At 36.5% G+C, this 72089-nt stretch overlaps 1 pseudogene across 1 annotated transcript; it reads right to left on the bottom strand.

Moving 5' to 3' along the window:
- Nucleotides 1-25908: 25908 nt before the first annotated feature.
- LOC308489586 (large ribosomal subunit protein uL4-like) lies at nt 25909-50014 on the bottom strand (annotated as a pseudogene). The gene is made up of 2 exons: nt 49765-50014; nt 25909-27228 (listed from the first exon to the last, which is right to left on the bottom strand). The product of its transcript is annotated as a large ribosomal subunit protein uL4-like (transcript).
- Nucleotides 50015-72089: the final 22075 nt, after the last annotated feature.

The raw sequence follows: 72089 nt of genomic DNA on the forward strand, positions 1-72089 counted from the left end.
TAATCGTGCCAACCTAATAGGACTGTTGTGTAAGTTAAATGCACCGTCATATGTGAAGCACTTAGTATGTTTTGCATGCAGTCAGCACCCGATGTATGTTGTTATATCGCGCTCATTATGGTTGCATTAATATTAATACTCCCGTGAAATCTAACAGCTTTCCCACAGGTTGCTGAGTTTCTCATTAATGATAGTCTTGGAGCACTTAAAAAGTAAAAACCAGTGGATTGACTTATATTGAGTGGATTCTAGCTAATGGAGCTAAAGCAAGTCAATTTTCAAATGAAATTAAATATTTATTTATATCACATGATCTGGGACTATTTATTGTTTACGGTTTTCTTATTTAGAAAGGCGTGCATGTGCAGTTGCACTTTAAAAAAGATAGACTTATTTCATACCTCAGAATCAATTTGAAGTTTAGGTTGAAATAAATCATATATACATATCATAGACATCTTTCTCATCTTTACATATTTCTCTAAAAAATTGCTTACTTTTAAAGAAATACAACAAAGAAATATAGCAATTCTGACTGGAAACAAATGGGCAGCACTATGTTGGAAAAAAAAATAGTTGTTAACTTTCTAGCATTTTATTTTCAGGCCACATAGTGAAAGAAAAACTTGTAATAAACTTTGGTCAGGGCCCCTCTAAGCATCTTTTGTCCCTTTAGATTTATTCTTGATTTAGGTGCTTGTTAGAGAGATACCCTGTTTCCCTGAAGATAAGACCTAGCCGGGCAATCAGCTGTAATGTATCTTTTGGAGCAAAAATTAATATAAGACCCGGTATTATACAATGGAGTATTACGCAGCCATAAAGAAAAAAGAAACCTTATCATTTGCAACAACATGGATGGATCTAAAGAACATTATGTTAAGTGAAATAAGTCAGAAAGAGAAAGACAAGTACCATATGATCTCACTTATATGCGGAATCTAAAGAAAAGAATATGTGTATGAACTAATCAGAAACAGTTTTGGGGACACAAAAAACCGAGAGTTGTTAGATGGGCAGGGGGGAGGGAGTTGGGGATGGGGGGAAGGGTGAAAGGATTGGGGGGAGGCTGGTGACCACAGGATGGCCTCAGGGTTTTTTGAGAATTACTTTGGGGAACTTATTCAATAGTGTTTGGGGATTTTGTTGGGTGTCCGATGGACATGTGTCCTTTTTGGGAGACCACCTCAGGGATGCTGTGGATGCCTGGTCATGGCATTGTACACCAGAGGCTGGACATTAATGAATGCCAACTATAATTTTATGTGTATAATGTGATGGCTCGGTGTGAGGTCGGGGTGGTGGTGGATGGGGGGAGGGGGGTTCACGGTGTGAGGGATGTAAAAAAAAAAAAAAAAGACGATGACAATAAAAAAAAAAAAGACCCGGTATTATATTATGTTATGTTATATTATAATTATATTACATTATATTACATTATATTGTATTATATAAGACCCGGTCTTATAGTAAAATAAGACCGGGTCTTATATTAATTTTTGCTCCAAAAGATGCATTAGAACTGATTGTCTGGCTAGGTCTTATTTTCAGGGAAACACAGTATGAGTCACTCTGATGTTGACTTTCTCAAGAATCACACTCATCTTTTCAATTTGTATATGAGTTATTCAGGACCTTGAAATATTAATTACTTCAATTAAGGCTAAAACTTAATTTTTACTTATGAGTTTTCTCAGACTTCCATTTAAATGAATGTCTACTTTCAAAACCTAATGATAAAAAAAATCCTCATGGGTTTTCTGACTTATTGACAAGGAACTTGGGCAGGTACTATGTGCATAGACTCTCTGGAGAGATGGTTTTCTTTCTATTGACATTTCCAAGCTTTGCCTTTCCTAGTCCTTCTCTAACTTTGGCTAAAGATAGTTTCCCTACCCTCCTTAGAGATACTCTTGGTTACCTCAGATTTTTCTGATGAATCAAGATAAGACCAATGGCTTGGAAACCAAATTGGTTTTCTTTGAGGAAAAACCTATTCATTTATTTTTCACAATTAAGCAAATATGAATATAATGTCTGTACTCAAGAGTTATGCTCTAAATACAGCTAGCTAGCTATATGTGTATCTAGAATGAATCTAGAAAGAAAACAGGGAAATTCTGAGAGAAAATCCTAACCAATTTTTTTCATTCATACTGAAGATTAACATACATTGATCTAATATTTCATCTCAATTGCTATGTCATATCAACATTTTGAGGCATATTTTTTAAAATAATCATGAAATATTATAAGATTTTGTCTCTTTAGATTTACTCCTTATATTGTGCATATAAAACTTGAAATGTTCTTTGTAAAAAATTAAACATTTAGACTTTTTAAAATTTGTTTTCATTAGAGAAATGTAAATATGGAATTCTAAGTCTTCCTGATTTGTGATATCATTGATAATCTAATTCCAATTCCAATGGTTAATTAAAGTTAAAAGCTAGGGAACAACAGGTGAGCAGAATGACACACACATAGATAGAAAACAGTTTTTGATATGCTACTTCACAAAATGAAAAAATAACGGTACTAAAGGAATCTTTTAAGGAGCTACTTGAATATATTGCACATCATAAAGAACTGTCTCTGGCATTTACATATGAGAAACTTGGGGTTCAGAGAACTCCAATGACTGGCCAAATGCCACTCTGTCTTTGAGACCATCACTGGGGTTCACTTCTGTTTCCTTCTCCATGCCTAGAGTATTTTAATTCATCTCCACCTTGTCACTACACTGCTATTTATCTATTGCTAGTATTTAAGTGAGAGACACCTTCTGTATGGATGGGGGAGGGAAGTAGGGAGTGCTGCCATTGGAATTAACATTGTAATCGGGAAGAGCACTCTTGCCATTGTCTCAGCTCCACCTATCTCCTGTGGTCCTTCCTGGGACAGGTGAGCTCTTTCGTTTCACTCATCTCCACCATCTTATACATTCAGGTTACTCTGCATGTAGTTGTCATGGGAGATGACGAGGAACCTGGGTAAATGTCCACGGCTTGGGGTTCAAGAGGTAGGCGAGGAAGAGACACACATTAGCTAGTACTTTTAAGTGGTATCCATGCATACCTACTATAATAACTATGATAATAAATACAAACAAGGCTGTGTGCAAGCAAGTATGTGCAGCAAGAGAAACTCTTATACACTGCTGGCAGGTGTGTAAATTGTTACATAATCACTTTAGGAAAGCGGTTGGCAATATCTCCCGAAGCTGAATGTTTATATCCCCTATTACTCTCAATTGCACCTGTAGGATTAAAACAAGAGATATGGCAGTGCAAGACCAGTACTAGAATAGTGACAACACTATCAGTGGTAGCCCCCAAATAGAAACGACTCACATACCCTTCAAAAGTAGAAACAAATTATCAATTTGTGATATATTCACACACTGGATTCTATATAACCATGAATATGAAAAGTCTTTGACATGGATAAGTCTCAGGAACAATGCTGAGCCAAACAGACCACACAAAAGAGCCTAATGTAAGGTTTCATTTATATAAAGTATAACATAAACACCAATCTGTGCTGTTAGGTGATAGCATGGACATTACCGTTGGCGATGGGAGGTGCGTAGTAAATGAAAGAAGGTAAGAGGGACTTTCTGAAGGCAGGTAGTTGTCTTTTACTTATATTGTGTTGTTGACTAAAAGGTGTATTTACTTTGAAAATTCATTGAGCAATTATGATTTGTGTCCTTTCGTGTATGTCAACAAATTTGTAAAAATATAAACAACTCCTCCACATTTAGACAAAATTAAGTTTATTTTTATTATACAGAGAAGTTTGTTTCTTAACCTTTTTCTGCTTTTCCCCATTTTTCTATTTCATGTTCTGGATATAAAGCCCCAATCCATTCCTTCAACTGATTTCTGATTAGATATATTTTTCTCTGGCATTCAGGTTCTATTGTAGCTCTGTCTGCCCCTCACACCCCCCTCCTACCAGGTCTCTGGCCCTCTGGGCAGGCAGGCTATTCCTGCATTGTCCCACCCACTGCCAGTCAGGGCACTGTCAATTCTCCTGCCTCCCATTGTCACTGCAGAGTGCTGCTTTCAGAGCCCGCCATGTTGGCAGCCTTCAAATGCTTCCCCCTGGGATTTTGCAATCTCATTTCTGTGATGGCCCCAGGGCCTGCCAGGCAGGCCTGGGTCATTTCCAGCACCTCTCCTGTGAGAGGTTCCCTCCCTCAGCATTGTCCAGCTGGGTTTCTATTATTATGATTATGGGTAATGGGCTTTCCATCCTTCAGCTGTCAAAAGCTTTCCCCACACTTTATTTCCACTGTCTTTTAATTTTCACTTTTTAACTGAAAGCAAAACAAAACAAACACGACATTTATAATCACCTTAGTTTAACATTTGGAGCGCAAAAAAAAAAAAAGAGAGAGAGAAAAAAAAAAGAAAGAAACAAAAAGGAAAAAATTGGCAGTATCTGAGTGCCACTGAAAGCCCCAGCTGCCTGTTGGTTTTTCCTCTTTTGTTCTATTTTCCTCTTTATCCCCTTCCCCATACCATCCTTCCCTTCCCCCTTCCTGGAGCCTGAGAACTGTCCACATGGTGACAGTTTTCAATACCATTCACCCAAATCATTTAACCATGGGTTTTAACCTCTGATTTCGAGCAGTTTTGTGCACCGTTAAATCAGTAGTCTTGTCGCAGCACCGGTGAAGGAGTTGGAGAGCTATTACATTCAAAATAATTGTTTTGGAAATTGTGATTGCATGCTGTACCCACTAGTGCAGTCATAGTTAAGAGAGCATTAATCTGTTTTTCCTCTACAACCAAGTGTTTTGCAGAACTTTGTAACTCTATTACCCAGGCCCAGCATTAGATAAGAGCTTCCTGTAAGAGAAGTTATAAAATACTCCTTATATTCCAATATAATCAGGAAAATAAACACTCAAATAGATAATGAAATAGAGCTTTAAAACTGGATTTGAGTGTCCATTTTGCCTTTTGCTAACTATTTGAGACTCTTTTTAAAGGAAAATGCCTTGACCCATGCCCAGAATTTTAGGGAAGGGCAATTTTAAGTACTGCTTAAAAATGATTATGGTGGGCAGCCTCCAAGATGGCCCCCAATAACCTCCACTTTTTGGAATTCACACCCTAGTACAATATCCTTCAGCTGAGTGTGAGGTGGGCTTATAAATTGCTTTCAATGAATAGAATAGATTAAAAACCATGGGATGTCATTTCCCAGATTAAGTTGCTGAATACCCTGTCTTCCACTTTTGCTTGCTTGCTTTGAGGGAAGTCCACTGCCATGTTGTAAGCTGCCCTAGGGAGGTACCCACAGGACAAGGAATTGACGGCAGTCCTGGGGTGCAACAGCTACCCAGGAACTGAGGCCTCATTCCAACTGCCCTCAAATAATTGATTATGCCAACAATCATGTGTGCGAGCTTGGAGGTGTTGAGATGCCTGTACCTTGATTACAGTCCCTAAGACACCTGGAGCCAGAAAACTCAGCTAAGACACATCCTGAGTCACAGAAGCTGTGAGGTCATATATGTCTATTGTTGCAAGCCACCGTGTTTTAAGCTAACTTTTCATTCATCAATAGGTAGCCAATATAGTAATAGTAGTATTAAGAATTGTTACCATTTTTTGCAGTGTTTTATAGTTTAACATGATTTTTACATATTACCTTATCTTCAAAATAACCATATGAAATAAATGTTATCATTTCCACTATTATTTTTTTTTTAGATAAGAAAACTGCGTCTCAGAGACATTATGCAAGTTACCAAGTGCTTGTCAGTGGCAGAGGTGGTTTCAGAACCTGATAACCCTGAACCGTGTGTTCTTCCCAAAGGATAGTGCTTTGTAAACTTAAAATTTTATTATAAATGAAAGTTTAAAATGTCAAAGATTATAGACATTAATAAGTCTACCAATGGAGCTTTATGTTTAGAATGTAATTTTCTGAAAACTTTGATAATGTAATTTCTTAGAGAAATGCACTAGTTTTAATTCCATCAATTCCTAGCATCTCGGTGTTAAAGAGGGAGCTCATTTGAAAGGAAGAGGCAGATAAAGAATAACAAAAGTGATATTTTATGAAATAAAGGTGAAGGGGAAGTAAAGATTCAAAAAGGTTTGGAAACTCATGCCTTATCTCACCTATTAGTCAAAGGCAAGTAACATTTCTAAATATAGTGTAGTGATGAATCTACTTAAATTATGCTATAAATATTTGCAAATGACAAATTAATTAATACATAATTATAAATTACTGCCACAAGAAAGAAATTAGGGGATAATGCTCTTCACATAGAATCGAAACACACACACACACACACACACATACACACACACACATATACATAGGACACAGTAAATATACATATATATATTTTAAGTTATTGAAACTGAACTTGAAATGCCTATTTCAGAGGGTTATATAATTGTAATTAACCATAGGAATACATTGCATTATCTTGTTTTATTCAAAATGGCTCATGTTGCTCAAAATAATACATTACGTAGATACAGACCTAATAATTGCTATGGCAACCAAAATATAAATCTTGATGTATTATCTGAATAACATTTTAATCTTTGCAACCTATAGAGCGTTTATTCATTCTTAGACTAACTTAAAATAGGATATTCTTTCTTTATAAGTGGAGATTGGGACTTGTATCAATTTTCTATTATGACTGTAACAAATTACCACACACTCGGTGGCTTAATACAACACAAATTTATTGCACATATTCATTACTGTTCACACCAGAAGTCTAAAATGGGTTAGCAGGGCTATGTTCCTTCTAGAGTGTCTGATGATGAATTTGTTCCCTTGGATATTCCAGCTCCTAGAAGCTACCTGCTTTCCTTGGCTCTTAGTCTGTTCCTACATCTTCAAAGTCAGCAGCAGCACACCTTTAAATCTCTCTTTCTTTCTCAGATTTCTATTTCCATCATAACATCTCCATTGTGATTCTGACCCTCCTGTTTCCTTCTTATGAAGTCTTTTGTGATTGCATTAGGCACCCTGAGTAATCCAGCATAACCTTCCCACCTCAAGATCCTTAATTTAACCATAGCTGTAAAGTGACTTTTGTCATGCAAAGTAACATATACACAGGTTTTGGGGATTAGGGCATAGACATCTTTGGGAACCACTTTTCTATCTACCATAGCACCTATTTTGGTTTGGTGAGAGAACTAAGAAAAAGAGGTCTAGGAGAAAATCTTCTGGGAGAATCCATGGGACTTTATTTGGCTTTGGAAGAAAACAGAGGGTCATCTTTTTGTTTGACACCGCCCCCCCCCCTTTCACTGTAATGACAGGGGACTTATTCAGGCACAAGTCCAAATATGAATGAACTTGACTGGCTCACTTGTATATTCAATGTCACATTCTGACATACTTAATGTCACCTTCTATTCAAACAAAGTAATAAAATAATTATAAAATCACCATTTCTGTCATCTACCATGTGTCCAGTATTAGCCAGGCATTCAGCCTCTGAGGATGGGCATATTTTCTCTAGATGCAACTGAATGCACTGAGAGACCCCCAAACCTTTGCTGCCTTTGATTTTGTAGATTTGACATGTCCTATTGGACTTTAAATGATAGCTTAAAATAGAAACAAGACTTAAGAAGATGCAACTGATTTATATTGGATAGATAAGACAGAGTGGAAAAGAACTCAAACTTTAATCTATTTCTCTCTCTTCAGCTTGGAAAAGTGAGTTCCTGATGGGGAAAACATTCACTACTCATAGAAGAACCAAACTGAGAACCCCATATTTCTGACTCTAACTTGTTCTACTTTATAGCTTTAGATAGAAATAACTTATGATTAGTAACAACAAAAGCCTCCCAGTAAATTCCATTTTTCCCCCAAAGAAAGATTGATCTAATAGATTAAGAAATTACCCAAAGAATTCAGGATTTATTGACAATCTGTTCTAATAAAAGTGATAGTAAGCCCTTTACAAAAGAAGATACCAAGAAAGAAATTTAAAAACATAATTAAAAAGCTAACGCTTCCCATGAATGATCTCATCATTATCAGTAAAAACTTAACACTTGCCAACAATGATATGGCAAGATTCCAAAAAAAAAAGAAAAAAAAAAAAAAAAAGAAAATGACCAAAACCATTGTTCCTCTCATGATGATGTTTTATGGTTAATTTGAGAAGAAAATCTAAGAGGTTCTAGGCTCTGTCATTTACCTCTGTCATTTATGTGGTACCTTCAGCAAGTTAATTAATACCTTGAGGTTTCATGTATTTATTTTTTATTCCTGCTGAAATTTCACTAGAAAGTGCAGGTGACTCACTCAGATTAGTTCCTTGGAGTACTTTTGGCCAGGGTTCATACTGTTTAAAAACAACAACAATGAAATGTACCCACTGTGCTTTATTCTAAATTTAAATCAGAGAATAATGATAGTTTGATTGTAAAATAGTCCCAAAAAAGAACCATTCTCTTGCATTTGAAATTAATGAATTTTATTGTTATGTACTCAAAAGCCCATCTAACTCCAATAATATGACTAGCCCCCTGATGAGTGCCAAGGGGGGCTGGGGGTTATAAAAGTTGCATGTGGGCTTGACTTCAAAGTATAACAACACACGAAATTGCATCAAATGTTCTCATAAAATGTAGAATGTATTTAGGAGGAAACCAGGAATTTTGGATTCAGTTATTCCTTAAATACACAACATTTGGCCTCCTTATAGTTTCTCTAAATGTCAAGATCTTTCCCCTAAATCATATCTTTGGCTATCTACTATTTAATAGAAGTCACTTTCAACTCTGTCTAAATATCAGCTTTATTTAGTATTTATCATAATTTATTTTGTTTATTTGCAGCACTTACTCTAGGCCGCACAATTTTGTAATTACTATGTAAATATTAACTCATTTTATTTTTTTATCATTCTTTAACATAATTTTAAATTTGTGTTTATTTTCCACTTGCCCTCCACTACAGCCATCAATACGCCCTGAAAAACACAGAAACTCTATCTTCATTGAGTGAATTCAGTAAGACCTAAACAAGTTTCCAAATTCTCTCTAGAGGAAAACAAAAATTGTTACATGTCAAATTGTCTAATATTTCTAATCAAATCTGAGGGTAATACCCATAAATTTTGTACACTATTATTTCTCCAGTCTAGCATGGTACCTGGTACACATATAGCCATTAAATATCTGTTCTTTAAATAAGTGATGAAGTGAATAGCTTTTTTAATATACTTAAGGTCATGCAGATCAGACGTATGGGAGTATATTTAAAAAAATAACTACATATATTAATACTATATTGCTTATCCTTTTAAATTGGTTACCAATCACATTCCCATAACAAGTTTCCCAGGACAGTCCTTATCCAATGACTGATCACGATAGCAATTCAAAGATGTGACACCTTTGCCAGTTTTTGGAACAATTCTGCAGGCCCATCCCAGTTTCAGACTTCCTCATGGAAAGGCTTGATGTCTCTTTTGCATCTGATTGGCAGCTCATTTTCTCCCTATGGCCAATCCTACTACTACTTTTTTTCCTTCCATTTTACAGGTGGTGAGTCCAAGAGTGTTTCCCAATAAATCTCTGGCAAACTCATTTTTATATTAGTGTTTACTTTTTTGGGGAACTCAACCTATTTTTGTTGGTGCCAGGAATATTCTCACAAAGCAGATTCTGGGATGGGATTTTTGGATCTGGGTCACTTGCCACCCAGCTGGCAATAAGAGACCCACTACTGACTGTAGGTGGAGCACAGATTGTTCATGGAACAACATATCAAAGCAATTGACAAAATTTTCACCAATAATGAACTGAGATATTGTACTGGTTTAAGAAAATCTATTTGTTGCTTCCATGTATCAGGAAGTTGAGAACGAGTAACTGTAAGAACAGCCAGTTGGGTGACCATTGCTAATCTTGATTGCTTCAGAAAAAGACAACACATAGGGGACAGTGATTATCCATGATGAAGGGCTAAGTGTATTCTACTGTTTGGAAAGATTAGTAGCCTGGATTTAGAATTTACGTGAATATGAATAAAGTTTAGAAGGTGAGGGGTGACGAAACTTGAAGTAGGGATACACGGAACACAAAAGGAAGTAGACATAAAGTGTGAAGATCTTCAAATTATACTTTAACACCCACTAAAGAGCATCCACCACTGAAATGGCACAAAATAAGTAGAAAGAATCCATCTACATTTCTGTGTTTGCATTATCTGTCAGTACGGCTTCGGCCATCACCACTCTTACAGAGTAAGAATCCCACATCACATCACTTCAATTCAAGGGACCCACTTTATAGTAAAAGGTGGTATAGGAATGGGCCCCACAAGTCATATGATATACCACACTGTCCAGAAGCTGCCAGACAAATAGAGTGATGAAATAGTCACTTAAAGTTACTAGCCTGGGGATAATATCTTGAGATGATGGAGAGCCATCCTCCAGGATGTGGTATACATTTTAAAGTGTAGATCCAGGAACCCTGGAATAGTCTCAGTTCCCATTACTCACACTTATCAGGGGGAAAAAAAAAAAAAGACATAAGAAAAAAAAAAAAGATTTCTGACTTAGTCTTATCAGTTTTGAAACTTTGGGCTGTAAATTTAAAGATCCTCGTTTCCAAAGGGAAAATGCTTCCATTACAGAACACCAGAGTCCTACTGAGATTCACACTACAGCTTCCATGTTGGTACTTCAGGTTTCATGAAAAATGACCAGTACTCAAGAAGCAAAACAATGATCTTGACAGGGGGGATTAACCTTAACCCTAGTCATCAGAAGACGGCAGGGCTACTGTTATCAGTGCAATTGTCAAAATGGGGCAGAATGAATGGATTTGGAAGACACTACGATTTACTTGGATGCCTCTTTGAACTCTTTTGACCAGTTTTGATAGTAGTTGGGCAAGTTCAATACCTCCTGCCTATGACAGTTATGGTGAACATGAGCTCAGATGTCTCAAGAATACAGATCTGGTTATTCCACCAGGTAAGCCAGCTGGAGGTACTAGCTGAGGACAGGAGGAATCTAGGATGGGTATAGAGGAGGGAGACCCAGACTGTCAGCTGCATCCCTGGCACCAGCTGTTTTAATGCATCTCACTGACCTTCCTTGCACCGTTTTCTTCGAAAACTGGGGCATTTGTGTACATATAGTCAATGGTACACAAGGTCAGGGTGATGGGTAGACTGTACTGTATACTGAGATATGTCAATAGATCCTCTTTCAGGAATGTAGAAACAGCTGGGATTGCTATCCGACAGCCCTCAGTTCTCATATCTCTTTCGGGATCACTTTGGCTGAAGATAGTCCTCTCCTTTAAAGATAACTTCCAATCCACAGTCATTCCTTGCCTAATGTGGAAGGATTAATGCTTTATTCCTATGCCTCAACTTGGGATGACCCTGAATGGGTCATTCCAGCTTCAGAGCTCCTCATATGATGGTCTGAGGCTTTTGTGGAGACTGCATTATAGCCAAACATCTTCCTCTGTCTAGTCTGGCTTTCTTCCATTTCCTTCCACAGGTGGTCACCCCAAAGAGCACTCTTCTAGAAATCTCCAGGACACCAATTTCTGTTTTGGATTCTGCATCCTAGCTCAATCTGCAACATCCCTTCTCCATCACACAGAATTACTCATCCTCTCCCTCTCTTCCAACTGGCCATGTTCTGAATGACTCGATGTCTTTGAACTCCATCAACTTTGAATACTCTGCTGGTTTCATTAGTTATGACAGAAGGGCTGCATGGCTCCCAAGCCACAAGTATTTACTCTTCGGTCCTTTACAGTGTAAATTTTCCAATCCCCGATTTGATTTAGATGATGTCCCTTCTACAGTGTACAAATATTTCCACAGATGGAAGGTTTCAGTGCAGCATTCTCTTTTCATTTTATTCTACGATGAATTTTTATGTTTACTGATTATGTATTTGAATTACAATACTACATCAGCCACCTCCCACTTCCAAGTCCATAACCACTGAGATTATATCTATATTAATTGCTTTTGCGTAATACTATGGATTTAATATCAACTTTTTAGACACAAAGAAAAATTCTGTCTGTCTCAAGTAAAATGTACTAACAGAGAGACAGATGGAAAAGAAAAGCAATAAAATAACCAGTGTAATTGCTTCTGAGAACTATTAGCATAAACCATCAGAAGCTTGACTTTTTGTTTGCTAAACTGTTTCAGACAAGATAATTACATTAAAGTGCTTGGTATTTTCCAAGTTACTGCATAATGTCATGAATCTTAGATAAATTAGTCTGGTTGTACACTTGATAGGGGAATCAATGAAAATGTGCTGAAATTAAAGCGGAAGATTTTCAAAGAAGTATGTGGGAGGTCTGGGTGGAACTTCCTTTAGTTCTGGGCTGTGTGAAGATTTTGCTGTATATTACCAGAGAAAGCAACACAGGCAAAGTTTTAGTATTGCTCTTCTTGTTGGTTACAAAAGTCAGAGGATTACATAGAACGCTTTTAAAAACTGGAGTTTACTGCAAGAATACTCGTGGTAAAGCACTGAAACAAGAAATGGAGATGTTACAAACAGGAACTTCTATTGTCTCTCTTTTATGTGGTCTTGTTGTGTCATCTGCTCTCTTTTTTTCTCACTGCCAGCTGATATTTCCTTTATAGTTTGGGGACCTTTTTACTATTTCATGGCATCTATTTACTCATGGTTTCCACTTCCTCTTGACTGTGGCTTGTAGACTACTCACACGTGCAGAATTCTAATGAAAGGCTATTCTCTATCTACCCCTACCATTTCTCTAAAGGCTTCCAAAGTTTTTTTTTTGTTGTTGTTGTTGTTGTTGTTTGATTTTACTTTACTTATTTATTTAATTTATTTATTTTGTCTTTTTCTTCTAATTTTTTTCTCATGTAAGTTCTCACTGACAATCTGATTGGCCTACCTAAGTCTATCATGCTGGGACACATCTTAGGGAAATCAGTTTATTAAGTGGCTATTTTCATCTACACTCTGAAACATCAAATCATGTTATCTGCTGAGTCTGTAGAAATATAGTCATATGGTCTTCATAGAGTTTTCCCTGGATAAGGAATATGGATGGAAAACTTATAAACATGGTATACCTCCTCAGATAGTCCGTATCAACCAGTACCTTGTCCTAGCTGCCCATCAAAGCAGAACACTTTGCATGCAGATTGTTTGTTTGGGGAATGACCTGCAGGGGATGGGTGTGCAGGACAAGGGGAGTGACATAGAGAAGACAGAAAAGCCAGTGCAAATAGTATTATGGTGTCGGTCATGGCTAAGGGTGAGAAGATGCTCCATCACCTGAGACCTTCTGAGTTGCTTAGTGAAATGTGTCTCAGTACTGCCTGCTTTAGGGATGAAGGGAAGAAGCATTTATCTATCATCTCCCTCTTGTCATGGTTGGCTCCGTGGGTACCAACTTCCCACTTTTGAGTTGTACGTACTCGTATGGGAGGGCATATCAGGTTCTGCAGATGTCCCTTGCCACAAGTTCAGAAGTAGAGTTTCCAGGAGGGAATTCCCGCCCGTTCTTAGAATTTTTTTTCGCTTTCCCCTTCCCAAACCCCAAGAAAAGTTGGGCAGGAAATTGGGGAAATTGGGAAAATGGGCTCCTTGAACCCAGTAATACCCACAATGGGAAATAAACGTACTACGCACAATGTATCTCTTAGACCTCTTTCCTATTTATCACTAGGGTTTCCAAGTGGGCATTCCCACCAGTTCTCGGGAATTTCTTTTCACTTTTCCGTTCCCAGATCCCGAGAAAAGTTGGTCAGGAAATCGGGAAAATCTGCTCCTTGAACCCAGGTGGTTGGTAATATCGGCTGTCACTTTGTGGAAACAATTCATCGTGGAGAACAGAAAACAGTTTATGTCTTGGGATTTGGGAAGAAGAAAGTGAGGAAAATTCCTGAGAACTGGAGAGAATTCCCACCTGGAAACCGTAGTCAAAAGAACCCTAAATAGAAATGGAGAGGTATACTGAACAGGCCAGGATGAGGCATTTAATGATCATACTTGTGCATGGTTGTTTGAGAATGTGGCAGAGATGGTTTGCAGAGAAGCAAATAGCCATTGTTATCTCCTGTCTCTATTTTAACTGCTACTCCTTTAGTGAGCCCACTTCAAGTCTTGTGTAGAATGTTTTAATCTACCTTCCAGTTTACCCAGTTCCCATGTATTTACTATATCATCTGCAAGACAGTTAAAACTTGATGATATTATTATGCTATTAATGCCATTTTGTTTATACTTCTTCAAAAATCCTTATTCTTTTAGAAAACAAAATTCCCACATTTACAAAGCTTCAAACAAACGTATGGTGTTGTCTTTGCCTGCCTCTTGCTCTCTGTGCCTGTTTCTCTTCCCAGACTTGCCTACTAATCTGGATCCAAACCTTAGTGCAAACTTCACTTCCTCTGCAAAATCAGACCCAGCTTCTTCTGATATCCTCTGTGCCCCAGCGGCAAATGCTACATTATGACAAAATCATCTGTCTTGCCAGGAGAGCACAAACTTCTTCTGAGAACCAGATAGTATTTCCTTAGGCATTGCCAGGTCCTGGTACTATGTGTGCCAAGCGTAGGTGTCAATAATATATACTCAATAAGTTTAAAAAAATGAAATGAAATAATTGTGTTTTATCCATGCATTTTTGATACGATTCCTAAATGTCCATACCCTAATGATTTCTGTACAACTAGCCTGTGTGGGCTCTGCTTTCTTTTGTGTCAGAACTTTCCCAAACTTGCCAAACTAAATGTAGTCATATGTGTCTTCACAGCAACAAAGGAAGAACTCAAACCACTTTGGTTTTTGGGGCATGGCATTCTGCTGAGCTAATTGGGTGCATTATATATATAATGCATATATATATATTAATATGCATTATATATATGCATATATATAATATATATGTATAAGAGACTACAAAGTGAAGTATATATATATATGTATATATACACATATATGTACATATATGTGTATATATAATCTTTTAGAGCAAGTATTAATTTTTATGTGAATCTAAATCCCCACCAAACTAAATTAATAAATGAATAAATGAGAAATACTTATATGTTTATTACGAGGTATTAGGTTAACATCTAAATTGGATGAGTCACTCTGTGTATGGGAAATATTCTCAGAAATACCATTATGCTCGTGAATAATCATATCTATTACATATAGATACTAAAAATATGAGAATAAGTATAATAGGTTATGATTATTCTGAGTCACCATCTGTTAGAAGACAGTTTGAATTCACCTTCCTATATAGAAGGCCTTTCAATGAAAATGCTTTTTCCACTAAAAGGTAAATAAAAATTGGCTGCTTCAACATTTAGTGAGCTCACGTCACTGGAGTTGTTCAAGAACTGTACTTCAGTGGATGTAGACAGACCTCACAGACCTAATTTGGAATACTACCTGTACGACTTTGGGACAGTCACTGTTTCTTTAAATCTCAGTTTCTTTCTCTGAAAAATAGCAACAGCATCTTTGAATGCTAAATATAAGGATCACAGGTAATATATATAAAAGTGACTGGGACATCAAAGCACTCAATAATGGTATAAATAACAATGTACTTTTAAGCCGTTACAGTTATTTTTATCCCTAATTATTTTTTTGCTATTAGAAATAACATAACAAATAGTGGATAATAGACATTTGTTGGAAATATTTACAACAGATTTCAAGCATCAGGCACTTGATTGGCTGAGATTGGTGTCCCCGGTCTCATGTATGCTAGTGATAGGTAAACCATCTAACTTCCCTTCTGCAGAGATGCAAGTCACTGAGAGAAAGGCAAGGGAAAGAAGAGACTACAAAGTGAAGATGGAAAGAGTTGAAGGAACCAATAAGTACAAATAAGTATTATGCTAATGTAATAAAACCTTCAGGTGAGATATTTTTCTATCTATTCAAAGAGTCTGTGATGCTAAGTTTCGAAAATTCCAGGGAATATCTTTCTACTTTCTACCTTATCTATCTACTTACCTATCTTTCTACCTTAAAAGTTATTTGTTTTCACTGGGTCAGGTCTAGAATTCTCCAAAATTATGGAATTTGTCCCACCAATCAAACAGAAGACCAGATTTCAGATAGATAGATGGTTTAGGATACAACTGAGTCTAAAAGGATTATTGATGTTTATTCGTGCATTAGTCTTTTCTAGGGGTACACTCAAAATATTGGAGTATTGTACACAAGCTAAAATCAGATTTAGGAAAGTAAAAGGAGCAGATAAATTAAAAGAAAGGCAATTCATGAATATGCATGTTGGAAATGAATACATTTTAGGCCTCAAAGCCTGGTTCTGAGAGGAGGCATGGCTGTGTTATTTCAGTAAGCGCTGAGCTGGTAAGATGTGACTGAATTGCCTTACAAGGAGGATGATATCTTGGTCACTCCAAAGGCTTGATTGGTTTGCATTACAGATGAGTAACGAAATTATATCCACACAGAATAAACACGGCCACAGCCCACTTTAAATAATTATCAAAGTGCAGTTGTATATCCTATTTTTGGAATGTCTAGAACAGATTCTATGCTAAGTCCTTTGAAATGCCATTCATATCTGAGATGTTACAGAATGGCAAACTATTCAAAATTTGCTTCAGAGTTCACAGTCATATTAATTTTTAAAGATACTTTGGTCATCAGATATTATACAACGCTTAAAGTAAAATTTCAAGAGTTTTCCCAGAATACTGATTCCAGTTAAGTTTCCTTTCCAAGAAAGTACATGCAAATGGCTTGCTTTCTTTGAAAACTCCAGCTGGAGACAGAATGAGATAAACTAAGAAGCACCTAAATTTCTTATTTTATTGATCCGGTTTTTTTCAATAATTACATCTTATCTTCAGAGATACAAAAGACAACATATACAGTGTTCAAAATCGATAACTCTAAGGATATGAAAGCAAACAGTTTTAGATGACTTTTGTATTTTTATAAGAGAGGCGAAAACTTAATTAAAGAGTCGCACTGATGGGAATAGGATATTAACACCACCATTTTTAGTCAAGCATTCAAATATATCCAACATTAAATGTCACGTTATGTATGACTTTACATTACATATATGTACACACATATGCATACATGTGCATGCATGTATATGTGTGTATATATGCATATACATATATACATGCATACATGGATATATACAAATGTGTTTGTATAAAAAAAACAACAACTTGATTTTTCTTTCCAAATAAATTACATAGATTTCCTGTTATATAGAATTAATAGACCACATTACATAAAGTCCTATCTCTGGGACTGTTTTAACCTTTCTTATATTTTACTACTCTACAAAATCAGGGATTCATATTGTCCTACATTTAGCTTCCAAAACTAATCATTAAGAATCAACATAAAACTTTTTGAATGTGTTTCTAAAGATGGATAGACATACTAAAGCCACTGAAGTCAGATACAATAGTAACTATATATATATATATATATATATATATATATATATATATATATATATATAAAGAAAAAGATACATCTGCTGGACAATGACTGGTCAAGACACATCTTTTGGCTTTGGGTTAGACTTAATGTATTAGGTCCCACTATTATGATCAGGAGTGATTAGATATTTTTTTTTCAGGAAAAAAGGTGGGGGATAGGGCTAGGTCGACTTAGTGCAATTAAATGTGTCTTTTGTGAGAGTGCAAACAAAAGAGAAAAAAACGTTGGGGAGGTGAGTAAAGGCCTGAGATGTTCCTGAAAGTGGGTATGGAAGGCATTACAATGGGAACAACATTGTATTTTGGGAAGGTAAAACAGGTAGATAAATATAATGTGATCTTTGGGTTCTAACATAGCGGAGAGAGTTACAAGGTCGATATAAAAGATGGATGTTGTGGCCCATTAAGCCTTTATACACAATCAATGCATTCAAATATGCACTTAACAAATATTTGTCTAATATCTGCTCTGTTTCTGTTTCCATCTGTATCCTAGGGGGTAGTGACACAGAAGTGAACAAGACACACTTATTTACTTTTATCTTCACCGAGCATACATTTTAATGGTAAAAATAGGGGGCGGAAAATCACATAAAATTGTCAAATGAAGCCAGTTATTATAAATCTACCCAAGTATTGGAAAGAGGAAAACACAGGCTTGCTATGGAAAATAATAAGTTCTAAATGGGATGATTGGTGATGGCATCTCTGAAGAAGCCCGTACAATTCTTGGTAAACAACGTGTAAGAGCCAGCCACGTAACCAGGACACATGTTCTAAGTCAAAGGATGAGAAGGGCAAAGGCACCAAGGCAGCAAAGACCTTAGATTGCATGGTGCGTTTTGTAAGTCCCTCCCAGATCTCCTTGTCTGGCTGGTGTACTCATTCCCTAGCTTTTGTGGTATTTGCTAACAATTCAGAGCTGCTCCCTTCTCCGGATAAGCGTCCTTAGCCAAACAGAAGTCCCAGCAGGCAATTAATTGACCCCCTTATAGCATTACTTGGTACTCCCACACCCGGTTTTAATAGAAAATAGCCAAGTACAACAACCATTCCTGATTCAGAATCTGCTAACCAGCACATCCTCCAGGACAAAGATCTGGAAAATTGTAGCCGAGGAGGATGGGGATATCGGATATGTGGTGGAGAGACAGATTTCAGTAATGACTTCGGGAGAATTGCAGCATAGGGCTTTAGTTTGCCCCACTAAGCCTCCACTTAGAAATTGTCCCAGATTTAGACTAACTAGACTACCAGAGAAGCTGTGACAATGTGGAATAAACTTACTATAAGAAGCAAGTGGATATGAACAGAACAAGAAATGTCTCGTATAATCCACACTTGTGATTACACCCAAATTCCCTTTACTGGGGTGGTTCACCCATCACTACGTGTGGTGAGTATTGGCTGCTAACACTTCACAGTTGCTCCTTTCTCTGGAGAATAGTGTTCAAACAAAGGAAATAGCCCTCAGACTCCCCTGGAAAGTGTCTCCCTCTCTCACCTAGAGGCAAAGACATAATCTGACTAAGCGTAAACGTCTGACTCCATTATTTGGAAGTCCAGAACTTTCTTGTGAGATTATTCAGAAGCTAGTCTCAATCTGAGACCACATTATTGTTTAGCATTTTTGCCTAGATCTTTCTACTCTCCTCGGATATTCTGCAAGCACACCATCAATAAATGGGGAATACCCATCTTCAGTCATGTTTGTAGGGAAATAGACTGAAAACAGCCTAAAACCAAGAAAGTGAATGTGGCTGCAGTGTGGGGAGAAGAGAAGGGCCAAGATCAGATTGGAAAGATAGACTGATGCCAAATTATTCACAGCTATGGTAATCTCTTTAACTTTCATTTTGTGGGCAATGGGAAATAATCAAATTATATTTGTCAGGGGGAAGGAGAGTGCATTTTATTACACACACACACACACACACACACCTTGTTCTTTTTAGTAGAGGACTGATATGAGAAGTTTGACAAATAAGTGGGGTCTGGGGAAAAAAATGTGATAAAAGGACCAGAAAATAAATCAAGGTATGAGGGTCCATCTTGGATTGACACTTGTGTTTGAGTATCTTTTTTGTACCTCCTGGGAAAAGGCGCGGAGAAACTATGACTTCTCAGGTAATACAAGGGCACTCAAACCAAGTCTCTTCCTGCAAAATATCATCAGACACTGGGTAGAGTGATTCCAATAATAAAATTATACTGTTTCCACTAACATTAAATATAATGTAGTACCACCATTTCCTTTTTCCTTTTCCATTTGGAAGAGCAAAACCTACCTCAAACTTTCTTTGTGAAACCCATCCTAAACCTGAGTTTCTCCTTCTGCATGCTTCCACAGCTTTTGTTCATTCATCCATTCACTTATGAATTCATTACACAACTACCCTTTGATCGCCAATATATGCACCAATATATGCCAAGCATCTGTTCTAAGTGCTGAGATACATTACTGAAAACCACAGCACTATTCTTGCCTTTGTGGATTTTATAGTCTTACATATACCGTTTTGTTACAGCACTGTCTCAATGTTAGAAATCATACAGATGGGTTGCAAAGTGTTTGCGTCTTCCACAGAAACCTACATGCTCAATAATGGCAAAGGCTTTTCCAGCATCAGAGAAATATACAATAAATACATGTTAATAATGGTTGATACATGTTATAATCTGCTTTATTTCTAATTATAGCATGGCTACTGTCACTTCTGCTCAGCGGTGATTTAGTCTTATAGAACTTTCATACAGCAAACTTCTAAAAAGCAATAAACCATAAGGGAAGAAGTATAGACACAGAAAGGGACAGATTTTCTGGAGCAGATTTATGAATGTATTAAATATTAAAGGGTTAGTCTCTATTGCTTTGTAGTTTAAGCAGCAATAAATGGATGCTAGGATTGATTAAATGCTTGCACTTTACTTCAATGTTTGTTTTGAACTGCTTATGGGAAGAATATGTAAAAGGAATCAAAATGCCTCTATCAAGGAGAATTTCTTCTTCTGCCAGATGCACTTGGACGTGATATATTCATACCTACAAATATTTTTGAATTAGGTGAATCTCATTAGCAAATCAACATCGAGAAGTAGAATGTAATCATAGAAAGCACATGCTTCAGAGTTAGATTACCTGGTTTTAATTTTGGTCTGATCATCTTCTGAATGCATGGCCTTATATAATTTCCTTAAATTCTCTATTTTATCATCTATAAAATTATTGCAAAACCCCAAGTGGTGTGTTTGTGCGTGCACATTAATGAGTCATGAAAACTTCTCAGCATAGATTTGACATATACTAAGGGCTCAGTGGACATCAGCACTTATGTTACTAAACATAGGATTAATTGAGTGCTTACTGTATGGCCGGTTTTGTCCTTAGCCCTTTAATGGATTGACAGACTACCTTGTTCAAAATTCCATGCAGGCACTCCCTTCATTCCGCCATTTATATATGAGGCTTAGAGAACATCAGTGACCTGCCCTCTGACAGTTTGTGTTCTGTAGAATGAGCTTGAGCCCAGACAATTTGTTTCTGATTTCCATGCACATAACTGTTACGAAGCAGCAGCGTCAGGACCATCATAGCAGAGGTAATATCTTGGCTGTGTCTGAATAGAGAATATCCACGGTCGGGTAATATACAACTTGGCCTGCACTACAATATATAAATGGAGATTTGTTTCTTTTAATGATGAGAAATGTAGTGGCCGGAGGCGATGGTCAGCATTGTCAGTGATCCACAACTGTCAAGCAGTAAAATCAGGCCCCACATCTCTTTGATTCAATTGACCTTTGTCATGCTTAAAAAATGGACACTGTAGCTTCAGATAACATGCCCAGACAAAAGAAAGTTCAAGCAAAATCTACCCATTCAGTAAAGAAAACAATATTATTAAGGAGCTAAATGGATGAATGCATGTGTGAGTCAGTGCATGTAAGAATGAATGCATGATGGATCAGTTCATAAGACACTAAACATTTGGAATCATTTCTTGGTTACAAAAGGGAGGACAACGGAGGGAATAAAACAGACATTATCATCTATGGTTTATCACAAATATGATAAACCATATTTAAAACCTAAAAGCCTGTTGTGACCTGTACATTAATAATTTCACTACTAGGGAATTTCCAGAGAAGATAAGAAATCTGTATAAATAGTTGCAGAATCGTCAATTTCCACAAAAAAGGAATAATAAATATATCTGTTTTTTCTATGATTGAATTTAATTATCAAGTTACCTGAACATGTATTTGGTATACTGGTGTGAAATAAACACAAAAAACAATAATAAAACTAATTATTTTAACAAGTAACTAATTCACTATGCTGTAATGATATAGAAAATATTTTTCTACCCTTTGTTTTGTTTCCTTTATTATGCACAACTTTGACTATCGATTTATTTAAAAATCAATTGCCAAGGATACAGGTAATGACCTACGCATTTGTATGTCCTTGTATCATTACCAGTTTGGACATTGTCCCTTCATAACACATTTTAGTGCACTAGAGAATAAAACGAGACCATTACCATTTAGTAACTGAACTTGCAGTGGTTATAAAGTTATCAGTAGAATTTAATAATAAGTAGAATGAGGATTTCCAGAAACATGATCTGAAGAACATGTTTGAGTGTTTCTTTTGTTATTATTATTTTTAGTTCTATTTTATTATTGTTAATATTTCTTACTGTTATTAAACATTCTAGATTAATGTTTTAGAGACAATCTGGATTAAACATAATTATAGAGGTACTTTATTTTCGGACTTCCAGAGCTTTTGCGATGCTATCAGATATTCTCACTCCTGTCAAGCAATACATTATGATACATTTGATCATAAAGTTATTGATATTTTTCTTCTAGTGCATCTCTAGGGATTAGTTTTCTGTAGAAAAATATTGGAAATATAATCTATTGCTCTGAATAACCATAAATCTTCTCTTACACAGACTAACAACGATGTACCGTTATTATCTGTTCCTAAAGGATGAGAATTATGCTAACAGTAGCCGGGTTTTCATTTAAAAAATTTTCCAGGAGGCTTCAGAACTCAGATTAGCATTCCTTTGAAACACACAAATGATATATTTAAAGCAATCATCTGCTTTGTTCGCCTTTTCCAAATAGCAGCCATCACAAGAAACGGTGCTCCCAATGGGGCTATTCTGTCCTCTCTGATTGTGCACATATGAGCAGAATCCCCTTCTTGTGCAAAGAGAATTACTTTTTACTGAGCATGTTACCTGATTTAATATTATGGACTTCTGTTTTATGAATCATATTGTACCTTACACAGCTGTAATAGCACATCTTATGCTCAAAAAAAGCAGGAACAATTATCCCATTCTAGCGATAGAGAAACAGATTATTTGGGACCAGTAGCTATTGTTTCATTAGCTCTTTACTGTGATTTCCACGGTGCCCAGCTTCTGAGTGTATTAACTCCTTCTGGAGTTCTTGTCAAGGCTAAGTCATGCAGCTGTAGTGAAGAGAGGACAGAGCTTGGGGAAGTTCCCCTCAGCTTCCTACAACCTTTCCTTCAGCAGGAAACCGAGTTAGAAAGGCATGAGGGACCAGGGGATAACTGGATCCCCCATCGTTTAATAAGTATTCTCAGAACTGACCACACAGTTCCTTACTTGCCTGGGAGACAGATCACAGGCCACCTTTTAATGGCTCAAACATAAACTTGAAGGTTTTCATTTCACCATGGACATAGAAAAGCTCTGCTACTTATGAGTATACCCTGACTTTCACATCTGTGGCCATGCCAACCCAGTGCTATACAAGATGAAATGTGATTGGGCTTCTTAGTCACTGGCCCAGACCAGATCCAATACCCTCCCCATGCTCTAGATCATGGGGGGGGGGAAGCTTTTCCTTAATGCTTGTGGGGCATTTCATTTATTCTTGCATTTTAAAGCCAAGGGGCACTCAAACTTGGATAGCACCACTTTGCAGCAGCATCAGGACCTACACGTTTTCTAAGTTTCCTACAAGCTTCTTTTCACAACAAAAATAAACTTTTTGGCATCTGGAAGGTATCATTTACAAAGAGTATCATCATCTTTGTAGGCACTACGTGAAGAAAGTATATTGTTCTTATTTAACATAAAAGCAAATGATGGCTTAGCCAGATCACACAACCAAGTTTCAATTTCAGTCTTATACCAAACCCAAGTTCTCTTCCTCGCTTCTCACTATAGGTAACAGAAAGACATAAGCAGAACACAATGATGCATAGAGAAGTCCCAGAACCTGGAGAGGCAGGAATGCTATAATCTCTATCAACTGACTAGAAATCGGCAATATCCTGCACTAAAATTGACAGCAAACTGCTGAGGCACTCACAAACCCTAACTTCTATTTAGAGAGATGCTTCCTGTAAAGCCTAGTAGACAATTGCGCAAAATCAGTAACTTAAAAAGAATAAAACAAACAGAAGGAAGACTTAGGATGTCCCCCCCACACACTCTTATTTTTTCCCCCTGAAAGTGTTAAAGAGAATCGAAGCCAGATACTTGGTAAAAGGGGTGAGATTTTATTCAGACTATTGCAGTAGCGGAGAGAGACTTCAGCACAGAAAGGAGTTCCCCTCCACATAAGCATTTAAAATGCTGGGGAAAGTACTGAAATTGATCAAGGCAAGTTGGCCTGTGTGATGAAGCCATCTGGATTTGTTAACTGCATTTGTCTGGTGCCCACAGGAGCTGGGACTCAGGAGAGTTTCCTTCCTGGAGGTTTGCATTTCAAAGAGATGGCCTCCATGTTTGAGGAGACCTTTCAGGGTGGTAGAGGATTGACTTCATAAAGGGGCAGAGGAAGGATTAATAATCGCAAACTATCTAAAGTAAATGATCTTTGAAAAAGAAGGTCAAGGTCCTATACAGTAGTCAGGTTTTGGCTGGAACAAAGTGAAGTAGTTTGGCAGTGTTGAGCTTTCTTAAGCGGGCATTTTAAGAGGGCATGGCTGGAACAAAGCATCATCCTAGGGACATAGTTTTAGATCTTTGTCTGATAGAAGCCATGCTAGAGTGGTCAAGCATCTTAGTGCAGGAGGTTGAATGAAACCATTTGTGTTGAGAGAGAGTTGTGTAGTTCTCAATAGCCAACGCATTCTAACTCCATTGTTCAAATATAGCTGACCTGCAAACTTTATAACCATGGAAATGATTTTTATAGAGAATGAAAAAAAGTTTTCATCTCTTAGTAGCATCTCTACTGCACTCCATAAAAACGGCTGATTTGCTTAATCACGGGCTAAACTATAGAGGAAGTTTCTTAACTTAAGCGGATCCTAAGCTGGTTGCTAAAGATGTTACTGAATCTCATAGAAAAATTAGTGAAACCTTTGGATATGGAGCACCTTTTAAGTGACAGATCACAGATATTTAGAATGGCCACTCAATTTACAAGAACCAGAAATTACAGCATTTTGGCATCAAGCACATATTGTGCATACTGTATTGACTACAACAACCATCTCTTGACAACACTGATCGACTATTCCCTGGAAAACCATCATTGTTGAAGAGAGAATGTACTGTCAATGTCTCTCTCTATTTCTGTGATTTCCTCCCCTTTCTGTGTTTCAAAGTAATTCTCAGTTGTGTTTTCCAAAATAAACATATATTTCTGGTCCACATGCATGGATGGCTGTTGAGATTTACAGATCCCTCAGTACCTAACTTTTCAAATTCATACTAAACTTTCTGTGGTTCTTTAGATGTGGCATGCTCCCAAATGCCTTCTCTTCCACAGGCCCATTGCTCTGCCAGAAGTAATCTCCTTTCTATGTCCATCTGAGATTTTCTATTATCTCTTCAATACCTATTTCAAAGGCCTTATGTTCCGAGGTCTCGCAACCTCATGACCTTCCTTCCTCAGATGGAACAAGGGCTCATTAGCATTACTGTTCTTACCATGTACTATCATGATTGCTTATGCCTGCTTCTTCCAAATATACATGTGAGCTCTATGAGGTGAAATATCACATTATTAAATATCACATCATTATACACAATGGTAGCTGAAACTTTTGAGGAATGAATTCAGAAATTCAAATGCTAGGACCAAAAAAGACATGGGCACACCTACTTAACATAATTGGATTTGCATTTCTCCTGCCATATGTGGTCCCCAGAATGATAAAGGATTGTCCTGTTGTCTTAGAATGAACTGTACATGGGTGAAGCGGCATCAAAATATAAGTTAGCTTTCTTGATTTTTGGAAATCGCAACTCAAGCTACCACAACAATCTATTTATCAACCACTTTTTTTTTCCCCTTTTTCCCATGTTTTCTCCCTGCCTCTTTGATCAGGCTTTTATTCAAAATTAGCTGTCCAATGTGGTTTGACCTTTATGGAATAAAGAAATTTTCAGATCATGCCACAGGCTTCTTTTCTTCTGTGGTGGGTTTCTTTCTTGTGGACTTCTTCTCAGCTGCTGGTTTCTTGGTAGCTGCAGCCTGTTGTCCCACCAAAGTCTTCTGCTTTGTAACGCCAACAGCCTTCTTTCCTTTCTTCCCTACCACTGGTTTCTTGCCTGGAACCCCCTTCTTGTCTGATATGTCTTCTAGCGCTGCTGCTGCTTTATCCCCTGGAGCTGGTGGTTCTTGGCCTGATGAAGAATGGTGTTCCAGCGCATGGTCTTTGTCTGTGGGTTTAGCTTCAACATGATTCTCAGGTTTTTCAGTGGATTCTTCTTCAGGACTCTGTGATAAATCTTCTTGCATGGCGCTCGAAGGGCTCTTTGAACCTCTGGGCTTTTCAAGATTCTGCTAAGGTCTGCATTGAGCATCCTGTGCATGGGAAGGTTGTAGTTACTCTTGAGGGAGGAAGCTTTACGCCAAGTGCCACACAGATCATTTAACTTGCGGAAAGCACCTTCAGTCCAAAAGCAGAATTGGCCGACATGCCCACCAGGAGCAAGTTTCAAAGTGTTCAGTTTGCTTACATTAAGCAGAGTCATTCTAGGGATGTTTCTGAAGGCTTTGATGATGCCATTGTCCTCATTAGAGATGATGCAAGGTCCCCTGTGCTGGATACGATGACAGTTTCTCATTTTGCCCTTGTCAGCTCTCATTCACTGAGAGGCATAGACCTTTTTGATGTCATTCCAGGCCTTAAGCTTCTTAAGAAGCTAAGGAGCCTCCTTGTTCTTCCTGTAGCGTTCAACTTTAACTTCAACCACCACGGGACCTTCAGGAACCTCCTCAATACAATGACCTTTAGACATGACTAGTGCTGGGAAGGCCAAGGAAGCCAGGGCAGAGCAGATGGCATATCGTGTACATGTTGTGTTTATTCTGCGGTGCCAAAGGAGCCAGGTTTTGGTTGGTGCAAACATGCAGCCTCCATGACATATACTGTCAAAGGCACCCTGGCCAGAACGATAAGTCTTACTGCCTCAAATTCTGGGAATTCCAGACACAGCTCTGCCAGGACCCATGACTTAGTACTGGTTTGATGACCTGCTAATCCACTGACAGCACAGAGCTATCTATTGTTTTTCTGCAAGTTGGTGTGAACAAAGTTCACAATATGTAGTCGAATGGGAGCCTTCAACACAGCGGGCAAAGCCACATTTCTACAAGGTGATTCCTCCGTTTCGGAGTACACTGATATAAGTGGATGAGCATATGCCACGGCAGGGAGAGGAGACGGCCACGCTCCTCCCAACCTAGTGGCTCCCACAGGAAAAGCTAATCAACCACTTTTGAGGGTGACAGCCATACCTTATCAAGTTGTTTTGAGTTGAACAGAAGGTAAATTTTGAGATCCATATACTTGAAATCATCCAGAGAAAATGTGATTCACAAGATAATATATAATTTCTTAGAAAAGGAATCAATCGTTCCTAGAAAACAATACTAGCTCAACCAAGAAATAGATTATGACAGACTAGATCCATTTCCTTTTATAACTAGTAAGACAGTATTTTGTCATAGAAAGAGAGGGAATGGGGAATGGGAAATGGGACCTTTAATATTATTTATATATCAGGCAAAGTACCATACTTACATTGTTTCTGTACTAAACCATTTTATAAACTATTAGCCTAACATATAATGTGAGGAGGTTTGTATTGACTGATTAAATGATCTTTTTTCCTGATATAATTTAATTCATAGGTAGCACAGTAGGAATTCAAATATTGGTCTCAAATGGCTATGAATATCTTTTTTTGTAAGAGCCAGACATGTTTCTATAACTTTCCCCTATACACTGTATTACAAAGTCCTCTGTTATTCTTTCCTCACTGAAAGACCCATATGATTCAGCTTTTGTGATGGAGAGAAAACCACCATGACAACATTGGTTCCATGATTTTTTTCAGAGGTTTGTGACTTCGTGAATGACTCATGGTTAGCTAATATTTACTTACACAGACACACACACACACACATACACTCACACACTAATTTTTTTGAAGGTTATTTCAATTAAGCAATAAGCTTGTTTCAGGGAATAGATAAGATTAATCAAGAGATCACTCCTGAATGAATTGGATCAAAATACATTAGTCTATGAAATTCGTCCACACTTCAAATAGTATCTATCAAATGGATAATGATAGCTACTATTAACATTATTAAATGTTTCATATGCATTATCTCATTTAACCCCACAGTATTCCAGTGAGAAAGGATATTATTTTCTTCATGATTTTCTTACTATAAGGGCAAGGAAATAGAAGTTCTGAGTAGTAAAGCATTGCCAGTAATGAGGTGTAGAATAGGATTCAAATCTCAGTATTGTAATTCAAGAATCCATGTTCTTATCCTCTACAGGCATCTCAATGTCTAAACATGCATAAGTTTTCAAAAACTTTGGTAATTATTTTTAGATTTCCTTCAAGTTGCATCAGCTCTAGTTTTTCTTTCTATACTTTGAGTCTATAAAATTATATAAGTACCAAGGTCAAGGAGAGTCTTTTAAAATTCTATAAAGACCATTCAGGGACCCAGTGTAAACCATCAGTGTTAAGTTCTATTCTGTCCAATTTCCTGTCATATGGTATCATTGAACTTTTAGAGTATATGTTATTAACACTATCATTTTTCTCCATATTGCACAGTACCTTTTATATACATTTTATAGAAATGGTACAAACATTGCTTTTCCTTAAAAATATCTCAAATAATTAAAAGCTTGCCAAAAGAAAAATATAAAATTTGAGGACCTCAAATTTCCTTGGAACTTTCAAATCCTTCTAAAAAAACATTGAATCGTATTATTATTATTATTATTATTATTATTATTATTATTATTAGGAATACTTTCCCAGTGTTATGTAGCTTTATATTTTTTTAACTTCATCAGGGAATTAACATTCATTCTCTTAGCAATTCTCTTAGCAGCCAATCCTTTCTTCAGATAGCTGTATTAATAGTTAACTATCGGAGTCTTTCAGTGCTTTGTATCCTTGAATCCTTATTTGGGTTCTGTGTACATGTCAGAACAAATCACTTTTATAAAATCATAATATTAAAAAATATATACATTTATATATTTTAAATTTGTTTAAACATATTTTTAGTTTTAATAAGACAATTCACATAACATAAAATTAATGCACTAATGTATAGAGTAGTATATTCACAGAGTTTGCATCTATTATCACAATCAATTTTAGAACACTGAGTTACCCTAAACCGTTTATTTCCCAAGTCCCTTTACTCCACCTTCCCCAGACTAGAGCAACCATTAGTCCACTTTCTGTCTGTACACATTTGCTTATTCTGAGTATTTTATGTAAAGGGATCATACAATATGTGGTTCTTTGTGACTGACTTTTTCACTTAGCATGTTTTCAGGGTTCATTTAGGCTGCAACATGTATCACTACTTCATTTTTTTAAATTGCAGAATAATATTACATCGTATGGATATCAATTTTTATTTGTCCTTTCATCAGTTGATGGATATTTGAGTTGCTTCCAATTTTGGCTATTATGAATTATACTGCTCTGAACATCCGTGAACAAATTTTTCTGTGGACATGTGATTTCTCTTGGGTATATTTATAGCAGTAAAATTGGTGTCAACATCATTTTACAGTCCCACCACTTTTCACTTGATTTTTAATCCATCCACATTTAATTTTATTATTGGTATAGTTGAATTTACTTTGCAATTTTAATCTTTGCTTTTTTATTTGTCTAATGTTCTTTTCGTTTACCAATTTCTCTTTTACTGTCTTTCTTTGCATTGAATAAAATTTTCTAGTTTAACATTTAAATTCCTTTAATGATTTTGTTTCACTATTTTGTTGTTGTTGGTGGTGGTAGTGTTATTTTCTTAGTTGTAGTTCTAGGGCTTACTATATACATATTAACTTATTGGAATTTACATAAAATTTGTAACTAAATTACAGTGAAATTGGAAATACTACTCCTACATAAGTCCATTTCTTCTAACCCCTTTTTGTGCTATTATTGTTATACATATTACGTCTGTATATGTTACAAACCCAATGACATTGCTTTAAGCATTGTTCATAAATTTTTTATTAAATAAGCTGAGAAAAGAAAGGTGAGCAGGAATATATTTATGGAATTTGTTCTATTTATATTTGTACTCACTATTTCTGATTCTCTCCATTTGTTCCTTGGGGTGCAGATTACTCTCTGGAGTCATTTTCTTACTCCAACACAACTCTGCTCCTTCTCACTTCCATTGTGTTGTCATTGTCAAATACATTATGTTCCTACATGTGATAGGTCCAGTAATACAACCGCATATGTATTTTCATATAATTGCATTTTGTACCAGTTAAGAAAAGAAGAAAAATTATGCATTTAAACTGTCTTTTACAATTATATAATTATTTTTGCTGTTCTTTGTTTTTTCATGCAGATTTATGTATATTTGTGGGTTTGCTTGATTTAAGTATGAAGTACTTCTTTTACTATTTCTTGTAAAGTGAGTTGGATTACAACAGATTCCTTCAGTGTTTTTCTTTGTTTTAAATCTTGGAATGTATTTATTTCACCTACATTTTGAAAGATAACTTTGCTGGATATAGGAATCTTGGTTTTCAATCTTCCCCTCTTTTCTTCAGCCCTTAGAATATGTCATCCAACTACCTTCTGGATTCCACTGTTTTTAATGAGAAGTCACCTGTTAATCTTATTGGAGCGTCCCTTAGATGTGATGAGTTGTTTTGCTTTAAGATTTCCTTTTTCTGTGACTTTCAGTATTTTGGCTATGCTATATACCAGAGAGGATCTCTTTACATTTAATCTACATAGAGTAAATTGAGCTTCTTGGATGTGAAGTTCATGTTTTTAACAAATTTGGGGAAGTTTCTAGTCTTTTTTTTTTTTTTTTTCAAATATGTTTTCTATTTGATTATTTTGTCCTTCTGGTACTCCCATTATGCATATGTTGGTGTGCCTAAAAGCATACCATGTTTCTCAGGCTCTGCTGATTTTCCTTTATTCTAAAATCTCTCTTTTCTTCAGCTTGCATAATCGCTATTAACATATCTTCTAGTTCACTGATTTCTTCTGTCAATTTAACTTTTCTATAGAATGCCTTTATTTTGGTTATTGGTTATTTTATCTGTAGAATTTCCATTTATCTCTTTTGTATAACTTCTATCTCTCTATTGATATTCTGTATTTGATGAGACCCTGTGTCTCCACACTCTCTTCATATCTTTAAGCTTGATCTTTTGTTTTTTGAACATATCTGTAGTATCTACTGTGTAGCCATTGTTAAATCTGACATTTGATCCCTCTCATTGGTGGTTTCTGTTGCCTGCTTTTATTCTTATGTATTGTTAATGTGTTCTGCTTTCTTACATATCTCATCACTTTTGTTATTGTTGTTGAAAGGTGGACCTTTTGAGCAATATATTTTAGCAACTCTGGATACTGACACCTCCATTGGCCCCACAGGGCTTGTTGTTATTGTTTGCTTGGGGTGTATGTGTGTGTGTGTGTGTGTGTGTGTGTGTGTGTGTGTGTGTGTGAGAGAGAGAGAGAGAGAGAGAGAGAGAGAGAGAGAGAGAGAGAGAGAGAGAGAGAGAGAAGCTTAGGTAGATTATTTCAGTGATGTGTATCACCCCTGTAGCCTATAGCCTGAAGCCTTTGGTCTCATTTTTCAGAGGGTGACATCTTAGATATGTGTACAGTCATGTTAGGATGATAATCTCTCTTTTGCATCCTTACCTTGATTACTTCCACTTAACTCAGCCAGTTAGACTCCACTAATTATGGGCCAATCGCTCTACTGTTTTTAACTTTGCCCTGGGCATAAACTGGTGAGCTGCCTGATCCAGTTAAATTAAGGAAGGGGTGTTTCTGAGGCCAGTCTTTGAGGTTAGTGCTGACCCCTGTAGTGTCCCCCTTGGCTCTCTATTTTCTTGTTCCCTCTATTAAACCCTGCTCTATGGTTTAACTTGCTTCTCTTAATTAAGAGGAGTTATTGTTTCTGAGACCACCCTAGGATTGAATTTCCCATAATTTGTTTGAAATCAATATTTTGGGGGAAAGCTCAGGCATTCTTTTTCTTATGAACGACCTCTCCCTATGAGCAAACTCTCTGAGCCACTACTACAGGTTCTGGATGATATGGTAGCTTCTAGACTTCTTGTCTTGCTACTGCCACTGTGGAACCTCTGTCCTAAGAACAAGATGGGGTGATTGGGGCCCCAATATTCTCAGGCTGCTGTACTTATGAGTAAGGACTGGCTAGAGGAAGGGAGTTTCTGACCTTTTGCATGCTCTTATCAAGAACTTAGCTTCTTCGGCTTAGAAGTGGATAGGATAAGAAATGCTCGTGGCTTGCCCTCCCAAGTAAGATACAGTCAGCCTTGATTAAGGGCTGAAGAAAGAGGAAACTCTGTCTTGGATCTATCCAGTCTCATTGGAGACACAGTCAAGATTAGCTGGGGAGAGGGAGCAAGTGGATAGTGGCTCAACTGCCACAGGTTCTCACTGTTCTTGCCAGATTTTATCAGACTTCCTTCATTAAATAAAGGTTTATTTATTTGTTGTATGCCCTTCAAACAATTTCCAGTTAAGGTATTTTTAATAATTTTCACTACTTATGTTTGTTTCATTGGGGAGAGTCGTTCCTGCTATGAATTCAAAGATACGCTTTTCAATATTGAACATTTAATAATATACAAATTATCAAATACATACTGAGAACAATTTATTGACCACTGTCAAATTTCTTAATATGGTTAGGCCCATTTTACAAGTATAGAAACTGAAACTTAAAGAAATAAGATAATGTACATTAGAACAGTAAGTTAGAAGGAACCAGATTTGAACGTAAATTTACCTGTTTCCAAATTGTGCTCTTGCCATTATTCAAAGTACTATGCTGGCTAGAGCATTTTGTGGTGCAAGATTGCAAAGAAATGCTAAATATTTATATATATATATATATATATATATATATATATATATATATATATATATATATATGTAATGGAATGGGCAGGGTATGTCTAAAGAGCATAGGAGCTAACATGAAAGAGTTTCCAGTGGCCAAATTGATATTTTTAAAAAAAGTGACCAAGGAAATAAGTAGTGCAAGTATTGGATTATTACCCAGGGACTAAAATAAATACCGAGGAGCCTACACTGATATAACTAGCAACTAAATAAATGGAGGAGAAGGAAAATCTTCACTGAAAAATTCCAATTGCTAAAATAATAGTAATAATAATAATAATAAAATATAAAACCTTCAAGGAATTCCTGTGTCTATTGGAAACGAGAATAATGCACACAATCATTGGTGATACATGTTAAAAGCTACAGAGGCACAGAAGAATGAGGGAGGTAAAAGTGAAGGGCAGTGAGCATGGGAGAATGGGGTAAAAGAAGGTGCCAAACAGGAGTAGGAAGCAGCTAGGTTGTGACCGATTAGAGAAGCAGGGGAAGTTGAAAATAACATTGGCATACCAACAAGATCTGACTGTCCAAACAGTGAGAAGTCAGCTCTTCCTGTGAAATAAAGTGCATAGAAAAGCACAAAATAAACTAAAAAAAGGCTTGTGAGCAAATCATGAACAATGTCAAATACCTAGAAAATAGGTTGGGACTTGAAGTAGAGGTAAAGGCAGTCATTTGAGATTATTTCTGTGGTAGAAAACAGTCTGCAATTATAGTAATAAGCAATATATTCATGAATGCTGGTTTTACTTGCTAAAAGTCACAAATTCTATGCTTTTAAAATATATCAAAATGCAATTATTGTCAGATTTTTTTTTTTTCTTTTGAGACAACTGTATGTATCAATTGATTTTACATTCATGCTACAAGGTTTATGTGGCATTTTTTCCCCTAATACTTTTCAATCTTGCTTTGAAATAAAGCACTGAGGACAATTTTGAAAGGGCTTTGTTTTTGATACATTGTTTTTTTTAATGCATCTTTAATGTTTCTAATGTGTTTTGTCCCCTGCCTTTTATTTTTCTTGTTGAATCACCTTAAACATCATCCATGAGAAAACACTGTTCTTGGTTCATCAGGATTAATTGACCTTTTGACAACACAGTTTTGTCTCCTGTTACATGAACTAAACAGAAGATGGGAAATGGCTTCTGAAAAAGTAATGCCCTCAAGACATTTTTTATTAGCCTCCTTTTTCTTTTTTTTTAAACTCTAATTTATTTTACTTTTGTGATGTGAGGATAATGTTTCATTCTTTATTTATTCACCAGCTATTTATAAATACCTACAACTTTTCAGGTCCTCTAACTGTGGCTGCACAAAAAGTTGGCTAAGTAATTCAGCTGTCATACCCAAGATTGTTAGAGTTTAATATGCACCATATAGGAGAGAATACATGTAGTTAGATTATTCTCAAGAAAATTCAAATACTGACCTATTCTGTATATGGGATATCCCCACTTCAGAATCCCAATATCCTTTAGTTTTATTTTCAGTGCTTATCACAAAGTGCTATCAATTCCCTGATTCCTACAAAATACATGACTTTCTACAAAGCCCTCTTGAAACTATTCTATCACACGCAAACCCCTCTCAGGTCAACATTCTTCTGCAGTTACACTTTATTCTTGTTCTTCACATGAGCCATCTCAAGCAGACAATGAATTTCTGGAAAAATGGAGATGAAACTGTTTTTTTTTCTTTTTTCTTTTCACCCATATCCCTAGTTCCTATCAAACTGCTGAGACCATAAATGCATGCAGAAAATGCTGATTGACTTTCCATCTTAGAGTACAATATAGTTTGCTAAAAAAAAACAACAACAAAAAAACAGTAGTATTGAACTTATTATTTTCTATAGCTTCCAAAATACAGCAGACATTAATCTGAATTTCAACTAGAGCAATGAGATGATACTCTTGCTTCTGTACAATGGAGACAGAGACCTTTCCCAAGATATTGAATCAATAAGTCATCAAGTGGTTGTTAGTGTAAAACCTGCCTCCTTCGAAAGCATCATTGGTAGCTCACAATAAGGAACGTACAAGTCGTAAATAGGCAGAATAAATAAATTAAAGCATATTTGTACAATACAATGTAATATGGCAATAAAGATGCATGAATTATCTTCAAATACTCATAAATATGGCTGAGCCTTTAAAACAACATTGAGTGAAACATACAATCTCTAGAAGATACCATTTATATAAATTGTAAAAACATACTCTAAAATATAGTTTATGAAAACAGGCATTTATAAAAATGATGCATAAGTATTAAACATATTAAGACATGAATGAAGTCTACACAGTAATTGCTTGATATTCTTGATATTAACTGCATTTAGGCAGGAAGGGATATATTTTACACATTATAATATGTATAATATACCATGTTTCCAAGAAAATGAGACCTAGACAGACAATCAGCTCTAATGCGTCTGTTGGAGCAAAAATTAATATCAGACCTGGTCTTATTTTACTACTAATAATATGATATGATATGATATTATATGACATATGATATGATATACCAGCTCTTATATTAATTTTTGCTCCAAAAGACGCATTAGAACTGATTGTCCGGCTAAGTCTTATTTTCGGGGAAACATGGTACCTATATACTATACATAAATTATATGCATAAGCACATATACATATATATAATTTCTTTGTGAAAATAAGTGTAGTCTTCACTTCCTTCTTGCACTGAGGCTACAAAAGAACCATAAGTGAATGCTTATCATTTTCTCAGATCTTTTCTGAGTATGTGTCTTATCTTGGGCATGTGTGAGGCTTTCTAAATTCCCCACTATGCACGGACACTTTTGAATTCCCAAAGACACTCTCTCTCTCTAACTTTTTCTCCAGGCTGTAGGAAGTCTACTGTGTGTTCAACAATAATCTTTTGCCCCAAGTAGCTGCAGGATTTTTATCTCCCTCACAATGTTTTTGAGCAATGCCTGTTATTTTTCTGCCCTGAGATAGTTCTGAGCAAGGCAAACAGAGACAAGTACCTTATATTCATCCATCAGGTAGCCCTCCCCTGGATCAGAGCAGATACACACAATAATTTGCACGTAAGTGTGCTTTGTTTTCTCTGAAAACATGGACCAAGGTCCCACGCTGGGAACTCGGGCTGTAGTCTTTAAGACTGTTGCTGATTAGGGGGAGGAGCAAGAGAAAGTAGAAATGCCACAAAGCCTTTTCTATTATTTTTAATTTGCATTTTTTTTAATTCAGAATTATCTTGGTTATTAGAAAACTTTGACTGTTTTTCTGAATTTGGACAAAGTTGCTTCCAACAATTACTGTTTGGTTTTTAATATTTCTGTGGAGGGATGTGCTTGGAGCTGCTAACTCTAATCATTAAACTACCTACTTATACATTTTTGATTAACCGTTTTTTACAAGTAACAGAGAGGTCACTTATTTCCTGATCCATGCTAAATAAAGGTTTCATACAGAATCCAGGTCTATCTGACTCTAAAGATAATATATTTTTATCCATGCCATAAACTGCCCTCCTACCATTTTGTTTCATTTATGCATGCGCTTCTTTTAAGTTATTTTCCCCTCAATAAAAATACTTTGATTGAACTTTACATGTCAGGTAATCTGACACTCTCAATGACAAAAGGGTGATCTAGGCTTGGTCTTGATCTTCAAGAAGTATACAATCTTCCTGAAGGTGTTGTCCTTACCTTTATAGGGTAAATAGGCAATTACACTATAGTGTAGATACAATAAAGTAAGTACAAGATGTTATACTTGAAAGGCTTTGCTTAGCATGTTTTTTTTTTAATCATAAGACTAGCAGTCATATGAAATATAAAACTATACAAATTATGATCAAAAATACTTTCTGAAGCAGTTCTGGAAGTCCTCTTTTCTGAGCGTCTAGTTGTGCTGTCCTGGCTGCCTCGATGTCCGGAGTTGATTCAAAACGTTTACCTTCCATGGTCATTTTGACTTTGGGGAAAAGCCAGGAGTTGCACGGTGCCATATCCGGTGAATAAGGTGACTGAGGAGACACTGTAAGGTTTTTATTTGACACAAATTGCCATACCAGAAGCGATATGATGGAGTGTTATCATGATGGAGAATGAAGTAAAAACATGAGAAAGAGGACTTCCAAAACTGCTTCAGAAAGTGGCAAGAATGACGGGATAAGTGTGTTTAAAGAGAGGGGAGTATTTTGAAGGGGATTAACGGCAATGTGTCTTTTATTGTAATACATTTTTTTAATTTAAACATTCACTATATTCTCTGATCATATCTCATAAGAGAATATACATAAGTGTGTGAGTGTGTGTATACACGGTTCTGTGAACATAAATAGTGTGAGTAAAGACTAAATTTTAACTCACCAAATATTTTAGGACTCCGGGATAACATTTCTCATGATTTCAATATTAATAATTACAAACTGTGGCTTACAAATTGCCTTATTGTATAAAATTTCTGTAAACCACTGAATAAGTTCATCTTCTTTATAAAACACCAGTGATTTTTGGCCTCTAGCTTTCAGAACAATAAATTACACTAAAATAAAATGAAAAATGAAAACCTCTTCAAGAACCGATAATAAAAATATGTACGCTCATTGCAATTTGGTCCACACATTAACGTGTACCTGTGTAATTCACTCTCATTTTTAATTTATCAAGCATTCATACATGGTATATTCCAACTCATCATAGAAAGATTTTTAGTAGAATCATATGCTGGCTGTGTTTTTTAAAACAGAATCTGGGCCCTAAATTTACATTTGACTTATAGTTATGTGTAGGGAAATGACTTTATACCAAAATACTAGAGTAGTCTATAATTTAAATTGGCATATTGATGAGCTCTGTATATGGATTTGATACATAGTGAACAAGAATAAAATTATGTATGCAAAGATAACATGGCAGGTGTTGCATTTCCTGATGAGAATATATTATAGGAAAACAGGGTTAGCCATAGTGTGTGGGATACACCTGTTTTGCACCAAGATTTCATATTTTCTTTCATAAAATTACTCATGTAGAATGAGAGAGACCTAACCTTTGTATGTGTATCAGACTGATTTTAAGAGCACCTTAGAGAGTAGCATTGGATGTCACGAGATTCTTCCAGGTGCAGAGCATTATGCTTGAAACAACAAATCCACACATTTACAACAAAGAAGTTCAGCTCTGTGACTTAAATGCTATGAACTGCATCTATAGAGTAGGGGAACTAATAATCACCTCCTCAGATTGTAATAAATATGAAATGAGATCAGTTGCTTTCTAAGTGGTAAATCACACCAATAGGAAAAATAATTACATGAAGTACATTGTTAGAATTGTACCTTAAGCATATATTTTAATCCATATTCAGGAAAGTATTCTAATTCTACCTACACAAGGAGCATTTTCTAGGTTGCGAATGACCCTTCTTTCAGTTACATTCATTCCAGCCATTTCTATGATTCAAAGACCAGTGTACATCTTTCATACACCAGAAACCCACTTTTTAAGTTATCCCCAGCAAACTTTGACGTTAAAGATATATTCATGTATAATCCTAAAGTTTAGAGTTACATGGAAAATACCTAAGTTCAACTTACCCATTTTGCTAAATAAGGATTTCTAATTCCAAGGATGAGTGTTTTACTCAACTCCCCAAATACCCAACAACTGCAGAACAAAAAATAATAATAATAATAATAATATGATCCTTTGAGTTACATCATAGTCATAGATATACATATAGAGATAGAGATATAAAGATATAGATATATAGATATAGATATATCTCCTTGATCTCTTTAACCATCATCATTTTACCCTTCATGATTTGATTCTGATTATGCACAATTCTTAAACTGCATTGATTTGCTTTCATTTTGAGAGTTAAGGGTAGCCAGACCACACAGTACCCTCTTCTCACCTGTCCACAGCTCTCCACACAAGATATTATAATTAGTGGGAAGATGTTATAATTACTGGAGAATGTTTTCCATTGCTTTATGTAGATATACTTTACAAACCATAAAAATTAGCCCAATTATTCATACGGTTTGACAAGTTTTTGGTAAGTGTATACTGCTCTGAAACCGTCAGTACAATCAAGCTTGGACACATTTCCAGCACCCCCCAAACTTGTCTCATGTTCTCTTCTAGCTGTTCCCAGTACTTCCCACAAACACCTCAGCCCAAGGCAACCACTAATCTTTCTGGTGCTACAATTTTACTTTTTTCTAGACTCGTCCTTGTGTCTGACTTTAATTCAGCATAGAGATTTTGAGATTTATCTATGATATTTCCTGTGTCAGTAGTTTGTTCCTTTTTATTGGGGAACATATTGTATTGTATGGATATATCATATAGTTTCTGTCCTTTTACTAGTTGATAGTTATGTGCTGCCCACCCGCTAGCCCCAGTTGTTCGCTATCACAAGAAATATTTCTAATAACATTCATGCAGAGGTCTGTATGTGAACAGCTCTTTTATCTGAGGAATGACTAGAAGTAGCATTGTTAGGTCTTATCTGAAATACATGTTCAACGTTTCAAGTAACTAACCGACTATTTTCCTGAGTGATCTGCTAGTTTGAATTCCCACTATATTATAATAGTTCATTAGGTCTGCCACAACAAAACACCACAGTCTGGGAGACTTAAATAACAAACATTTCTTTTCTAACAGTTCTGGTGGTACAAGATGAAGGAGTCATCAAGGTTGATTTCTTCTGAGGCCTTTCTCCTTGGCTTATAGATGGATGTCAGTTTCCCTGTGGCTCCATATGGTTGCTTTTCTGTGTGGGTCTGTACCCCAACGTCCACTGCTTATAAGGACACCAGCCACCATGGATCAGGATGTTCCTCTGTGACCTAATTTTACCTTGATTATCCCCCAAAAGTCCCTATCACCAAATACAGCCCATTTTGAAGGACTCAGGTTTAGGACTTCAACAAATACGTTTTGGGAAGGTATGATTCAGTCCATACATCCACCTGAAATGTCTGAAAATTACAGTTGTCCCACATGTTTATTAACACTTGATCTTGTTGGTCTTTTAAATTTTTGCTAATTTACTAAGTATGTAGCCATAGCCCATAATGGTTTTAATTTGCATTTCCCTGATGACCAATGATGTTGAATACCTTTTAATATGCTTATTGCCCTCTATATCTTTTTTTTCTGTGAAGTGTCTATTCAAATGTGTCCATTTATTTTAGTGAGTTGTTAGTCTCGTGCTTGTTGAGTGATAAGGTACATTCTGGATGCAATTCTTTTACCAGATAGATACACTTTCCAGACATTTTTTTTCTTTCTTCTTTTTTTTTTAATTAAAGTTTATTGGGGTGATAATTGTTAGTGAAGTTACACAGATTTCAGGTGCACAATTCTGTATTACATCATCTACATATCACATTGTGTGTTCAGCACCCAGAGTCAGTTCTCCTTCCATCACCATATATTTGATCCCTTTTACCCTCATTTACCACCTCCCTCTCCCCTGTTTACAGATTTTCTTAAAATCTGTAACTTGCCTTTTTATTTTATCAAGGTTATTTTTCAAGGACAAAAATATTTTACTTTTGATTAAATCCAATTTGTCATGTTTTTATATCATTTGTGCTTTTTGAATCCTAAGATTTTTCCCTAACCCAAGAATACAATTTTATTTGTATGTATGGTGTGAGGAAAGAGTCAATTTTTATTTTATTTCATATAGTATCTAGTTATCTCAGTGCTATTTATTGAAATATTAGCCTTCTTCCACTTTATTACTTTGGCATTTTGTTGAAAATGAACCACGTATGCGTGTGTCAATTTCTGAATGCTCACATCTCGTTTCACTGTTCGCTCATAAATCTGGTACTTTAAGTCCTTCGACTTTGTGCTTTCTAAATTTGTTTTTTGATTATTCTGTTATTTGCATTTTCTTATAAAGTTTAGAATTAATTTCTTTTAAAAAGACTGGTGGGAATTTCAGATTTTTCCTTTTTTCTTAAAGTGTGACACAATTGGCAACCTTCAGTCAGATGTTGCTCTGATCATCTTCTGAATGATCCTGTCATCTTTGTTTCCAGCCACAGTTTCACAGTTTGGTCCTTTCTGTATATATTTTGCTCCTCATGTCATGAGAAAAACTAAGTGTGTGTGTGTGTGTGTGTGTGTGTGTGTGTGTGTGTGAGAGAGAGAGAGAGAGAGAGAGAGAGAGAGAGAGAGAGAGAGAGAGAGAGATCGATCTGTGGTGATCATTAAAAATATTATAAATCAAAGGGCAGGTTTGATGCCCACCAGCCCTTAGAACTTACTCAATGTTTGTTTTTGCTTATACCTGCTGTTGGCTTAACAAGGTGACCAACCTATGGCAGAGATATAACACATGTGTCATCATCTCATACTGAGAAAACAATACAAATAATATTCCCTGGCATAAAATTATTGTAAATATAAGAGTAAATGAGCAATATAGGTCAGAGAGAAGTGTAGGAATAAGGATTGGGTTCTAGAATAAATTCAGCAGGAGCAAAATCAATGAAGTTGCCTGTGAAGTCTTAGATGAGTGCATTGACCTTCTAACTTGTAAATCAAATATACTGATGATTTACTAACTTGTAAATCAAAAATCACCATCATGGGGTGATTTTTTATTGTACCAGTAAGAGAACTTGCTTTGACAATGGTTAGCATATTAAGAGACATGATAAATGCTAACTGAATCAGAAATACTCGAGTGCCTCAATCAGTTGCTTTTGAGAAAATAATTCTTCCTTGCAACACTCCATTTATATCCATGGCCAACCCAATCACAAGTCCACCCATTTTCATCTCTAAAATATATCTCAAATATATCTCAGCCATTCCGCTCTCCATCCACTAAGCCAACCCTTGTCCAACTTAGCATCATTATTTACATCAAAGTCTTCAGTGTCTTCTGTGCCCTGCTTCTATTTTAACACCATTGAAACTATTTTCTACAAAGCAATTGGAGTGTTTTTTCCTTCATGCTTCCTTTCTGCCCTACCTCTCCTCTTTTCTTCTTTCCTTTGTTCCTACGGCATCTCTTCAGTTTTGTCATTCTCTTACTTCTTGTTGCATCTGCACTAAAATAGAGGCTCTCGATGAGGATCCCTCCTGTCCTGCAAGATCGGGACCCGGATGTCAATTTTCGCTCATTTCATTCTTCCTTACCTGGGCTTTCTTTCATCAGTTCTTCCATAGGCCGGGAACCTATTGAGCCATTGATCTTTTACCCCCATACCTTCCATCTAAAGAATACCTCTTTAGGGAATCATTCTCTTTCTGTCATTCTAACCATATTCCCCTTTTGCCAATCACCATTTTTATCTTTCACTGCATCCTACATGTTTCCTTTTGAGTATATAACCGAAACTATAATCTTATGTGTATTTTTGGGGTCACTTGTTCATTGTTTACTTCTTTCATTAGATTGACAACTCTGAGAGACTGAAGACATTGATTCATTCCTCAATGTATGATCAACATTTGGTATATTACCTGCTAAAGTAATGGGATACTATCTAATGCCAATTCTTATTACTGGATTTGGATTCAACAAAAACAGTTATAAAGTGGCTGTAGAAGTTTAGTTGTTCAAGTTCGTAAATCTAACTTCAAGTAAAGTATATTGAGTATAACTTTTGATTTTGAAACAGTATTGCATGATGAGATGCTACAAGTAAAATAATAATATAATAATAATAATAATAATAGTAATGCATTCTTTACTACTTACAAACACAAGGAGGATAAATATTTGAATGGTGTGCTCAAATGATTGCCCTGATTTTCCTCGTTTTGTGGTGTAGCTATAAGAATAGTTACCAAATATGAGGTGGGAAAGACCGTCAGCATGATGAGCCAGTGATGTCCCATGTTGCCACCTAAGGGTTCTTACATTTGTAGAATCACAAGTTTTCAGGTAGGTTATTTTCTTCCAGGAACTTAGTTAATGACTGTCCTAAAAGGAGATCAAAGGCAATCTACCTCCTAGAGAGAAGCCGCCAGACTTGCTGCCAATAAATTGTTTACTTCAAATTTCTCTCCTCAAGTGTCTTGGTTCTAGTCGCTGATATCTATTTTTTCCTACACATTTCAACATCCAGTTTCACAGATAATTAGCGACACTGAACTGACTCCCCCTTCTTTACTTTCCTCCTCCTGTCAAGTGAATTCCAACATATAACAACATGCATTCATATAATCTCCGTCAGAGTTCAGCTATAGCAGGAACATATGAATTTAGAGGCCTCCGAGAATCACTTTATTATTTCAGAATATTTGAAAGCAGACAGAAAAATAAACACAGCCTTCGTCACAACAGAACAGATTGCTGCTCTCATTTATCAATTTTTATAGGGTATATTTTAGTTATATTAAAAAATACTTGTATTTACTGTGGGATCTGGGTTTATATTTACTGTCACAGTTGGCATAGGACAATTTCTCCAATGCATTCTAGTGCTAATCACTGGATGACTCAAGTATGCCTGTATTTAATGATTTGAGTGAAAAATATTAAAGGTCGCGTTCTCAGTGTTCCTTCAAAAATTAATAAATATCTTTGTATGTAACAGATTGTCTCTTTCTGGGAAATATGTTTGGGTTTGGGTGATAGTTGTAAATTATAAAGAAATTCACATTATGACAAAATAACTTTTAGTAAGTAAGAGATAGGTGTCGAAAGAGAGAGACGGGTGTCATTTCACTTAAAGAGTTAGTTCTTTTGGCATTGTGTGTGTGTGTGTGTGTGTGTGTTAACACATAAGTTTAGGGACGATAGTCAATGGACTTCATTTCAGAATATCTAGCTTTATCTTAGCCCCGCTACCCTCTTCCTCCTGAGATCCTTAGGGAAGAGACACAGAAAGAAAGTATCAAATCTAAATACTACTTTATTATGAGTTGGGTTTCTGCCCAAAAGCCTCATGCAGAGCTCTGGGAGACTGAGCTGGAGGATATGGTTTGTTGCATAAGGATAGCCCTAAAGATCACCTATTCTCTCCAAGCCACAATTTGAAACTCTGGATATTAGCAGCGCCTGGTTTGCATGAGGAACAAAAGAACAAAGGCGTGAGAATGCCAAGGTGTGGAGTCCAAAGGGCCCCGACACACACAGGGCAGGCTCTTGTTTTAGTCATCCTCTAAACCACACTGATGGCGGAGAGAGACCTGGTCATACATTTGGCTCAGACAGGACCCTGGAAAGGATTCAGTTTCCTTTGGAAGGAAGCATATGAAAATCAACGGGAAGGGAGCACAGATGTTAATGCCGCACTCCTCATTCAGCCCTCTTCTTTGAATCTTCAAAATGTAAAATATACTGAAGACCCAAGCACCATTTTTTTTTCTTCTTTTTTGAATTGATTGTTTCTGTTGCTTGTTTTGTTTTGTTTTAGGCAAAGAACTAGGATACTAAGAAACGCTGTACTTGCACTGGATTGAAATAATTATTCTCTGGTACATTATAGGTAAGAACTGGTGCTACAAAATACTTTCCTTGCAAAGTAGCAGTACAATATATTACTGCAAATAACTGTGATTGAAACAACCCATCACTGGTTCATTGACCGAGGACATGAAACTTCCATCTCAGCATCTCAGCACCACTTTCACAAACACGTTCTCACCACAAAAATAAGGTGCCTGAACATGTGCTAAGAGACCCTCCCTGCTGGCCTGAACACCTTCAGCTGGGAAACAAATGCTGACAGTACCGATTCTGGGAACTGATTAATTAAATCTCTTTCCTGGCAGTTCCATTAATATCAACACCACATGGCAGAGATATTGACATAGTGAGAAAACATTGCTTTCAACAATAGGGCTTTGTTGACAAAACAGTGAAATGTCTAGACCATTAGCAACCATTCAGGAATCCATCTTCTCCATCAATCTCATTTAGCTTACACATAACACACATTAACACACACGCATGCATGCACACACACGCTCACTCTCTAAATGTGTAGCAGTTAGACAGAGAAAATGTGGAATTATCATTAAATATAAATGTGAGCTAGGTTAGAAACACACTAGACCAACTCAGTCTGATTCTCATATTCATTCTCTCTCCCTCTATCCCTCCCTCCCTCCCTCCCTCCTTCCCTTTCCACATACACACACATATATAATTGGGGTGGAGACAGCAGATATTAATGATATCATCCAATACTGATAATATTATTTACTGTATCAACTAACAGAACATGACATCATTTACTAATTGTCTACTATGTACCAGATACTTCACAAATACTATCTCATATCCTCACAAAAGCTTTTCTGGTTTGTTTTATTGCCCTTATTTTTCAGCACTGCAAACTGTGGCTAAAAGAAATTAAAGGACTCACTAAGAGTCACAGCTTACAAGAAAGCAGAGAGCTGAGATTTCACGTTGAATCGGTCTTATTCCAAAACCTATCCTTTCTACACTGGAGTCCTCCCTTACTTTTTTTTTTTTTTTTTTTTTTAACCAAAAACAACTTTTAATAGAAAAAAATTTAGCATGGTATACAAAAAAAGCTAAATAAATTGAAAGGTGGTCCATGTTGTTCAATGGGATGATATATTATAAAAATGTATATTCTCCTAAAATTCAATGACATTTCGATCAAAACTCCAATTAATATTTCTTAAGAAGTCTACATATTTACTTAAATTAAAAATAAATTTAAATTTTTATTACAAAATTAATTTTTTTATTAATTAATTTATTTATTTATTAGTTTCAGGTGTACAAAACAAGGTAATGCTTAGACGTTCATCATTTATATCCCTCATACTGTGAACCCACCTCTCCCCATCCACTATCCCTCCCTTACTTCTTGACCCCGGAGGAAACTTGCAGTTTTCCTTTTAGTTCTCTCCCATACCCGAGCATCTGTGATTCTGCTCAATCTGATGATGTGATTCATGCAATAATGTCATTTAATCCCATCAGAGGTCATGCTTAGTTACTTATGTGACTGTCTCCTCTGCAAAGACTGTGGCTTTTTGAGGGGGACTTTGTCTGATTCACGTAGACACTCATATCTCGCTCTAGTAGCATCTAGTACTTTACCACAACTACGTAGAATGAGTAAACACACATTTTTCTAAGGAATCACATACAAATAAAATTAGAAAGATACAAACAAATCTAATACTGTCCATGTTTAAGTTATATTTCTGGCATTTTTCTAACCCCTGATCCCCAAAGTTGTCTAGAAATCACCATCTTTATAACTTGTAGATTTTTTTCCCTCAGAGAGTAGGTTCTCCATGAACCCACGCTTGTTCCTTCTTTCTCAACCTTTTTTTCCCCATCTTGCCTTCCTTCCTCCTAAAAACTTTTATGTACAAGTATCTAAGAGTCAACTGCTCAACAGTCTCATGAGAAACAATTATGTTATTAGAGGTGTATGCAGGATACAGTAAGAACACAGAGACTTCTGCTGTTTTGGAAGATCAGGAAACACTACTTGGAGAAAGTAATTAGTGAACGGAGTCTTAAGATACAGGATATAATCAGGCAGAAGTTAATAGAATGGTGTTAAGAGTTTTGTGTTTCAAGAAGAAAGACTAATAGGTTTGAAGGCTTTTTAAAAAAATGTCATTTAAAAATCAATGTCACTCAGGAGCTCCAGATTCAAGGACTAAGACAAAATGGATAAGATTCTCTGCAGATTCGCTCTAACTTGCTTTTTCCTTTTCTTTTTTCCCCCCTTTCTTTCCTTTTCTTTCTTTCTTTCTTTCTTTTTTTTTTTTTTTTTAAGGGCCATGCACTTGAATGAGAAGGACACATATTAGTTGTGAAAAAAGTGTATTTGAAACTGCCAGAGCTCAAGCACAAGATTAGCGTTAATTCTGACTGTTCAAAACTGGAGAGCTTGAAACTAAACTCTATTTTCAGGGAAAATCCTATCATGACACAAAGACAGGATACAGTCACTGGGAGGGGCACCTTCTATGGACTCAGCTGACTTGGGTTTGAATATTGTCTGTGTCACTCACTGAGGCCTTGAGCGAGTTATTTAATGTCTCTGAACCTCAGTTTCCTCACTTATAAAGTGATGATTATAAGCTGACCAATAATATTCAAAGATTCAATGAGATAATATGTGTAAAATATTTTGCATAGGCTTTAGAACTTTGTATTCAAAATAATATTTACTATTATAATTATTATTAGTAGCAGATCTGTTGTTTTCAACTCGGGTATAAGTAAAAATTACTTTAGGGCTTTTGTAAAAATTCAGATGCCAGTGTGTCTTCCTAGTATCCACTTCATCATGGTATCTGCAGAAGGAGTTTGGATATTTCTGTTTTAAAGAGTACGACAGACATTTTCTATATAAAATTGGAATACCACCAAAGTGTAACAAAGACCTTCTCTTAGAAATCCATTACACAGATGGCTCTAAAAGAGTGTGCGGCCAATACGTGGGCCTCTTTTCTATAGTTGCTAGAAATAATGTAAAGGAAGTCTTACTCGGGTTTTCCCAAATTCCTTCCAAATTCAAAGTTTCCCAAATTCTTTCCTAATTCCTTGTTCCCTCCCTTAAACCTTATTGATAAGAGGACAACAGTTTCAGATTTACAGCTATTATTTTTGAGCACTTCCTGGGTGCCCAAAATACCAGAAGCACGCCATAGATATGTCATACATTTCACACAGTCACTTAATTTCTGTACCCCGCACTAAGCCATCACTTTCTAAAACATCCCTATACTTTCTTCGTCATTTCTCGATTAAATCCATTATTTCCGTATTCTTACTTTTCAGCATGTGCTGTTCCACTTCAGTGAGCTGCTTCTGTGTGGATTACAGGCACTGCGTCATTGTGCCTGAAACTTAATTGACTTCTACGGCAAACATTAAAGGAAGGTGGAGGATATGACTAGTTTCCTATTCACTATGACATAAAATGGTTAATGTCTGTGTGTAATGGGGGGGAAACTCTTCTGAGCTTCAACTCCTATGTTATGGGACGAAGGAGTTGAATCCTCAAGTGACTATTGATGAGTCCATGGAAAGTGTGTGCACTAAGTGAGAAGCCGAAATAAAAAGCCCTGTACGAAGTCATTACACATCAAGTCTGGTGAATTATTCATTTAGTGGCTTCAAAGTTGGACTTGGGAAAATGTAAATAAAGTACACAGAGACATTTCTCCTTTCTGGAAACGATTTTATAGTCATGAACTAAATGCAAGGAGCACTTAAAGTGTCGAGCTACATTGTATATTTTATGTAAATTAAGGATATTGAACAAATCCCCCCATTTGGTACAAAAGAGAGAAAGAAAATAGGCCTCTCCTGATGATCAATGCCTCTGAGAAAATGAATTATCTTTATTTTCTCCATTATCTTTTACTGCCATTTTATATACTCTATAAAATATCGACCTGCAAGGTATTCAAATGAAATGTGATGTAATTTCCCTGATGCACAAGCCTTTTTTTCTACCCTTCAGGCACGACTGCAACCTTCTCTACATCCCTAAGTGCGCTTCATGGCTGGAATATGCCCTGGTCAAAGAAAGTTGTCTAGTGATAGGGTGTATGCTATGAAAGCAAATTTCGTCATTAGAGCCCAGAGGGCTGGGTTCAAATCTCAATGTTTCAATTGAATGCCTGGCTTTGGATATGTTAATTATAATGACTAACTTAAAATATTGTAAAGCTGAAAAGAGACAGAATATATATATATATATATTCCCATCAAGTACTTGGTAGGACCATGACAAGTATTAATTAAAATGGATTCTGATGAAATTCTTTCAGTGACTGGGCCCAGACAATCCTCCTTGAAAGCACGACAGAAGCTTTTCCCCAAAGCCTAATATCCATTAGCCACACGTTTTTATGCACCATCTAAGGCAAGACAGAGAAAGTCAGCATTCCAGAAATTAATATGATTAACCCATAAGAGGACAGCATTCCAAAACTCTACTGAAAGCCAGCACATGCAGAGGCCAAATCAAAGGCAAATTCTTCAATGAAATACACTGGTCTGGACTAGGCGCACAGTACAGGGGAGTCCATGATGAAATTCCCACTAACAGCAGCAAACTGAAAATAATATAAAAGTCCATATGCATATATTTTTTAAAAAGACAGACTTAAGTTTAAGTATTTTAATCAAAGTTCCTTCACATCAGTGCCTGAGTCAAAAGGCTTGCAGTCTGGTGGTTTATTTGCAAATTCATTGCAGAGTACAGGATTGAGTAACCTAGAATACAACTAAGAAAAAGGAAAAAACAATGACATGCATCATTGGTCACTGCTCTGTGCTGCTAATACTTGGTCTGGACTTAGGAGGAGCCTGGTACAATCACTCATAAAAGTGACTACCTGACACCAAAGGGAAAGGCATTTATTTATCTGTGAGTGTGTATCCCACATTGGTCAATGGAGCCCCCATTCTTTAACTCCCATATATTTTTTGCGTGCACTTGCATGAAAGTCACTAGAGTTCCCTTGAGTATCTTATATGGTGATAGCTAAAAAAGTTATTATGTAGAACGATAGACTTCCTAGGCGCAGGAGTTTCACTTTGAAACGCTGATGGAGCTTGTGTGGAATCAGCTGCCTCAATACTGGCCGGAATAAGATGTGTCAAAAAACAGTACATTTTGCAGCTCTCAGACTAGCTGAATTGTTCATTAGTCCAGTCTCTCAGAGAGTTCCCTTCAGAGTAGCTAGTCTCTGCCAAGACTCGTTATGGGCGTTTAATAGAGCCATTTTCTATGTCCAGTGCTATGGTTGGTTCAGAGGACCGAACCTGAAATATGTCATCTGTCTACGCCAGCACTTCTTTACTATTTCCCTCACCTTTGGCCAGCACCACTGCTGCTCTAGGATGACTATCTAAGGCCCGGTGACTCAGACTCTTTATTCCCTTATTGCTGAGTGAGTTTGTTCTTGCTTCCTGTGCTTTGGGGTTGGGGAAGCCCTGAGGCAGGACACAGGAGGCAGAAACAAAGACTCCGGGAGGTGGTACTGGCTTCTTCAGCAGAGTGGTCCCCAGGGCAGTGGCTGGAGTGACAGTGAGGGCAAGGAGACAGAAAGTGTTCCCTGCCATAGGCGTTCCCTGCAATCCGATAATGTATACACACCTTTATTCAGCTTAAATAACAACTGGTATTTTAAAATCCATGCCTTTCCACATTTTGGTGTTAAAATGATCTTTCATTTATGTTGCTCTTTAAAAAGCATAAAATATAAAACATTACCAATCATACTTGTATACTCATTATTTTTCTCACTTCATACATGCACAAACACATACACACACAGCAAAAATATATACATCTAAAGAATTCAAACTCTAAATAATATATATGAGGGGCATGCAAAGTTACATCAGACAATCTGAAATTTAAATCTAACTTTGTTGGTTAGATAATCTTGAGCATAAAATAATGATATTATATAATATAAATTTATTTATTTATTTATGCCTTCCGTCACGTTTTGCCAATAGAAAGGCTGGAGTTTGAAAAGAAAATGGTAAATATGCAGAAAAAAAATGTAACAGTTGCTTTATTTTTACGAAATGAAGCCAGTCGTTGGGTCTGAGTGAAGGACAAATGTGTAAAAGGTATCATGTTCTTGCCTCTGGGTGTGAAATACCTCAGGAAGGCAAAGTTGAATCAGAACTGTTAAAATTCCATGGCAATTACAAACACTATCTTTCCACTGTTTCATATGAAACAATAATCAGACTTCCAGGACTAGGTTTCTTAGGTTAGTCTTCATTGCAACATAGTATACTGCAGATGAAAAATGCATTTTGCAGCACAATCAAAATGATGTTGTTTTTCAAAATGCTTTTGGAGGCAGGCTTTGTCACAGAAAACAAGAGCATAAACTCTTGTGCCAGATCTCAGTCGAAAATGAACAGGATTCATTCTTCCGGTATTTATAGTATTTGTTTTCCTTATATTCCTATATACCCAGGTCCTTGTTGGCGTCTGATGAGGCATCTGAATTTCTGCAATGGAGCTATTGTAGTGATTTCATTATTTTAATGCAGTATTTGGCTTTGCTTTGGTAAATCAAAAATAAAAGTAGAATAAAGAAAGAAGGTCTAGGAGTTGATTTTGAGTTTTTGTGAAAACAACACATAGTTTAGAGATAGAAAGCTCAAGATGTTAGGGACTTGGGCATGACATTTTAACATTAGGCTCAGTGTTCTCATACGTTAAATTAGGGAAATCGTATCTCCTTCCGACTGATTGTTTGGAGGTTTGAATGAGACAATATATGAAAAGAGATTAGTACAGGCACTGGCGGATAGAAAAAAATCAATAACTGGCTATTGTTACTTCATGCTGTCATTAAAAATGATATTAATATTTTTCCACTTCTCTTTATTAAAAAGACATACCGTGTTTCCCCCAAAATAAGACCTAGCTGGACATTCAGCTCTAATGTGTCTCTTGGAGCAAAAATTAATATAAGACCCCATCTTATATTACATTATATTATATTATATAAGACCCGGTCTTATATTAGAGTAAAATAAGACCGGGTCTTATATTAATTTTTGCTCTAAAAGACGCATGAGAGCTGATAGTCCGGCTAGGTCTTATTTTTAGGGAAACACGGTAATATTTCTAGGATTTATCATTGTAGCTAAAATTGATCACTAGAGACAGTGCTAAAGGGTATTGCTTACAGGTACTACAATCAGGGTGGTGAAGCAACTACACATCATGCTTCGGGAGAAAGAGCTGATGGGCCTAAGAGTGAAGTCTGGACATGGATGTGATTAATATGAACAAAGACTTAAAAGTCCTCATGTGGAAGAGAGACAAGATTTCAACTCTGTGATTCCACATGTCAGAATGCGAAGCTACAGGGACAGAGTAGAATATCAGTTCTGTGTAAAAAGATAGCTTTACTAAAGCAGTTGTCTAGTAATGCAATTACCCAAGGAGCAAAGTCAGTCTTTCCTTTGTGCATTTCACACAGGTCTACAGTAACTTTGACCCTGGGAGAATGGGTCCATTACAAAAACCAGTCGATGTGGAAAGAGGTGAAGCAGTATTTGTTTTCTCCCCATCAGCATACTCTCTTGAGGTCTACAGCAAGGGAGAGAATAAAAGAATTTTTGTTTGTTTTTTTATGTACAATTTCTTGCCTGGTAGGTGTCAAGAACAATCATTCTACACCTCAGAAGGTTTGGCTATTCATTCAGTCTTTAACCACCATGTGTTCTGTGTCCCAGGCTTATCCTTGGGTACATAAAGGTGCGTCAGACATGGGATTTTCTGCTGAGTACCGTCTGGAGGGAGCAAAGGAATTGTAAACCCATAATTGCAACACAGTGAAAAGTTAAGAGAGGTATGTACAAAGTGCCATGTAATCTGAAAAACAAAAACAGCTACTCATGCTGGCACCTGGAATGAATTCAGGAGAGACACGAAAGAGAAGGAGTTCTCAGTACAGTACACTAAATAATGCAGAGGTTTCCTAGCATGGTAAAAGTGGCAGGCATTGGGCAATGGATTAAGTACAACTACAGAAATGGGAGAAAGAACTGGAGTGTCGATGAGCAGCAGGTAACTTGGTAAATGAAGCAGAGGCTGTAGGGATAAATAGTGGGAGATTACCCTACAGAGCAAGGCTGGGTCCACCCCAGGAAAGGCCTTCAAAGGCCAAACAGCGTGGATTGAGCCACATGCTTTGAGAACCTGACATTTTACTCTGAAAGTGTGGAGGTAGGTTGAGGGGGTCAAGAGAGAATTTGTGGCATGTTGAAATAGTATAGAGAATAGGTGATGAGGTGGTAGCCATGAAAGCAGGATGAGGAACCCATAGGAGGTGAGAGTCCTGAATACTCTGTTTGAAAAAAGGTAATATCCATTCCAAGTTTCATTGAGGGGAAATGGACTTAGAGTGAGAGGAAAGAGCGCAAGCTATTTTCACATATTATTTAATAAACATTTATTCTGTTTTCTTTGCTCCCTCATTTAAATGATGAATGCAAAAGCCTCTTTTGAGTACGTGATTTAAAGTTGCATGTCATTTTGATCCTTTATCATGCCTAATTTAACCCCTTCTATTAGATTCATTAAACCATTTTAATCTTTAAAGGATATATATTTTTACTCTCTCTCTGACCCTTCTTAATTGGCTGTTAAAAAGTATCTTTCTTGAGTGTCAATAATAAACTACAACAATTCAATTAGCAAAATATATTTAAAAACAGAAACTTGGACCGTTTTCAAAGCAACCCCCGCTGTACATAATTTCTACCAGGAATTAGCAACTGATGTGCTGACATAGGAAATGCATATTTACTTTTGTAGCGCCCAAAATGCACTGTTACCATGGTAACCCATGTAGTGCCAATGCTACAAAGAGATAGAAGTTCTTGGTGGTTATAATGAAAAAAAAAAAAAAAAGGAAGAAACAAAGAAAAACCAATGGAGATTACTATAAATGTAAAGCCGTTTTTATGTACCACCATGAAAAAAGCTGCAACTTATCTAGGAAAGGAAGACCACTATCAAAGAAATCCTTCATTTCAGCACAGGGCTCCTAATTGTCCCTTTATCGGAGAAATATTGCGAAGAACCCTACTGGTTGTCTGTCAAATTGCTTGAATTGTCCCATTAATGTTCACTTTATGCTCCACGAGGGAAGAGACTTTGAATCTCTTGTTTGACATTGTAGAGCCACCATCTGATATACCCATCGTACTCGAGAATTAAAAAAAAAAAAAAAGTGAAATGAGTAAATGAATGAAAGCAAGTTTAAGGCAGTGCCTAGGAAACGAGTTAAAGGAGACTGACTCTCTGTTAGAGTAAAAATTGCAAGACTTCCTGATTTGTCACACACACTAAAAATATTATGACATGTTAATAAAATACAAAATCCTGGGCCCTGCTATAAATGATTTTGACTCAGTAAATCTAAAATGGGCCTCTGGATACTTTAGCATACGTTTAACAATCGTTCTAGGTGAATCTGATGAATCTGATCTAGCAACTTCCCTTGCAACACATTTTGGGAGAGTATTAAACTACAAGTTAAAAGTTCTAAATGTGCTCTGTTGCCGAACAACTTTGCAGATGCATGTACAGTTTCTTACTTAGGGTTCTGAGAGAGAAATAAAATGGAATTTCAAATGTTTTAAAAATAAATGCATCCCAAGGTCCCCACCCCATTTCATTTAAAATAGCTTTGATTGCCATAGAGCTTTTCTTTCTTTTCTTTTTCTATTTTAACATATGGGTTCTACATGAGATTTTTTTCAAAGAAGATTCCTGCTGCTAACCATAATATGCCAGTGATAATCTGAAATTCAAAAACAAAACAACTTTGACAACTTCAGGAATATATATGTTTCCAAAAGAAATATTTAGGTTTTAGAAATTACCTGAGTCTTTCATCATTTTCCAGACCAAACTAAAACCTACTGGGGAATCACCAATAAACTTTATTTATAAATTATATTTACCAAATTAATTACCAAATCATTGTTTTTAGCTCGCTTCAGACAGAATGTACGGTATACTTATCTTTAGACAGATTTCCTTTGCTTTTTTCCCAGGAAAAGCATCCCTTCCTTCATCCTGTTATCAAAATTGCAAAAGCAAGATTTTATTTTTAGGCATATGAAGGTATTCTAGGGTAGTAATTAGAAAGCTAGAAAGAAAAGATAATTTCTAATGTTTTCAACTCCTCGATTCCAAATAAAGAAGACACTGAGTTTAAGGAAAAGAAATATAGTTGATACGTTAGTCATTTTGTGCTGCATTAATTAAAATGGCTGGAAAACAATGACAACAAAAAAATCTGTCATCAGCTGTTGCTTTTGCTTGCAAAATAATTTGTCATTTTGCCCTAAATGTGCTCAGGGTTAAAGGTTTAAGAACTTGATCAGCTTCCAGACGAACTGGTCCAATCTCTTCTTCGTGAACTTGGCTGAGGGCCTGTTTCCTCTGACTCTTCTTTTTTTATCCTCCTATTTCCTCTTTCCCGCATTAGGGCCTAAAGATGCGGAACCACTGTTTCCTAGTTTAGCCTGTCTTGGGCATGAGCAGTTCTCACTGGTCAGACACATTGCTAATGCAGTCAGTGACCTCAGACGATGAATAAATCCGGAAAATGAAAATGGATGTGTCAAGTTAACAGAGGTCAAGCAGCAGAGGGGAATTGAGTGTGAACAGCAAGCAGATGGTGATTGCGTGTCAGAGACTGGTACTTCCAAAATGTAGGGCTGCCAACACAATTACTACATTGTTGCTTTTTATAGAAAAGATATTTATGAAGTATTAATTGTAAACTTCATTTAAAATATTAAGCATCTTAAATAGCTAATTATTTTAAATGAAAAGGAGACTTATTTAAAAATTTAAGTTACAATAGATTGACAAATTAATTTCCAGAGTCATTTGATTTCAGGGTGTATATATGTAATAAATGTTCCCTCCCTCCCTATATGCCAAAGTTGTACTAGTTGCTTTCGCAAATCTATTTGCATGTGGTCCTAATAACCCAGAGGCAAAATAAGTGAACTGTAACCAATCACATTTCAGATAAAGAAACGGAGATTCAGAGAGGATTAAAATAATTTCCAAAGTTAAAGTTACACAGTTGGTTGAAACATCTATCAAATCTAGTCATCATTTGATTATATACCCTTTCTTGAATAGTAACTACGTATAATAGAGTAAGAAAGTTTAGAGAGATTAATAGTAATGAGAATGTAGTAAAGGCTATGATCAAGTGACCTGATTTAGACTTTGAAATATGTAGATCAAGGTTAAAGAAATTTAAATGAAAGAAGAACATGAAAAACGACCAAAATAAAAGGTGTTAGGAACTGCCTGTTGAATCCAGAGGACTCTGACCAGAGAGTAAGACGTAAGTTGAGGAATTTGGATTGGTTTGGGAAAATTACTAGGCTGAGACAAAGACTTTCAGAAAAATGCCATTCATGAACAGCTTTTGATAGAAAAAAAATAAATTTAACAATACTGATAAGAATTACAAGAGCCGATGTGGGTTTGCATTTCTTGGCTCACTTGTGTTCTCATCCGTTTACCTTCCATCTATTTGCTAATGCTTGATCCAGCATGACTCTGCTAAAACAATTGTGATATTCAGGGATAAACAGAGGTACAGTGCAGGAGGGTAAACTGAGGACCCCATTGTTGTGGCAGGGGTAGTGATATAAATATTCAGGGAGCTATGGTGACATCAAACAGGTATCTACTACATAGATTTGAGGAACAGACATGACTTCCTCCTGATTGAGCTGAAACTTGAAAGAACAGTAGTAGGTACTGGCTAGATGAACAGGGGATGGAAGTATGGAGGGTAACCAAGACAAGAAAGAAAGAAACATAAATAAATGAACATTCCACAATATAAGAGTATAAAGCACATCCAGAGGCCCAGGGAACTCCAAAGGTTTGAGTTGAATGTAACATGAGGCTAGAAATGTATTTGTCCGTCATGCTGAGCAACTTCTACTTTATCCTGCAAACAGGGGGAACCATGCACCATATATTAAGCTGGGGAGAAACCTCATTAGATATACAGTTTAGGAATTTGACCCTAGCCTCACTGTGGAAATGGTTACTATAGGTGGGAAAGTGTTGGTGGTTGTGCTGGAGTGATGGATAAGGAGGAAGAATGAACATATGTTCCCCCAAAAGATACTTAAAAAAAAAAAAAGAGTGTTTATTTCTTTAATGAAGTGTCACATTTAAATACAAAATAAATTTTTGGTGGGCCCAAATTGAAAATAATATTTGAGTGCCTTCCCCAAATGGTGCACCTTGCTTTGTTCAACAGTATGGAGTCAATCACTGCACACCACCTCCATTCCCACCCCAATTAAATTAGAAGTTGTCCCCCCCTCCTCTCCCTATTTCTGCTTCTGGAAAGGTGTTTTTTCCCACATGGTCTGGAGGGAACTGGCCGTGTTTGAAAAGGTGAAGTAACCCTGGCCTCTGGAGAGACAGGATCTTTGACCTGGAGCTGCTATAGACTTTGAATGACTGCCAAGATACTGCTCGAGTCCCCTAGAGAGACACTTAGCAGGACCTAGCAAAGATGAGGACGGACTTTTAATATGTTCAGAAATATTTATCAGTGCAGAAATTGAGTGTTTAGAAGCCACTGCAATGAAGATTAAACCTGAGCAATCTGGTCAACGATGGCTAACATTTTACTCAGGACTTTAATACAGAACAGAGTTTTCAGCACTTTACAGAGACTTTATTTTATTCTGACAATTCTGTAAAGTGCTCTCTCAGTCAAGGTCTAAGTAGGACATGCATAGGACACTCAATTAAGAATAATTTGACAAGAGATGAACACAGGCCCTCTTTGCAAAGGTGTGCCTAAGCTCTAGGAAACCAGAAGATGCAGTGCAGTATCACTAGACTAGAAAAAAGTGAGCTTTGCTGCTGCTCCTAGTGCTGAAAGGGCAGGAATGAAAACCATGACAGATACAGAATATAGAGAGGGGAGGGAGAGTGGGCCACGTCCTGGAGGCTGAGACCAGAGTGGAACCATGCAGATGCCTGCATTAACCCTACAAGACAGCCGGATCCAGTGGAACTAATACGGTATCACCCAGGGTCCCCCAGAGAACCAATAGAGTTTACGTAGTAAGGGAGTTATCTAAGAAATTGGCTAATGTGATGGGGGGTTGGGAGAGCAGGCAAATCCAAAATGTGTAGGGCAGACTGGCAAGCAGGAATCTCAGGCCCAATTGCTATATTACAGTCATGAGGCAGAATTTCTTCTTCTCTAAGACACCTCACTTTTTGCTCTTAAGGTCTTCAGCTGATGCGATGAGATTCACCCACATTAGGGAGGTTCATCTTTTCATCTTCTTTACTTCAGTCAACTGATGGTAGATGTTAATCATGTCTAAAAAATACCTTCACACCAACAGCTAGATTAATGTTAGACCAAACCAACCAGGCATCACAGTCTAGCCAAGTTGACACAAAATTTAACACATCACAAATACTCCACAAATACTCCCTTTGTTCTTTTGCTGGGGCTTCCTAGCAGTGAAATTCAACCATGAGCCACAGGTTCAGGGAACCTCCTGACATAGTCTGGAAAGAACAGGCTCTCTAGATATCCTTTTCCTCCTAGGCACCACTGACACCCACAAGTATAGAGGTAGGAAATATTTCTGAAATGATACTTGACATTTAGAATGCTACAAAACTTTTTCTCATAATTTTTTATTTTTACATGCTTTCACTTAATTTTTCCAAGTAGTACTATTAATAGCTGTATTTTGCAAAGCTCTACATTAAATGAGGAAGTTCGGTATGTTTCTAGAGTTAAAAAAGCTAGTGACTGGTAGATTTAAGATCTGATCCTATGTCTTCCAGCATTAATTTGCCATGTGACATGCACTCTTGTTGTGCACATGAATCTAGGATAGTGGAAAAATAGAGACAGTGTAGCACTACCCAAGCACGTCTGCAATCTGCTTGATTGGGGCGTGGCATCAAAATCAGAAGTGGCGTAACACAGTGAAATGCTCTGTCTCTCTGACTCCATCTTGTTCAAGTTGTGTTGTTCCCAAAGCCGTCAGGTGAAAAAGCTCCTGCTTTAGACACGCTACTCCCTAGAGGAATTCTGCTTGGAGTTTGAGTTTTACAAAAACAGCCCTTCTCATTTCCCGCTGCCCTTGACATAAAAGAAGCTGGAACTCTGTATGTTCTTAAGATGGATTTGAGGATTAGGTCTCCCATCTTCCTGGCTGATGCCTCCTCACCAGTAAACCTTTCCTTTAAACTGAGATTTTATTTTGAGTTTGGGCTTTTGGAAGCATCAGGCATAGACTTTTAACCAGTGAGTTTTAATTCTGTATTTCATTAACGTCTCTTTTGCATGCATTTCTTGAAGCAGACAATTTGAAATAGCTTTTGACATCTAGATTTAATTTGGACAATCCATTATTGTTCTCTATAAAAGTGGTGTGCACATGTATTCAGGGATTACATCAAATAAAGATTTTTTTTTTTTTTTTTTTAAGAAAGGTGTCTTCTTTATTAGTATTGTTACCGTAGGCAGGAAGAATAGGGCCATGGGGAGAGAAGTGAGGGAAAGAAGGAAGGTGGAAGTAAGGGGAGACAAAGGAGGGAGGAAATTAGATCATTCTTAAGAAAGGGTGCAGCTACCAGACCAGCCAGAACTACATTTGGTGGCTGACAGCAGATCCAGGTGAACTTTAATCAATTATAACAGATCATAATATTATTTGTATTACAGGCAGGGAAAAATCTCCACCCCTTGTGTTGCCAAATAAAGACAAGCGAATCCCACCTCCTGACCAGAAGGAGAGGTCAATGAGGAGCTGCCTGGGAAACGCTTGTAACACCACCCCTAAATCTTGAATATTTCGTGCCCTCATTCTAATAAAATCCTAAGCCTCATTGTTCTTTGGGGCAGTTGCTCATCTTCTGGGCCTGCCTGCACTCACGCCATCCTGAGAGTGTACTATTCCCTTGTTTTCAATAAATCTACTGCTTGCTTGGCTTTGCTGGAATTATTTGGTACACGCCTGCATTCTTTCCTCTGATGACACGAGAACCCCTTCTTAAGCAACAGTATGATTATCTTTAGCTGCTACCTCAGCTATTTCAGATTCCAGTTTGTTTTTCCAGATAGTCTCTATCTACTGATATATATATATATATATATATATATATATATATATATATATATATATATGTACACACACACACACATACATATACATATATATACACTGAGATATATGTATATAAATACTTAGATAAATATATATATATATACATACATATGTGTATATATATATATATATATATATATGGCACACATTTAATGTATAAAATTTGATGAATACACTGCCTTTGAAGATTAGATAAAAACGGACATTTATGGTGCATTTATTTGTTGGGTGTTTTATATCAGTTGCCTTAGCTGTTCCCCCCAGACGACTGAGGATAGCAGAGGGTCTCCTTTCCCCCCAGTGCAATCTCTGTTGGTTCCACTGAAAATCTGAGCGTGCCAGGTAAGTAAAGAGTCTGCTGAGAGTATGGTGGGCAGCACTTTTATATGCTTTATGCAACATACTGGAGTTGACTTTGGGTCTGGGGTGTCTTAGTCATCACTTCTATTCTTCATAAATAATGGATAAGGAAATGCAGGCCAATGGGAACAGCTAAAAGTAAGTTACACACTTTATGTTCAAGTATTTCAGAAAGCAAAACCTTAAAACTGTGGTTCTCAACCCTAGCTAAACAATGATACCACCTAAGGAGACTCTAACAATCCTAATAGCAAAGTCACAACCCAAAACAATTAAATAAAACTCTTTTGAGGTGGGATTCAAGCATCAGTAGTTTTTAAAACTTCCCAGCTTACTCAAATGTAGAGGCAATGCTAACAATCGCTGTTCTAAAACAAGGAGGCCATATTTTGAAGCACAAAGTTGTAGCTGGAAAATACTTGTGGATTGTAGGAAATGAAACGTTGTTTGTGTATATGTACACACACACACACCTGTTCAAAGATCCAAGATTGTTTGTGTTTTTCAATGTAAAACAATCTTACTTGATATTCTAATCCACTATTAAAAAAACAAACCAAAAAACAAACCTCTTTACAAATTGTCCCTATCGCTACTAGATATTTTCTCTAGGATTTATTGCCAATCACAGTTCTGTATCTAGAAAATCAGGGAACAGAAAAACAATTTTCAATCCAAAACTATATTTTTATATTATATATATCCACCTAGTTGTCTATCTGTTTACCTACCTACCTAGCCAACAAGAGAGAAGAGAAGGGGAGCTTTGCTCTTCATTTGTGCATGACCTCATAGTATCAGATTTTTGAGTCAGAAAATTTGTGGTAGCAAAATATTTACCTAGGCCAAAGGAAGCATCAATTGACCTAATAATCATATGTGGAGGATGGCTTACTGTCACCTGTTAGCACATCTTGAACAAAGTCACATATTGAGACCCGATATTTACTAACAAGAAATGACTGAAGGTATTCTCTTTGTACATTTGGGCAGTTTTTTTCCACTGACTCCAGTCAAAATATTGGTGTGTAATTGCACTCTCCTGTTATGAAGAATTATATTATTCCTATTGCCTGGGAAGTTTACCATCAAGAAAAGCATTCATTCCTAAGTGATTGGAAGCAGTCTGCAGGTCTCTGCAGGTAGTAAGCATGAATATGATAAGGAGGAAGCAGGGTCATGTTCACGGGCTGCACCTGTACAGCCACTTTAGTGCTCACTTTAGTGCTCTGCCATCACGTTACTATTTTGAAATTCTTGATACATTTTGAACAGGAAGCCACACACTTTCATGTTTCATTGGGCTCTAAGTTATGTAGAAAGGTTTTGTAGGCTATGGAAGAATTGATTCCACTTTTTTTTATGTTGACCTATTCTTCAGTGTGTGGATGAAAAAAGGGGGCCACATACTCAACCTTATGAGCTCAGGGGAGACTGGCATGGTGGGCTCTAAAACTCAGAGATTGAAAGTAACCACATAGGATGGTATGAGCATAAATCTCCTAACTAAAAGTGGGTCGTGGCAGGTCTCACATCCTAGACCTGTAGCTTCCTTGACGAAGGTCTTTACCTTAAGTGAGCCTGTCTATTGTCTTTTTGTACCTAAGATAACACATCTCTGAAATGTCAGAGTAATCTCCTTTTCCAGACTCCGCTGGGCACAACCCACTGTACCAGAGCACAAGACTACAGAACCCCCTCATTATTATCTCATTCTCTCCATACCATCTCTATATTACTGGAAATGTTAATTAATAACTATCCTGTACCCAACGATAAAAAATAAGTATGTGTCACTCTGTTTTACTTTTTATCCAATCCCAGAAATGTCCCTGCTTTGCTTTTTCCTGCCCCCTTAATCTACAAGCAATGGATTCATACAACCCTCTTTACATCTCCTTTGATTCTAATGTATAAAATACGCTGCAAAACTGCCTTTCTCAGGAACATTTTTTTCTATCTGTTGAGATTTTGCTTCCCGGCAATTGTCAGTTTGGCTGAAATAAACTCATAAAAATTCTCTACAGGTTTGGATGTTTCTTATGTCGACAAGTAGCATGGCTATCCTTTTTGATTTAAATATATCATATGCAACGTGTTTGTGTGTGTGTACAGATGTGTATATGTGCTCTTTCTATAAAATTAAAAATTAAAAAACATAAAAAGCCTGCAAATTCCCCGAATTTTAACACTTAGGAGTTGATATTAACATTGTTAATATATTTTTCATGTCTACTTTCTATTCATGTTTCCCTAAAAAGTTAAAGTAATTCTCACCCCCCCCACCACACACACACACACACACACACACACACACACACACACTCACTTTCCAGTTCTTTTTCTTTGGTTGTATACCATAATTAAATTATTTAATAACATGATATATAAATGACTCGATAATCCAACCATATGGACATAATATTTTTTGACTTTCTCATTCACTATGTTTCATTATTCCTTTGTTCTTGTTATTTCTTTTAACCTAGTTGTTAAGCTTGCCTTTAGAAGCATCTAAGACTTAGGGAAACAACAAAGACTACTGAAAGTGGGACTTTCTCACAGAACAAAGGTACATTTTCCCCCTATATGTTGAATCAGTATTAATAAAGTAGCGAGTAATCTTTTCACTAGATATTAATAACATTATTTGATTGTTTTTAAAATGACACTGATATCTGTGTTACTCTAAGCGGCATTTCTAAACCAGGTCTCCATATGTTCATGGGAGATTCAAACCCACTTTTAACAGAACCATCAAAGAAATTGCTTTAGCAACTATTTTGTCATATATATATATATATATATATATATATATATATATATATATATATATATTTTTTTTTTTTTTTTGAGACCTGAATTTGTTTTCCTCCAAGGATGTCAGGAGACGGGCAGGTTTATAAATAGAAATAGTAGGATAACTGCCTATTCACTGTGAAATACATTATATGCACTACAGCTTTATCATATAGCCTTTGTAACATTTCACATGCTGGCCATTACAGAACAAAGTCACGTTTTGTTCTAAGGACTGGAATACCAATCCAAGTCCAAGTTTTTGAGAAGTTGATCCCTCTGTTTTAAAATTCACACTGTACACCTAACTTGTCATTCTCAGGAGATCAGATTAAAATCACCTCTGGATGTTAGTATGAAATCAGAGCTCAAATGCATAGCAGAAAAATGGGGACAGTACAATAAGAACTACTTGTAGACTCCGTAGAACTAACCATTTTTCTTTGTAAATCAGGCAGTTGACTTTCTGCAGTCATTTCATTATGTTTCCTGTATTGCATCATAACACCAACTAGGCATAAGTTGTTTCAAAGTGCACTGAGTCTGTGTAGACTTTTCCTTAAACTAATCTGGAGATTTCAATTGACAGAGTTTGATTGGCTGGATTTTGTAAAGAAATGTTCTGCAGGGAGTGCATTACTTGACTCAGATTTCTAACATCATCCTTACACTAAACAACCTAAAGAAAGATTAGTTGGGTTTTTGCTATATGCCAAGGGCTATGCCACATTCTTTGCATTCATTTTTTAACTCAATTCTCACAGAATTCCTGTGAAGTAGATAGATATTTTTACCCCAGTCTTAGAAGTGAGGAGCTCAGATTTGGAAACATAAAAGAGCTTGTTTAAGCTCATATAGCTATTAAGTTGTGGAGCTGGATTTTAATCTTGCTGGTAATCTGAAATCATAGTCCCTTTTCTTGGTGACTCTGCTGAGTTTTTCCTAAGCTTTACCAACTTCCCCCAAGGCTACTGTCTTAGGTAGACACAGTATGTTATCAAAACCAAGAGATTAACACTGGCACCGTACTGTTAACAAAATTTACTCAGATTTCACCCATTTTTCATGCACTTCTGTGTGTGTGTGTATGAAATTTTATCATATATTCAGATTTGTGTAAATACCACCTAAATCCATTTAACATTTCACTTCTGGGGAGAGTTTTAGCTCCTCCCCAGGAACTGATTCAGTCACATGCAACCTAAGCATGGAAATAAATGAGATAACACTTGCACAGTTGGGATCGATTTGAACCGGTTGAATAGGCTCAATCTTAGGCATTGACAAAGAAGAGGATCCAACAGAGTCCTTCGAGAAGAGGTGAGAGATCACAATCAGGAAAATCACAATCAAGCGACACGTCTAAGGAGACACGTAGGATTTAAAATTGGACACAAATCCAAGAGGCAAAAATTTGGAAAATCTGGTTGGTGGGAGTGCAACCACAAAGTCTTAAGCTATTGTCAGAATGGAAGTGAATTTCATTATGGCTTATCTTTCTAGGGTATAATGTATGTGAATGAGTAGGAGTAGCTCAAAGGAGTAGTGATAGGCAATTTTTATTTCAAAGATGCTATACAGTTGGTAGAAAATGTGTTTCAAAACTTGGTACAAGAAAAATGGCATCAATTCTTTGGTACAGATTTTAATCTCCTATATATTCACGCCAAGCTACTTGATGATGACACTGGGACCTGTTTCTGCCAAGGTGTTGCAGGATACTGATTCTATCTGTTATGGAAGGTCAGGGAGAGCGAGTCAGAGAATGATGGGTTGGCAATCACCATAAACTCTCTTAGCAATGAAATGGTTGAGTCTGTATGCATTTCAGGGCTGAACATTTGTCAGGATTATCCAGCCACTTTAGATGGAAAAAAAACCAAAAAAAAAACCAACACAAAACACAATATCCCACAAAGTCTATCAAACATTATTTTTGTTCTGTCGGCATCTGTAATACATTTCCTGCACTTACTCCCTTTTAATACCTGGACTTATTCAAGCAAACAAAAAACACATTAATTTAACGTCGAATCCCCAACCAGGATTGGCCATTAATCCTAACATGGAAGATTTTCTAGGCTATGCATCGTGTGGTAGCCATTTTATTCATAGTAGACTATTTGGGGAATGCTGAGCTGACACACATTGATGTTCAATACATGTAGACTAAATGGAATAAGAATGACGTTTTTCGAATGCTCAATAAGTGTCAGAACTGTGCTAAATACTTCAGATATTTACTCCCATTAACACTGATTAAAATGGAATTTTACAGAGAAGCTAAGCTCCATGGCGGTGTATCAAGATAGTAAGACCACACAGCTGGTTACTTACAGAACTCTGATTGTATCTGAAGTTGCCATCACATTTCCTTTTTCCCCAATCACTGAAAGAGCCACTTTGTGATCTAATTGAATTGATTGCTTTAATATAATGAAACCTAAAGCATGGAGAAAATGATTATTTAAAAAAATAAAATAAAATGCAATATAAGTAGCTCCTCTAAAGTAAGAAGTTATTTTATTTGAGAACTCCAAGATACAAGGAAGCAAAACAATTTGCAAATCAAGAACACTCAGGAATAATCTGTCAAGAATCATTTCAGAGGAGAATACCAAATATTTGATTCTGAGTGAGTCAGGATAACAGAAGACAGTTGCTATTTGTCAGGAAGAGGCACAGAACTACTTAGAAAGAAGCTCTTTAGTCTGGCATAGTGAAGAGGGATTGGCAGGGGACCACTGTAGAGACTTCTTTTTACCTCTATAGACTTCTTTGGCTGAACTTATTCCACATTCCTCCATCCCCTAAAAAAATGTTCCCAAAGTACAGCTTAGTTTTACCATTCAACTTGGAAAATTGAAAAAAAAAAAAAAAAGGGATAGAGACTGGAGTTTCAAGGTCCAAATAATTAAAACTGCAAATGGGACTGAAAGGGTAGGAGAATAAATTTGAAATCAGATCACAGTTTCTGATAACCACTTCAAATATTTGGCCCTGAAGCCAAGAGTTTAATTCTAGGTCTTCAGGCTTGTATTGCTATCAATGCATTTAAAAGGAAAACACAGCATTTTGGGTATTAAAATCACAATTTCTGAGGCTATGTAGTATTGAAAAACTACTTATATCATGTCATATCATGTCTTATATCATGTTAAGCAAAAAGGAAAAAAAAATCTGAGAATGCAAAATGTCATCCGTACTGGGGCATACCAATGTTCAAAGCATACGTATCCAGAGGGTCCGGTAGGAGGTGAGTAAACGTAGAACACTTATATTTGTTAAAGTGATGAGCTTCTTATGGGAATGGCTCCTTCATTATTATTTTTATCAGTGTCTTCATTGGGTTTGTGCAATACATATGATGGTTTCTAGCAGAACTAGAAAGTTGCACCCTATGCTCTCCAAGGGAGACAATTTGACAAACTTCTTTCAATTGAAAGTATATACTTTGAGAATAAATATGCATTTTCTTTTTCTCCAAATGATTCAAAGTTCCTTTGAATGTATAGCATCAAATGAAACAAACATTTGGTGAATTCTCAGAATCTGACATAGTTGATTAGTTGGATCCACAGTCACATGCATGTACCTTACTCCAATTTTCCCCTTACACTTAATTTGTTCCTCCTGTTACCATTTTCCAATTGTATTGACTAGAGTTTCACGATAAAACAAGAAATCATTAAATATGGTCCAATATGCTACAGACTTAGAACAGGACAACTATTACAGAGTTTACTTGAGAAATGTTTCTTAATCATCCACTGCCAAAGCCACAGGTGCCATTATCATATGTTTCCACCAATAAGAACTTAGTGCCCAGGAGGTCCTAGCATAAGTGAGGAGAGACAGTTCTTCCTTTAAATAAAGAGATTAAATAAAGATATTGAAGCATTTAATATCCACTCTGAGCAAGTTTAAAATCAGTAAAATACATCTGTTTTCCAAACAACTCTGGATTGTGATCAGGACCAAATGTGGCAACTGATGCAAAATAGATTTGTGATTTTCAAAAGGTGATGCAGATATTATTTTTATTGTAATAGTCAGCCAACAGTGATTTGCAGTAACTGAATAATTTCAGTAGATTTTCCCCTGGCCTTTTTCATTCTCCTAATAAATTCTGTCACTAGAAAGTGAATCCATTTCCACGAAATTCATTTATTGTCTCTTTCCTGATCACCTTATAAAATAGCTTCCTTCTTTTTAGTTAATTAATATTTGAAAAGCATTTCAGAACCCTTAGAAGAAATGTCAGATGTACTTAATTGTCGTATTTAATGTATATGACACGCCTCACACTCTTACACAATATAGGACAAAATGTTGTAAATGCTACATAACCATATATTTGCAATTTATTTCAAAGATGATGAATAAATAACAAAAAAGGTACATCATGATTTAGGATTTTAAAGCAGTGGTATTTGAAATGATCCAGAGGACTACCAAGAATCACTTAACCACATTTTTGTATCACTTAAAATATATCAGTATTTGTGTTATGTGCATTTGATAAAATAACAAACAAGGTAGGACCTCTGACTTCTAAAGGCTTATATTAGAAGAAAATGTCATTTGGAGGTTTAGAGAAGAAGGGGAGTAAAATTTTGCTCTAACAATTATCATAGTTGGAAATATTTAACATATATAGGCATAATAAATTTATCAAAAGTTCATTTTATTTTTCTTGGTTGATGCAAAGCTGTTCTCTAAAAACTGGTTCCATCAAGGTAATTTCAAATATGTAAGTAGAAATGCAGTCTTCATGAGAGATGTTAACAAAATATAGAGACACTGACTTTTTACTTGTGGATTCACTGTTTGTTACTTGCTGCTATTTCAACTTGGACTATCTCATTGATAATATGGCTTTAGCCATCTTGGCTTTGCTGAAATAATTTTGATACTTGTAGGCAGAAGACTGTGGCATTATTATATACTGGCAGTTACACTTGAAAGGTGGTATTTATCCATTATTTGATAGTTATCTGTAGTAACTTTTCCCTCCAAAGCATGGAAGAAACAGGCCTTAGAATGTTTTAATCTGATCAATTCTGGTGTCATAAAGTAGACGAAAAGTAAAGCAATAGATTGGAAGCAGAACAAGTAAGATGGGATTCTAGATGAGGACACATTAAAGCGAAACTCAGGTAATGTTCATAAAATATTCCTGCCAGCCACTGTTTTTACTTTGTCTCATAAAAGCCATATAAGAATTTTTTACATCAGTATATCTATTCTATTTTAGAATACAGAGCCTGAGGATGAGAAATTTTAAGCATTTTGTCCTCAGGATGGGAATAAAATCTTGGCTCGGATTTTCCAAGGCAAATATTCTTTCTATTATGGCATGTTTTGACCCATTGTAGGAGTTAGGCATTAATAACATCATCTTGAAAATTCTATTACAACATTTCTAATTAAAATACCCAAGTATATGAGATGCTTTTTTAAAATAAATTACCTCATTTCAATAACAGTCAAGTGTATCTTTTTTCCCCCAATCAATCTAAGAAACAACTCATCTTAAATAAGGGAGAGAAAGGAAGGAAGAAAGAAGAGGGAGGAAGGAGAAGAGAGAGGGAGGGAGAGAGGGAAGAATAATTCTCCCATTAGCACATCAGAGTAAAGAATTCTTATAGTGTAGAAAATGCCCAATTTGGAAGATTCTACAGTTTTATAAGAGAAGCACGATTATTCAGAACATGTGAGAGGAAAATATTTAGTCACGAGGTAGCAAGTAAATATTAGCATACAATGAAAACAATTTCTCTTATTTCATTATGGAAGATCCATTTATCATCACTGTTTCCAAAAGCAATTTCTTTAAGTATTTAAAAATCATATTTTTGCAGTTGTAGTCATAATATGTAGTCATTTCCCCCATCTTTTTTTGTGTTATTTGCATTTTCTATGTTTATGCCAGTACTCAAGAAACATTACTTGAAGCATTGCACAATATACCAAATATTTTCTACTATTCTAAAACTTACTGAACCTATCTCTTATTTTATGATTTTTCACCATTATAAATAACGTGATAAAAATATTTTGAGTATAAAACGTTTGCTTCATGTTGTGGCCAGCCCCTTATGATAGTTTTCCAGAAATTGAGCTCTTGGCTTAAGTAATATTAATATTTTAACAGATTTTTAATCTATGAATAGTAACTTTCAAATGACTAATAACCCCTTTAGACTATTTTAAACAGATTTTAACAAATTGTAATACAAACTTTTTGAAGACTGTAATTAGTATCTCTGTCAGTCTATGCATGATACATTTAGCTCAGTTTTAATATTAAAACACTGAATAAATTTCCTTAGAGTGTCATGTGGGGTTAATTCTCATCATCCCGCATCCTTAGAGAGGGCTTCTTATGTGCTTATTCTGTGCCTGTCTCTTTACCTGATGTACCTCAATTTTCAGAAGAATCCTAAATGAGATCTTATTATTTTCTCTATTTTGCAGATGAGAAAACTTTAGTTAAGAGAGATGATATTTCTTGCCAAACAGATAACAAACGGTAGGGAATAGAATGTATGCTGCTATACTCCAGAGCTGATAACATTTTAAAACTGAGCTATTCTGTTTATTTATACATTCCAGTACATTTTTTAAATTGGATTCTGTCTTTTGTAGCATGTCTGTTCTCTGTAAAATGGGCTGCATCCAGTGGTACCCTATTCGTAAATTGGCTCCCCAACAATGACAACAAGCACAGAACTGGAATGTTTGCTGATTTCTGTTTTGTACATACTTCCACCATGGCCAATTATAAGCTCTCTACATGGTGTATGAAATGTGGGGACATGCAGACCATCGGCTCTCATAAGCTGGTAGAGCCAGCACCAGCACACCGGGGGTTGTGCATGTTATCAATTATTAGCTCTCAGCTCCCACTTAATTACACTAGAACTGGACCCTGTAAACATTTCTCTTTCACCATCTGGCTCGATGTTAGGCTTTGTGGATACAGGGCACTGGAGATGTAGAGACGACCCAAATGGAAGAATCAGGTTTTCCTCTGATTCCAACATGCTTTCTTTCAGCAAACAGATTGGTAAGAAAAAGGTAAGCAGTCAGAATGGAAAGTTTCTCTGCCACGTGACGAATGGTTTCGACACACCACTGGCCCCTCCCCTTTGGGGCCTTGAATTGTCACTGGCAGTCTGTGTGTGGCAGCCACACTCTCTTCAACAAGAAATACATCTCAGTCTTGGATGGTGGTGGGGGAGCTATCTTCTAAATTCTTAGTTCTTCCCTTGTTCACTTTCCCTCAGCCTAGACATATTTGTTATTTTTGGACCTGTTAGAGACTTTTTTTAACCTCTTTTAGTAATAAATTTAGTGGGTGTACTAAATTCATCACACAGTCATACTGTTTGAATGACTGGTGTGGTTTCTATTTCCTTTCTGATCACTGACACATGCACGGACTTAATATAATAAACAAATGAATAAAGAGTAGGATGCCAATCTCTTACCTTTGATCAAACAGTCCTCAATAACACACCCAAGGCCTGCACCAAGGGCTCTCGATACTCTGCAGAACCCTCCAAGGGACAGGTTAACCTGGAATTAAAATAATAATAATTATAATAATGCCAGTAAAAACCTGCAGTGTTTATTATAAACGAGGGACAGGGCAAGATCTTTTGTATGAGATAAAACATGCTCAAATTTCTCCTTTGAAGTGAGTAGTCATTTCAAAGATAAAGAAACACCCTTATCTTTTAAAGGGCTGAGGGCCAAGGGCCATACAGCTATAAAGAAGCAGTCAGGACATTAGACAAGTGACTGTAAAGCCTGTTCTCTTCACAACCATACATTTTTTTAAAGGTGTCTTTCACTGTAACTATAAAGATATTAATTTTGAAGCAATATCTGCTAGAAAAAGAAGACCATCAAGTGATGAATTTTATTTCATTATAATGTGTTCTCAAATGATTTTATTCTCGTATTGCAGAAGTTAAAGAATCTTCTGGAATTCCAAAGAAATGTCTATAGTTTCTCAGTCACTGGTTCCACTTGAAGAAATGACTTGGAAACTAGAAAACTTGTTTCGTTTGGTGAGTACTTGGAATTTTCCCAGCTAATGCTGAGAATAAAAGAGCTGCCAAATTCATTAATTACCCTTAATATTCAATTCTCAAGTATAATGAACTCCATTTTCACACATATCTGAGAAAATTACATTGGAAAGTTAATATATTGCCTTTTGCTGGGTTTCAGTGAACAGTGCGATGTGAATGCAGAATTCAGTCTGAACTCATTGGCAGACTCACATTTATCTTCCCAGCACGTGGACCAGATGTCACTCATGCCCATCCCTACCACCTACCACTCTGATACAATAACCTAAAGACGTGACTCTCAGGGCACAGTGCATTGCCAGCAGGGTCCTGTTTTAGACCACAGCAGTACCAGGGGTGCTTGTGAACTAAGCCATCTACTTTACCACATGTCTCATTCCTCCTCCTTAAGCAGGGGCATGTGACTTCTTATGGTAAGTGGGCTGTGGACAGAAGTGATGCAGATGATTTTCAGAGTAAAGCACTGAAGAGCCGTCAGTCTTTTTCCCTGCTGTGGGATCTAAAAATGTGCTGCTGATGGTGTAACTACAACCTTGACACTGGACATTTTGAACTAGGTAATTCTAGTGTGTGGGTGGGGTCTTCTGCATTGTAGGATGTTTAATAGCGTCTCTGGCCTCTACCCTTTAGCTTCTAGTATTATTTCCAGTTATGACAATGAACAATACATTCTGACATTGCCCAACATGCCCGGGGTGGAGGTGGTGGGGCGGGTACTGACCCATTTGAGACCCACTGAACTACAAGATACTGTACCTCCCATCAGCCTAGTTCTTAGAGAAACTAAATGGATCTGAGCACCTCCGTCATCTATACTGCGCAACACCCATGAAATAACACACACATACTCACACACACACACACATCCGTTTTTAAAAGAAATAATAATAATAACCTTTATGTTACATGAATGAGATTTAGGAGTTGCTTGTTACTGCTGGAGAGGCTATCCTGATTAATATTCTGTATGTGCTTTACCCAGGCTAACACGTATGTCTATGGCTTCCAGTATTCTATGATGATTGACATCTTATACTTTATGTCCAAATTCTTTTCTAACATATTTAACTTTATCTATTTTTATCTATCTTCCATCTAGAACCACCTATTATCCAATTTTTCTTATGTGATTTAAGAAATTTGGAAAACTAGGAGACATTCTAGTCATCTCTCTTTGCCTCATG

Source organism: Rhinolophus hipposideros (assembly GCF_964194185.1).
Source record: "Rhinolophus hipposideros genome assembly, chromosome: 21".
Classification (NCBI taxonomy): Eukaryota; Metazoa; Chordata; class Mammalia; order Chiroptera; family Rhinolophidae; genus Rhinolophus; species Rhinolophus hipposideros.